At 43.1% G+C, this 71,442-nt stretch overlaps 2 protein-coding genes across 3 annotated transcripts in view; one reads left to right on the top strand and one right to left on the bottom strand.

The window, feature by feature from the left end:
• Window positions 1-11,888: 11,888 nt before the first annotated feature.
• LOC120044653 (myosin-binding protein C, fast-type-like) lies at window positions 11,889-58,845 on the bottom strand. The gene is made up of 30 exons (XM_038989327.1): window positions 58,787-58,845; window positions 42,106-42,141; window positions 41,970-41,975; window positions 32,981-32,995; window positions 32,213-32,287; window positions 31,912-32,060; window positions 31,612-31,729; window positions 30,774-30,822; window positions 28,449-28,505; window positions 28,188-28,360; window positions 27,832-27,964; window positions 27,439-27,563; window positions 25,985-26,090; window positions 25,672-25,832; window positions 25,370-25,535; window positions 24,940-25,046; window positions 24,778-24,807; window positions 24,517-24,656; window positions 24,167-24,326; window positions 23,776-23,880; window positions 23,331-23,519; window positions 22,946-23,080; window positions 22,612-22,779; window positions 22,404-22,492; window positions 21,961-22,156; window positions 19,434-19,573; window positions 19,031-19,190; window positions 16,728-16,864; window positions 13,068-13,254; window positions 11,889-12,292 (listed from the first exon to the last, which is right to left on the bottom strand). Exons 1-30 carry the CDS (start codon window positions 58,806-58,808, stop codon window positions 12,252-12,254), a joined length of 3,375 nt encoding a protein of 1,124 aa, XP_038845255.1. The 5' UTR covers window positions 58,809-58,845; the 3' UTR covers window positions 11,889-12,251.
• Window positions 58,846-63,051: 4,206 nt separating this feature from the next.
• LOC120040316 (ER membrane protein complex subunit 10-like) overlaps window positions 63,052-71,442 on the top strand; it is a 9,334-nt gene continuing 943 nt past the window's right edge. The window contains exons 1-7 of one of the 2 annotated variants that reach the window (XM_038985515.1): window positions 63,052-63,168; window positions 66,330-66,396; window positions 66,520-66,632; window positions 66,721-66,831; window positions 66,935-67,119; window positions 67,273-67,363; window positions 70,850-70,950. In XM_038985515.1, the coding sequence (XP_038841443.1) occupies window positions 63,073-63,168; window positions 66,330-66,396; window positions 66,520-66,632; window positions 66,721-66,831; window positions 66,935-67,119; window positions 67,273-67,363; window positions 70,850-70,939 (753 nt within the window). In that variant the 5' untranslated portion in view covers window positions 63,052-63,072 and the 3' untranslated portion in view covers window positions 70,940-70,950. The remainder of the gene's footprint in view (window positions 63,169-66,329; window positions 66,397-66,519; window positions 66,633-66,720; window positions 66,832-66,934; window positions 67,120-67,272; window positions 67,364-70,849; window positions 70,951-71,442) is intronic. The other variant, XM_038985512.1, reaches the window with a different exon arrangement.

Here is a 71,442-nt window from a genome sequence, read left to right as displayed (position 1 = left end):
CTGGCTGGCTGCCTGTATACCTGCCTGCCTGGCTGCCTGTATACCTGCCTGCCTGGCTGGTTGCCTGTATACCTGACTGCCTGCCTGCCTGTATACCTGCCTGGATGGATGGCTGTATACCTGCCTGCCTGGCTGTCTGCTCCCGCAGGCCCAGGGGCCTCTGCTGCTACTGGTGTGTGATATGCTATGCTTGCCCTGCTAGCATTAGCGCATTAGCATCACTGTTTACACCCCCTGAGGTCACACACACACACACACGCCTGTTTACTCCTGGACTGGTGGGAGTGGTGTAATGAGATGGCGTTATGTACAGTGGGATGGGACAGGAAGAGTTTCACCATTAGACTGATAATGACTCCTAGAGATATTGATGGATTCTGTCTATATTTGTATTAACCAAGGAACCAATGTCACTTCTCCACGTTGCCCTGGATACAGACGTCTGCTAAATGACCCAATAATGATAATGATAACAATGACAGCACTATTTAAAGATTGGCTTTTAAAACCACAGGGAGAGAGACACAGTGAGATGAAGAGAGTAATGAGGATACAAAGAGGTGGAAAGAAGGAAAGAGAGAGCGAGAGAGAAGGGGGGGTACACAATCAATGATCAGTGAAGTAGCATTAGCATTGTTCACACATCCCCAGCCTCGTCTCCACTCCCCCTTCCTCTTGCGGCCTCTCTTTCTTGCTTGCTGCAGCGTTACCATGGCGACCGAGAAATGTGGGAATACCTCTGTCCTTCAGAGAGAAGGAGAGGTAGAGAGACAGTGAGAGAGAGAAAGAAGTGGAAGCAGGGAGAGGTATAGTGAGACAGAGAAAAGAGAGAGTGAGGGAGGAAGATGCAAAGAGCATGGGGAACGAAAGCAGACATGCTGACTGACTGAGTAGACATTAAAGGCCTTGTTCTGTACTTAGAGGAGCCGTTAAAGCATGGGACATCATGATTGTACACCCTCACATCACACACACACACACCCTCACATCTCACACACACCTCTGCTGTGAGGCCACTGTTACTATGACAACCGGTGGCCTAAAATAGTCCGCTCTAACCCCCTTTGCTTCCATAGCGTGCCTTGTTTTTGTTTTTCTCCTCCTCCTTGTTACCTGAAACTCCCACCCCACCTCCGCCCTTGCCCCTACATCCACAACCTCAACCCGGTGAAGTGACTGTTGTATTCATAGGGGCTCAGTCTGTCTGGGGATCTGTAGTACCCCTCTCTCTTTCCCCCTTGTTGCCGTCCTCTCCCCTACCCGTCTCTCACCTTCCTGCCATCTCCCTGCAAAGATTCAGTTCAAATTCATTTTATTGGCAGCTTGTGTTTCCATGGAAACATCTTGAAACCATGGCAACTATTTGAATTGAGCCAAACGTTCTTTCAAAACTGCTGCATCCTCCCCCCTCTCTCTCGCTCCCTCCATATCGGCACTGTGTTGCTATTTCATCCAGTCAACTAGTGTGTGAGTGTGTTTGTGTAAGCGTGTGCAAGAAATCGGCAAGTGACAGTTGTGTGTTGGTGAGCATGTGAAAATGTCTCCAGGAGTGTTAGAGTGAGCATGTAAGCCGGTTTGCATAAGTGTGAGAGTATGCCTTCTGCTGTCTACCTGCCATGTGAGCTAAGCATGATTATGTCTGTGTTCCCAATCCTCCCCTAATTTCTCCCTGCACCTTGACTCTTCTCAAGTGTTACGCAAGAACATACTGACCTGTCTGTCTAACTCCTCCCCCTGGGCTCCTGGCTTATAGCATGCAGTCTCTCTCTCTCTCTCTCTCTCTCTCTCTCTCTCTCTCTCTCTCTCTCTCTCTCTCTCTCTCTCTCTCTCTCTCTCTCTCTCTCTCTCTCTCTCTCTCTCTCTCTCTCTCTCTCTCTCTCTCTCTCTCTCTCTCTCTCTCTCTCTCTCTCTCTCTCTCTCTCTCTCTCTCTCTCTCTCTCTCTCTCTCTCTCTCTCTCTCTCTCTCTCTCTCTCTCTCTCTCATGTGAACCGTGAACAGTGCTGCTGCTGCACTTCCTATGTGAAGCTGAGCAACGTGGATCCATCCAGACCTGCCTGCCTGAGCAGCCCTCTCCTGGATTGCCACAGAGCACACAACGGACCAACATCATGGACCAACGACCAGAGAGAAAGAGCAAGAGGGAGAGAGAAAAAAGCCAAATCGTACCCATAATCCATGGTAAACCGTATGTGTTGGAGACCGGATGGTTTATGTCACAGCCAAGTGATGCTCACTTACTATAGCCAGATAGCACATAAAGTATACAGGCGTTTTAGGCCAAATGGCTCACCACAGGGTTCATCCAGTCAAACATATTTACTACCTGATTTACTGATAGAGGGGAGGTGGGACAGTGTAGCACTGGGAATGGATGGCCAGGGCCAGGATACAGCCAGCACATAATGGTTACATATGGCTAATTGCTTCGAGGAGGCTCTTCAACAGTGATACTTTGGAGTTTCTAAAACCATGCAATCCTGAGTAAGTCTCTGCATAACTTGATCCCATGACTACCGCTGCAGAGTTAGCGTCTAGCAATCATCAAAGAGTTAATTTTTTTCAGTTTGGTTGATGTAAGAGGAGTTTCTTTCATATTAGGGCTTTGATTGTGACGGTGAAACTAGCAATGTAAAAAGATGTCTCCTACAGAAGAAGAACACAGATACAGACAATGCTCTCTGTGACTTGACTTCAAAAGCCCCAAAAAAAGACCAGCTGTCAAAAGTGTGAAATCTAATCTGGCCTACTTCAGATTTGTTGGATATAATGGATATCTTACTGCTGCTAAGACGCTTTAGCAGGCTGTGATTTTATCTCCTGGATCTGATTGTAAGACCCTGATTATACACACATGGGGAACCTAATAACACTACTAATGACATCACTCTCTTTACTCACAGTCTAAAATGTACAGATAAAAAATATGTAATAATTTGAGCGGAAGAGAAGTGGGGGGAAGGGGGGAGAAAGAGAGAAGGGGGAGAGAGAAATAGAGGGGGAATATCCCTGTGCTTCCCCCCCAACCTTTTCATTTTTTATTTTCAAACGTTTGTTCTTTTCTCTCCCGCTCTGTCTTAAAATAAAAGCATTTCCATTCCCCCACAGCCAGTAAAGTGTAATTAGCGTAATTGTTTTAATGAAAAGGCCTCCGGGCGTTTTCCTTCTGCCAGTCTGTGATAGGAGATGAGTTCACTCACCTAAAACGCAAGTGTCCCCAAGAAAAAACGGCAATCAGAAACAGAATAAAAAGCACATCAGTTTTTACTGTTCATCAAATAACATGAATAGAAATGTAGTGAGAATATGAATCATTAGTAAAGTACCCCAGTAATACTACATATATAACATAACACAGTAATAAACATACGGCAGATGAAAGCACTTTATTCACAAGCCAATTCTCCAAAGACCTGCTCAGGATTTATACGGTGAGAGAGAGAAAAAAATAATTACCAAGCCTTGAAATGAATAAAAGGTATATTCAGTTATCTGGGTCTTTGAAGATGGGCAGAGAGTAAGCAAATGGAATTGAGCACACAGGGTTTTCCTAGTGCTGTGGGGCCCATGAGAACAGGCCCTATCTCCCAAAGTGCAGAGATTAGTAGGTGGTTCAACCAGCTCCCTGGACTCTGGGGAGGGGAGTGAGTGGGTTGGGTCGCAGTAATGAGAGAGATGATTGATACAGGCTGAATCACAACCATGAACATGAAGAGACTGAGTTTTACATTCAAGGATCTGGAAGTCAGGCAGGGACTTTATGAGGAGGAGCCGTTTGGGATAGAGAAGAACAGGGGATGATATCATGAGGAAACACGCTCACAGAGACACACACAGATGCACAACAAATACACACAGACAGACGGGGACACACACATGCAGTGGCTTCATGCCCATAGGGGGCACAAAGGCATGTGCCCCCTCAGATTTGTCCTGTTTTAAACATTTTCAGGTTTAAAGGGCTCTATTCAGTCAGATCCGCTTTAGCCGACATCCACAGTGGTTGTTTTGGTGGTGTCAGAGGTGGAACTGCGTTAGAACTGTCAAATCCACAAGCGGCTCCTGGAATTATACCTAAAGCGGACATTGCCATTGGCCGCACAGAGTCGCATTAACAGAAAACCCATGCAGCCCTGTTTACAAGTTTGAACATTGAAATGTGAGATGTAATATATTTTGTATAATGATTTTTCAATTTGAGGGTAACTGTCTATATAGCCTACACTTTCTCATTCAGAACTTCTAATGCCAGTGGGGCGGGTGTGGCTCACTGGCGTAATGCAGTTCCTCTGGACCCCTGCAAGGTCACTGATTTGACGGCTCCAACGTAGTTCCACCTCCGACACCGCCAAAACATCCTCTATGTGGGTGTCTGCTATCACTGGTTAACGCTAAATTAATTACTAAATGTAAGTCCACATTTTATCATAATTTCAAGCATAGGGATGGCTACATCATGTTATAGGTATGCTTGTAATCGTTAAGGACAGGGGAGTTTTCATGATAAAAAAGAAACGGATTGGAGCTAAGCACAGGCAAATCCTAGAAAACCTGGTTCAGTCTGCTTTCCATCAGACACTGGGAGATTCATTCACCTGTCAGCAGGACAATAACCTAAAACACAAGGCCAAATCTACACTGGAGTTGCTTATCAAGAAGACAGGGAATGTTCCTGAGTGGACGAGTTACAGTTTTGACTTAAATCTACTTGAAAATCTATGCCAAGACCTGAAAATGGTTGTCTAGCAATGATAAACAACCAATTTGACAAAGCTTGAAGAATTGTGAAAAGAATAATGGGAAAATGTTACACAATCTAGATGTGGAAAGCATTTCGAGCCTTACCCAGAAAGACGCTGTAATCTCTGCCAAAGGCTCAGGGGTGTGAATACTTATGGAACTGAGATATTTCTGTATTTCATTTTCAATACATTTGCAAACATTTCTAAAAACATGTTTTCACTTTGTCATTATGATGTGTACATTGTGGGAGAAAAAAATATATTTAATCAATTTTGAATTCAGGCTGTAACACAACACAATGTGGAATATGTCAGGGGGTATGGAAGCATTCTGAAGGCACTGTACCAGTGTGGCAACTCCTAAGGCATGAAAGTTCTTAAAGAATCAATGTGCATCATTCATTTAAATGACAATTGAATAGGTAAAGAGGTATGTTAGATAACCCATGCAGAAAAATATACATATTTTTTTTTACATAGAATTAGGCATAATGATTATGGCTCTAGATTGCTGTGTCAGTTGTTTGAAAAATGCTACATTCTCCAACTTCTCCAAGCATAAACACAAAGTTGTCCTTTCCAGTCACACCAGCGTGATGTAGTTATTGTGATCTATCCGTCTCTCTGCTCTCTTTCTCTTTAATCAATGAACACAATGACACAGGAAATAAGTCACACTGATATGGAATAAGTCACACTGATATTCAGTAGAGCATACTGTAACAACAACAAAAAGAAACATGAGACTGTGTTGGTGGATGAGTGTGTTTTAAAATCTATTTCAGCAACGGGGAGGCAGGTAGCCTAGTGGTAAGAACGTTGGCCTAGTAACCGAAAGGTTGCAAGATCGAACCCCTGAGCTGACAAGGTAAAAATCTGTCGTTCTGCCCCTGAACAAGGCAGTTAACCCACTGTTCCTAGGCCGTCATTGAAAATAAGCATTTGTTCTTAACTGACCTGTCTAGTTAAATAAAGGTAAAAAAAGCTCTCATAGTCTCACTGCAGAATTAGATGGTCATCTACATTCTCCAAATTTCAAAGTTGCACCAAACATCACATTTCGAAGTGTTTTTGTTGCTCCTGCTTCTCTGTATGTTCCATTTCCCCAAACATCTAATTTTGAAGTTAAGTTTAGGCACTCATTCAGAATTGTTAAGGTAAGGGTTAAGATTTGGGATAGGTTAAAACGTCAAATAAAAAGCCAGTGTCCACTACTGGGATCGAACACGCAACCTTCTGACCCAAGCCTACTTGATGGTAACAGCGCTCACTGTTACCGCTAGTGGCCGGCTTTGGCGGCATTTCCCGTTTATTTTTCAGTCTTGCATCTTGTTTTGAGCTATTAGTTATGAATGTATACTTGTGTGCTCGTGTGAATGCACATGTACTGTACCAGTCAAAAGTTTGGACACACCTACTCATTCAAGAGTTTTTCTTTATTTGTACTATTTTCTACATTGTAGAATAATAGTGAAGACATCAACACTATGAAATAACACATATGGAATAATGTATTAACCAAAAAAGTGTTAAATAAATCAAAATATATTTTATATTTGAGACTCTTCAAAGTAGCCACCCTTGCCTTGATGACAGCTTTGCACACTCTTGGCATTCTCTCAACCAGCTTCATGAGGTAGTCACCTGGAATGCATTTCAATTAACAGGTGTGCCTTGTTAAAAGTTCATTTGGGGAATTTCTTTCCTTCTTAATGCGTTTGAGCCAATCAGTTATTGTGACAAGGTAGGGGTGGTATACAGAAGATTGCCCTATTTGGTAAAAGACCAAGTCCATATTATGGCAAGAACAGCTTAAATAAGCAAAGAGAAATGACAGTACATCATTACTTTAGGACATGAAGGTCAGTCAATCCGGAAAATTTCAAGATCTTTGAAAGTTTCTTCAAGTGCAGTCGCACCATCAAACGCTGTGATGAAACTGGCTCTCATGAGGACCGCCACAGGAAAGGAAGACCCAGAGTTACCTCTGCTGCAGAGGATAAGTTAATTAGAGTCACCAGCCTCAGAAATTACAGCCCAAATAAATGCTTCACAGAGTTCAAGTAACAGACACATCTCAACGTCAACTGTTCAGAGGAGACTGCGTGAATCAGCCCTTCATGGTCGAATTGCTGCAAAGAAACCACTACTAAAGGACACCAATAAGAAGAGACTTGCTTGGGCCAAGAAACACAAGCAATGGACATTAGACTGGTGGAAATCTGTCCTTCCGTCTGATTAGTCCAAATTTGAGATTTGTGGTTCCAACCGCCGTGTCTGTGAGATGCAGAGTAGGTGAACAGATGATCTCCGCATGTGTGGTTCCCACCATGAAGCATGGAGAAGGAGGTGTGATGGTGTGGGGGTGCTTTGCTGGTGACACTGTCTGTGATTTATTTAGAATTCAAGGCAAACTTAACCAGCATGGCTACCATAGCATTCTGCAGCGATACGCCATCCCATCTGGTTTGGGCTTAGTGGGACTATCATTTGTTTTTCAACAGGACAATGACCCAACACACCTCCAGGCTGTGTAAGGGCTACTTGACCAAGAAGGAGAGTGATGGAGTGCTGCATCAGATGACCTGGCTTCCACAATCACCCGACCTCATCCCAATTGAGATAGTTTGGAATGAGTTGGACTGCAGAGCGAAGAAAACGGAGCCAACAAGTGCTCAAAATATGGGGTAACTCCTTGAAGACTGTTGGAAAAGCATTCCAGGTGAAGCTAGTTGAGAGAATGCCAAGAGTGTGTAAAGCTGTCATCAAGGCAAAGGGTGGCTACCTTGAAGAATCTCAAATATAAAATATATTTTGATTTGTTTAACACTTTTTTGGTTACTACATGATTCCATGTGTGTTATTTCATAGTGTTGATGTCTTCACTGTTATTCTACAATGTAGGAAATAGTACAAATAAAGAAAAACCCTTGAATGAGTAGGTGTGTCCAAACTATAGACTGGTTGTGTGTGTGTGTGTGTGTGTGTGTGTGTGTGTGTGTGTGTGTGTGTGTGTGTGTGTGTGTGTGTGTGTGTGTGTGTGTGTGTGTGTGTGTGTGTGTGTGTGTGTGTGTGTGTGTGTGTGTGTGTGTGTGTGTGTGTGTTTTAGCAACTGAACATGGGTTGTGTTAGAGTCTCTATGCTGTAATGAGACATCTACGCAGTGAGTTGGTAAGAGAGAGTGGACTATGTATAAGTGGATGAGCTGTACTGTATGATGTTCCTGTGTTTCCTCCTCTGTGTCTCATTTGGTTCTTATACTGTAATTACACGGTGGAGACTCGCTCCCTCCCCTGCTTCTTCTCCCCCTCCCTTCTCCCTCTCTCTCTCTCCCTCCAACTCTGTGATTGCATGTATAATTAGTGGCATAATTATAGTTCTCTCCATCTCACTGTTTCAGGAGTTCTGTCTCTGTCTCTCCTGAACACCTCACTATTTCACCCCCCTCCCATCTCGCTCTCTCTCTCACTGGGTTAGTCTGTCTGTCACTCTCTCTGTAGATGTCTCTCTGTCTCTAGCTGTGCTAATATTGGGATGATGATAGAGATTCTGGTCTACTCCTGGGCTGCAGTGGCCCGGTTTCATCATTAATTAATCATTATTAATTCAGGAATCTCAAACTTTAAAAACCTTGAGGTGTGTCACTGTGAGAAGCAAAACAAAATGCATTATTTCTCTTCAAAGCCACTTTTTTCCCCAAACTCCCAAAAAACCACAATGTGTGTGTGTGTGTGTGTGTGTGAGTGAGAGAAAGAGAGAGGGGGGATGGGGGTGTAGGTTCCCCATGTATTACTTTTTTTTTTTTATAATGAAAATATGTGAAAGCTTGCAAATGTTGTCCCAGCAGGTACAATTAGTTTGATTTCTTAGCCACAGAAAGTGACATCAGAGAGTGTGAAATGGTGAGAAAGCTCAGATGGAGCATTGGTTCCATGTTACATCTCCTTTGTTTGTAGTGTTCACAAGGAGTTGTTTCCCTAAACTTTTCAGATCACATTTTCATAGCGGCTCTGTGCTTTAAATCAGGAACACTTAAAACGCTGATTTCATAAATAGAAACATTTAAAACACAAAGGACAGCTATTTAGAATCACACATGCACTTTGACAAAGCATACAGTGGAGCTAGTTTTAAAGTGAAATGTTTTTTGCTCTACTGTAAGCCAAGCTACTACAAAACAACCATGTCCTACTTAACAAATGCCACAGGGTTTCCCTCTGCCTTTACAATTTCAACTAATGACATGTGCAAACTTCATTATTTTCACTTTTGACCAACATGAAACCAATGGCAAAACATTTGAGTTCTTTCACTTTCAATATGGACCCTTATGTAGGCCATACCTAAGTACAGCGGTCTATATAAAGTGTAGGCCGTGAATAATGTACTGTATCTTCTTTAGAAAAAATACATTGCTATAAGGAGTCTATGAAAGCTTGGCCTGATGCTATGGTTGATAAAGTATTTAATGACCTGTCAATCAAAGGATCCTGTATGGGCTGGTCAGTGCTAGGGTCCCTCAGTGGTTGAGCCACTATACTCTCACTCCCTCTAGAGGTAACACGTAGGCCTACAGGCTACAGTCAGTCAGTCAGTCCAATGGCCAACTCAGCCCTGAAGTCGCAGCGAAAGCATATTAAACATAAAGAGGCCCAGAGACATGACTCTGGATAGTCCTAGTCCTCACAACTCAGCCCACTTGCTAAAAATCTCTCAGCGTTCTCTCCACTTTTATCTTTTGTAAATCTTGTGTTGTCAGACCAATGAATAGCGGGCTCCACCAGGGGCCTGGTTGGTTGGGGCTGCAGCGCACCGTACAAGGCTTTAATTTAGTGTGCAAGGCGTGCGGCGGTCTTTCCCAACGGAGACGGTGCTGTGTTTGTTTTGCGGGTGTGTAAATTAGCGGTAATTCGTTTGCTCAGTAATGACGTGGGAGAGCTAATTAGGGCAGTATTGATGGGTGCTTTAATTAGTCTCCAGTGTGTTATGCTAATGAGACCCTAATTCGTGAGTGTGTATATGTGTGAGAGTGAGTTTGGTTGTAAGTAAGTAGTAATTCTTAAGATATATGATGCTGGATACGCATGGCTGAGTAGTGATCTCCTTCACCCAGCCTGTGTATCCAGCTCAGTGCTAAGAGGCTTTGGTCTGAGAGCCTCTTCCCTCCACTCCCCATACCTATTACCTACCCTGCCCTCCCCATACCTATTGCCTACCCTACCCTCCCCATACTTATTACCTACCCCACCCCCCCCACCTATTACCTACCCTCCACTCCCCATACCTATTACCTACCTTCCACTCCCCATACCTATTAGCTACCCTACCCTCCGCTCCCCATTACCTACCCTCCACTCCCCATTACTTACCCTCCACTCCCCATTACTTACCCTCCACTCCCCATTACTTACCCTCCACTCCCCATACCCATTACCTACCATCCACTCACCATACCCACTACCTACCCTCCACTCCCCATACATATTACCTACCCTACCCTGCCCTCCACTCCCCATTACCTACCCTTCACTCCCAATACCTATTATCTACCCTCCACTCCCCATACCCATTACCTACCCTACCCCCCACTCCCCATACCTATTACCTGCCCTACACTCCACTCCCCATACCTATTACCTACCTTACCCCCCACTCCCCATACCATTACCTACCCTACCCTCCACTCACCATACCCACTACCTACCCTCCACTCCCCATACATATTACCTACCCTATCCTACCCTCCACTCCCCATACCCATTATGTACCCTCCACTCCCAATACCTATTCCCCACCCTCCACTCCCCATACCTATTACCTACCCTCCACTCCCCATACCCATTACCTACCCTTCACTCCCAATACCTATTACCTACCCTCCACTCCCCATACCTATTGCCTACCCTCCACTCCCCATACCTATTACCTACCCTCCACTCCCCAACAAAATCACCTACCCTCCACTCCCATACCCATTACCTACCCTCCACTCTCCACACCTATTATCTACCATCCACTCCACTCCCATACCCATTACCTACCCTTCACTCCCAATACCTATTACCTACCCTCCACTCCCCATACCTATTGCCTACCCTCCACTCCCCATACCTATTGCCTACCCTCCACTCCCCATACCCATTACCTACCCTCCACTCCCCATACCCATTACCTACCCTCCACTCCCCATACCTATTGCCTACCCTCCACTCCCCATACCCATTGCCTACCCTACACTCCCCATATCCATTGCCTACCCTCCACTTCCCATACCTATTACCTACCCTACCCCCCACTCCCCATACCTATTACCTACCCTACCCCCACTCCCCATACCTATTACCTACCCCCCACTCCACATACCTATTACCTACCCTCCACTCCCACACCCCATACCTATTACCTACCCTACCCTCACCTACCCTCCACTCCCCATACCTATTACCTACCTTCCACATACCTATTACCTACCCCACCCTCCACTCCCCAACAAAATTACCTACCCTACCCTACCCTCCACTCCCCATACCTATTGCCTACCCTCCACTCCCCATACCTATTACCTACCCTACCCTCCACTCCCCATACCCATTACCTACCCTCCACTCCCCATACCTATTACCTACCCTCCACTCCCCATATCTATTGCCTACCCGCCACTCCCCATACCCATTACCTACCCTCCACTCCCCAAACCCATTACCTACCCTCCACTCCCCATACCCATTACCTACCCTCCACTCCCCATACCCATTACCTACCCTCCACTCCCCATACCCATTACCTACCCTCCACTCCCCATACCCATTACCTACCCTCCACTCCCCAAACCCATTACCTACCCTCCACTCCCCATACCCATTACCTACCCCCACTCCCCATACCCATTACCTACCCTCCACTCTCCATACCTAATGCAACCAATATGATGGTAGGTACACACACACACACACACACACACACACACACACACACACACACACACACACACACACACACACACACACACACACACACACACACACACACACACACACACACACACACACACACACACACACACATGCTTTCACTAGCAGAATTACAATCATAAATCCCACCAGCCGTGATAAACCCACCCGGGACCTTAGACACAACACTGACAATGCTTTGGTAAATGACTGTTTTATGTGTGTTGCACTGACAGGTTCATGTCACAGATAAGAATAATCCATCTCTGAGCTGTAATATTCAGCTATTATTAAGGTACTCTATTGCTTGTCTCAATGTAGAGGTCTGTTATTATCATAATTCATTCAGTTATTACCGATATGGTATTTGACATGCCACTGGTGAGGATGTGAGAAAGAGAGGGATAGAGAGAGGAAGAAAGAGATAGAGAGAGCATATTTAGAAAACATCACCAGTTTTTTATTCTAATCATATATATTCATGTCTATCCTGTTATACATAATCCATTATGATTCCTGCAGAACTGAATCCTCTGGTGTTTCTATCGGTCACTCCGTCGCTCATTTCTTCTCTTCATCTCCTTCTTTCTTCTCCTTTAAGACTGGGGAGGGCAGAGAGAGAAACTCACCATGAAAAATAGGCTAGAGGGGGATCATCCTACTTTAATCTCCCTCCCTCCCTCCCTCCCTCATATATATATATATATATACTGAACAAAAATATAAAAGCAACAAAGTGTTGGTCCCATTTTTTCTGAAATAAAAGATTCCAGAAATGTTCCATACGCACAAAAATGTTATTACTCTTAAATTGTGTGCACAAATTTGTTTACATTCCTGTTAGTGAGCATTTCTGTAACAAGCCCTTTTGTGGGGAAAAACCTGGCTCCCAAGTGGGTGGGCCTATGCCCTTCCAGTCCCACCCATGGCTGCGCCCCTGCCCAATCATGTGAAATCCATAAATTAGGGCCTTGTGAATTTATTTAAAATTGACTGATATCCTTCTATGAAGTGTAACTTCGTAAATTGTTGTGTTTATATTTTTGTTCAGTATAATACGATGATTTGTATTCTGTACAACTGCCTGAATCATACACTCACAATCTCTACATTTAATCTTGTTAGGGAAAATTACATACTATCAGAGTGTTCCCAACAAGCGATAATCATAAGTCATAGATTGTGAATCCATGACCAGCTTTGTAATAATGGGTTTAACGGATGATAACTGATGATTAGTTAGACAACTATCGACTGCCAATAAAAGTCTGTCTCATGCTGAGTATGATAGGAGTTGTAGTGTGTGTGTGTGTGTGTGTGTGTGTGTTTGTACATGTCTATGTGTGAATGCGTGACAGTGTGTGTGTGTGCCAGTACCTCGGACTTCCAGCCTGCACTCCACCTCGTCCTCCCCCAGGTCGTTGATGGCCTTACAGGAGTACTTGCCCCCGTCAAACTGGCCGGGCTTCCTGATGTTCAGGGTCAACACCCCCTGGTTGTTCTGCATCAAGAATTTAGGATCCTCCCCAATGATCATCTTGTTCTTCATCCACACTATCTTAGCCTGAGGTGAAGAGAGGACGGTAGAGGGGGGGGTTAAGAGAGGAGGGAGGGACTTTAATTGGGGAAACATTTGGCCTTGAAATATAAATCACCAACTCACTAGGCAATTTTCCATGGAAATTATGTTTTTCATAATAAATGATGATTGCCTAATCATTTAAGGTACCCGGGTCACGTGATGTCACCGAGTAACTATAAAGCTCCACTCCACATTTAATTCTAATTCTATGCTTACAATATACATTTTTCCAACTACACTGAACAAAAATATAAACGCAACATGTAAAGTGTTGGTCCCATGTTTCATGATCTGAAATAAAAGATCCCAGAAATTCAGATTTTCAGCTCAGATTTTGTGCACAGATTTTTTTACGTAGCATTTCTCCTTTGCCAAGATAATCCATCCACCTGACAGGTGTGGCATATCAAGAAGCTGATTAAACAGCATGATCCTTACACAGGTGCACCTTTTGCTTAGGACAATAAAAGGGCCACAGATGTCTCAAGTTTTGAGGGAGTGTGCAATTGGCATGCTGACTGCAGGAGTGTCCACCAGAGCTGTTGCCGGAGAATTTAATGTTCATTTCTCTACCATAAGCCGCCTCCAAAGTCGTTTTAGACCAGCCCAGGACCTCCATATCCGGCTTCTTCACCTGTGGGTGTCACGCCTGCTCCCGCTCCCCCTCCCTGGCCCTCGAGGGCGCCAGGCTACCCGTCATCATACACACCTGTTACCAACATTACGCGCAGCTGCGCTCATTGGACTCCTTGACTTTGTTGATTACCCTCTGTATATCTGTCTGTTCCTTGGTTGTGTTCCTGTCACACCCTGGCCTTTGTTATATTGATTTTCTTTATTAGTTTAGTTAGGTCAGGGTGTGACATGGGGGATGTTTGTGTGTTTTGTCTAGTTTAGGGTGTGTGTATTGTTTAGGGGGTTTTGTAGAATGTATGGGGTTGTGTTCAGTGTAGGTGTTTAGGAAAGTCTATGGTTGCCTGGTTTGGTTCTCAATCAGAGACAGCTGTTTATTGTTGTCTCTGATTGGGAGCCATATTTAAGGCAGCCATAGGCTTTAGGTTTTTGTTGGTAATTGTCTATGTTGAACGTTAGTAGCTTGTGTGTGCACTTTCGTTTATAGCTTCACGGTCGTTTGTTGTTTTTTTTGTATAGTTTGTAAAAGTGTTTCGTTTCGTGTTATTCTTCGTTATAAAATATAAAAGGGAAGATGTTTTCATATCACTCTGCGTATTGGTCCGATCCATGCACCTCCTCAGACGAGGAGGAGAACGAACGTGACAGTTCCGTGTGTCCGCATTATTCCGTATTGTGTTTGTCATATGTCCTTGTTTACCTGTGTGCTGATGCTGTTCCTGTCGTGTTCTATGTCTGTTCCTGAATAAATGTTTGACTCCCCGTACCTGCTTCTCATCTCTGGGGTCAGGTCCTTGCAGTGGGATTGTCTGAGACCAGCCACCCGGACAGCTGATGAAACTGTGGGTTTGCACAATCAAATAATTTCTCCACAAACTGTCAGAAACCATCTCAGGGAAGCTCATCTGCGTGCTCGTCGTCTTCACCAGGGTTTTGACTTGACTGCAGTTCGGCGTCGTAACCGACTTCAGTAGGCAAATGCTCACCTTCGATGTCCACTGGCACGCTGGAGAAGTGTGCTTTTCACGGATGAATCCCGGTTTCAACTATACCGGGTAGATGGCAGACAGCGTGTATGGTGTCGTGTGGGCGAGCGGTTTGCTGTCAACGTTGTGAACAGAGTGCCCCATGGTGGTGGTGGGGTTATGGTATGGGCAGGCAGGCAGGGGAGCAACTTTGGTTTTTATCCAGTTGGATAAATACTCTAGACAGCCTACGCGACCGCTCGGAGACATCCACAAGGTCCTAAAGCAGTTTCCTCGTTTTGTATCACATTCCAATGATAAAACTGTGGGGGACAAAAATGCAATTTCAGCATGTCCCCCCCGTCCCCAATGAAAGTTGCGCCCCTTTGGGCATGCATAAGCTACGGACAACAAACACAACTGCATTTTATCGATGGCAATTTGAATGCACAGAGATACCGTGACGAGATCCTGAGGCCCATTGCCGTGCCATTCATCCGCCGCCATCACCTCATGTTTCAGCATGATAATGCACGGCCCCATGTCGCAAGGATCTGTACACAATTCCTGGAAGTTATTCCATTGCCTGCCTACTCACCAGACATGTCACACATTGAGCATATTTGGGATGCTCTGGATCGACATGTATGTTCCAGTTCCCGACAATAACCAGCAACTTCACACAGCCATTGAAGAGGAGTGGGACAACATTCCACAGGCCACAATCAACAGCCTGATTAACTTTATGCGAAGGAGATGTGTCGCACTGCATGAGGCAAATGGTGCTTACACCAGATAGTGACTGGTTTTCTGATCCACGCCCCTACCTTTTTTTTTAAGGTATATGTGACCAACAGATGCATATCTGTATTCCTAGTCATGTGAAATCCATAGATTAGGGCCCAATGAATTCATTTCAATTTGACTGATTTCCTTATATGAACTGTAACTCAGTAAAATCTTGAAAATTGTTGCATGTTGAGTTTATTATTTTGTTCAGTGTACAAAAAAAATGTTTCTTTACAGTACATGGATTGTCCTGACTTTCAGGAATGCCTGAATTCGGGCTCCCGAGTGGCACTGCATCTCAGTGCTAGAGGTATCACTACAGACCCTGCTTCAATTCCAGGCTGTATCACAACCGGCTGTGATTGGAAGTCCCAAAGGGCGGCACACAATTGGCACAGCGTCGTCCAGGTTAGGGTTTGGCCGGGTTTGGCCGTCATTGTAAATAAGAATTTGTTCTTAACTGACTTTCCTAGTTAAATAAAATAAAGAAAAAAAGAATTGCTTCGCCTTGCTTTTCTGGTTAGCTGGATGCAAGTTCCTCCATCCAACTATTTCAGATCTACAGGAGTGCAGGTTTCACAGTGGCACGGACCGTGGAGTTATGTTGGTACAGGAGAATTATTCGAATATGGCAAATATTAGTCAATTATTGCATTCTATTCGCGGGCTATTCTATTCGCTTTCGCGGGCTACCTGAAACATGAAACAGATAGGTGGGAGGGGATACAGGTTGTTGCCAATTTATTAGTAAAATTTGCCTAAATGGGTAATGGAACCACTTCAACCACTACATTTGTACTTTAGGTGTAACATCATTACGTCAGGTGTTTTTATCGACACAAGATCGTTAAATGGAAACCCACCCTAGCAGGCAATTGTCGCATCTATTTTCTATGCCAACTTTCTAAATGTTGAAAAATCACCGGACAAGTTAATGGAAACATAGCTTGTGACACACAAACGCACCTTCAAACAGCTTCTTGTTCTCGCTCTCTCAACACACACTCAAACACTTAATTACAGTACTGCCCTCCCTCTCCACACACACACACACACACACACCCTCACCTTAGGGTAGGCCCGGACAGCACAGCTGATGGCAGTACTGTAGCCTGCAACAACAACCCTGTCCACTAGGGGAGCTGTAAACTTGGGGGAGCTGCTCATGTCCTTCTCTTTGAAGGCTGGTTTGTTGTACTCCAGATCTGAGGGAGGATATAGATGGGGACTGTGATAGCTGTGTTTATTAGGCTATATAATAATAATATTAATAAATGCCATTTAGCAGGTGCTTCTATCCAAAGGGACTTACAGTCATGCGTGCATACATTTTACGTATGGCTTGTCCGGGAATCAAACCCACTATCCTGGCATTACAAGCGGCATGCTTTAGCTTTACCAACTGAGCTACAGAGGACCACATAGTATATCATGTTGTCTATTATATCTACATACTACATTTGGTGTAGTGTAGTGTAGTGAAGTGGTTCTCAAACTGGGGCTAGCAAGAAGGTTTAGGGGGGTGGGTCGCAAGTTAGATTTTTTTCACACATATTTTAAATCAACTACATAAAGTTTAGCAATCTGCTATGAACACATCTTTGCCAGAACAATAGGCTACCTTGCAATTTCATTGATTATTTTCACATTTTAGAAGGTTTGGGTGGCTAGTACTGGCTATATTTCTAAAGATAGCTGTAACAGTCTTTTTTTACATATGGGATGAAGATGTAACATATTCTGGTGAATTTATTACGATATTTGTGAGGAAGGAAAGACTACAGACAGACCATGGTTAGGCTGTTACGAAGACCGTATTACGGCAACGCTGGCGGTCACAAGTCATGACCGCAGTCAAATTCCATGTGACCGTTTAGTTACAGGTACTAGGCTTCTCCAAGCTCTGATGCTGCTTATGGTCATTAGCAGCCTACCAAACTTGCTAACTGCCTGGTACTCAGCACTCTATTGTCCCTCTAATCACTCTGACATCAATGCAAATGTAATCGAAAATCAAATCAAAACACTTCATGAGAGCCCGTGAGAAAAGCCCATGCGTGAGAAAACAGAGTTTTCACGGCCTCTGTTAAAAAGAGGAGGATCCCGTCAGCTTTCTATAGGCTAGGACTACTATATTTATTTCTCAACTTTCATAATATTAAGCACATTGCATCTCTTTATAAAGGAAGTATAGCCGACCTGGCTGGCAAGGAAATGAACCGCGTGAAAATCGTCCTCTAATCGCTATTTAAGTGCATAGATGACATGTCTTTTTTTTCCCCTGCCCCTGTTCCGAGACCGGTGCATGATAATGGTACATTCTTAATCAAAACTAATTTCATACATATATTATTTAGTATATGTAAAGACAAGATTAAATCAAGAATAGTCTGATGGGTGACAATATTAGCCTATCACTTGTGAATGATGTGTTATCACTTGTGAATGATGCCCAGCTTGTGTGCAGTAAGGCAAGAAACAGCACATGCCTTTTTCATAGTCACACACCTCATGTAGCCTAGCCCATAGGCCAGAATGTTTTGATAAGGTTTGTATCACACAACTAAAGTGGCCAAATAACTTCTTAAAATTAAGCACATTAATCCGCTTTGCAACCAGTGTAGAGCCTAACTGGCATACATAGACGGCGTGTGAGTTTCAAATTTGGGGAAGATAATTTTCACCATAAAAATGCACCTTTATAATAAAGCATTACATGCATAATCTCATTTGTGGTTACTTTTTAGAATGGTGTTTTCCCACTAATTTATTAAATTTTGGAACATTCGCATTTACTGTCGTGTGCGCATTGCTGCGCTTGTAATGTGAAGAAATAGCCTAATAGTTTATCAACATTTTAAGCTAAACGTTCTGATCTGTTGCATCAGCCTCATTGCCTTTAAAAGTTATTTTGATGCGAGTGGTTGTATTGATTTGGGATCTATCGCATCCTACAACTGTACAAATATTTATTTCTCACACAGAAGGCCAAGTTGACCAACAGAATAGGTCAACCTTTGTACTATGGGGGATAGTAGATTGACATACTGTAGGCTAGCGCTTACCCTAACCATGGTTTACATCCGATCCTGCAACCTCTGATACATACAGGTAGGCCATATGACCCGGCTTGCTCTGGACTCCAGAGAAGTGACATGATATCCCTAGTTGATATTGGCTGCTAATAGCTATGAATGACTTTAATCTCAAAATGCTGGTGTAAAACTCAGTTTATTTCTAGATCTTGCCCTTTGAAAGTGCATCACTGTTTATGGCTGTAATGACAGGCTACATTTGCGCAGCGATGGTGTGTGCGTGTTTGCGTGAGCGTGCAGGGGGGTATAGTATGGTGTAGTATTGTAGTGTGTTACCTGTTTTGCCTATGATGGCAGTGTTCTTGCTGAAGGCCACCTCATCGCTCAAGCCACAGATGTTCTCACTGAACACACGGAAGGAGTACTCGTTCCCCATGACCAGGTCAGACGCTGTGCAGCTGGGCCGGCGGTTGTGCTCATACACTGTGAACCAACCCTGACCAGAGGGAGGGAGGGAGGGAGGGAGGGAGGGAGGGAGGGAGGGAGGGAGGGAGGGAGGGATGGATGTTTACAGAGAAGTAGAGAGGTTGAAAAAAAAGGGGAGGATATGTGGATATATAGAGGCAGATGTTTGAGAACAGAGGACGAGGGTAGAGAAGGAGAGGTGAGGTGGATACACAGTAAAGAAAGAGAGAGCTATAGAGAGAGATGAGGAAAGACAGAGGAGGGAGTTGGAGACCTGGGTCTTCTTGTCAGCCTTCTGGATGGTGTAGCCGGTGATATCAGTGTTGCCTGTGTCTTTGGGGGGCTTCCACTCCAGAGCAGCGTTGAAGCCCCACACATCTGTTACCATCACATTTATAGGAGGACCTGGCTTGTCTGTGGGGGGGAGAGAGAGAGAGAGAGGAAAAAGTAGGAAGGAGGAAAAAGTACATCTGTGTGTCAGTGAGAAAGAGATCTCTTTTAACAGACAAACAGACAGGAAAAATGGAGCATGTGGAGTGTGTCTCATGTACGTCAGTACTCCAGTATGTTTGTCATTAATCCTGGTCTCTGCCGTGCTGCTGCTGCTGTGACTAAACGTGTGTGGGGGCTGATCTGAGGAGGCTGGGCCCTCTCATTAGCTCACCTCCCAGCAGGGGAAAGGAGACAAAGGCCCCTAATCCCACCCTAATCCCAGTCTACACACCAATAAATCCAATGGAACCCCACTGCATAATCCACCCACCCAGCCATACAGCACCCTGACCCTCACACGGGTGCTAAAAGGAGCAGGAAGGAGGGAAAGAGGGGAGGGAGGGAGCAAAGCGACGGTACGGTGGCAGTCAGGGCAGGAGGGAAGGATTAAGAAGACAGGAAGAGAGGAATCAGCCTCTTTGATGATTCCCTCCCTACTTTGGAGTCTTAGACTCCCTCCGAGGATTAAATGAGGAATTATCATCACATTAAACTCTGAGGTGTCATCCTAGATTTAAGTCATTGCATCATGGTGGCTCCATATTTGACTGTAATAAATCGTAAAACACACTAGGTATAGTGACTGAAGGGTGAGCGCGGACATACATTTACAGTGGCAAGAAAAAGTATGTGAACCCTTTGGAATTACCTGGACTTCTGCTTAAATTGGTCATACAATTTGATCTGATCGTCATCTAAGTCACAACATCAGACAAACACAGTCTGCTTAAACTAATAACACACCAACAATTATTCGTTTTCATGTCTTTATTGAACACACCGTGTAAACATTCACAGTGCAGGGTGGGAAAAGTATGTGAACCCTTGGATTTGATAACTGGTTGACCCTCCTTTGGCAGCATTAACCTTAACCAAACGTTTTCTGTAGTTGCGGATCAGACCTGCACAACTGTCAGGAGAAATTTTGGACCATTCCTCTTTACCAAACTGTTTCAGTTCAACAATATTCTTGGGATGTCTGGTGTGAACCGCTCTCTTGAGGTCATGCCACAGCATCTCAATCGAGTTGAGGTCAGGACTCTGACTCCAGAAGGCGTATTTTCTTCTGTTGAAGCCATTCTGTTGTCAATTTACTTCTGTGTTTTGGGTCGTTGTCCTGTGGCATCCCCCAACTTCTGTTGAGCTTCAATTGGCGGATAGATAGCCTTACATTCTCCTGCAAAATGTCTTGATAAACTTGGGAATTCATTTTTCCGTCGATGATTGCAAGCTGTCCAGGCCCTGAGGCAGTAAAGCAGCTCCAAACCATGATGCTCCCTTCACCATAGTTTACAGTTGTGATGAGGTTTTGATGTTGGTGTGCTGTGTCTTTTTTCCTCCACACATAGTGTTGTGTGTTCCATCCAAACAACTCAACTTTAGTTTCATCTGTCCACAGAATATTTTGCCAGTAGCGCTGTGGAACATCCAGATGCTCTTTTGCGAACTTCAGACGTGCAGCAATGTTTTTTTTGGACAGCAGTTGCTTCTTCTGTGGTGTCCTCCCATGAACAGTGTTTTACGTATCGTAGACTCGTCAACAGAGATGTTAGCATGTTCCAGAGATTTCTGCTAGACTTTAGCTGACACTCTAGGATTCTTCTTAACCTTATTGAACATTCTGCGCTGTGCTCTTGCAGTCATCTTTGCAGGACGGCCACTCCTAGGGAGAGTAGCAACAGTGATGAATTTTCTCCATTTATAGACAATTTGTCTTACCATGGACTGATGAACATCAAGTCTTTTAGAGCTACTTTTGTAACCCTTTCCAGCTTTATGCAAGTCAACAATTCTTAATCTTGGGTCTTCTGAGATCTCTTTTGTTCAAGGCATGGTTCACATCAGGCAATGCTTCTTGTGAATAGCAAACTCACATTTTGTGAATGTTTTTTTATAGGGCAGGCCAGTTCTTACCAACATCTCCAATCTCATCTCAATGATTGTATTCCAGGTAAGCTGACTCCTGACACCAATTAGCTTTTGGAGAAGTCATTAGCCTAGGGGTTCACATACCTTTTCCAACCTACACTGCGAATGTTTAAATGATGTACTCAATATAGACAAGAAAAATACAATACTTTGTGTGTTATTAGTTTAAGCACATTGTGTTTGTCTATTGTTGTGACTTAGATGAAGATCAGATCTAATGTTATGACCAACTTATGCAGAAATCCAGATACATCCAAAGGGTTCACATACTTTTTCTTGCCACTGTACATATGGCCTCCATCCCAAATGGAAACCCTATTGTCTATATAGTGCACTACTTTTGACCAGAGCCCCTAATGATGTTGGTGCCAGTGACTGACCTACGATCTGGATGTGTATGTCAGCCTTGTCCTGCATGTTGTCTATCTGGACAGACAGGGTGTACGTCCCAGAGTGGTCCCTTTCTGCCGAGCGGATGAACAGGATGGTGTCAAAGTCACTGGTGCGGATGCCCACCGACTTATTCTCCAGGGGCTCACCGTCTTTCAACCAGTTGACCACGGGGCGAGGCTTCCCCTGGGGAAAGACAGGGGTGATATGGTCAGTGAATGAAAATGACATTTACTGAATTAAAGAGTGAGATGCTGCTACAGGAGAAGTGCAGGAGGAACACCCTAAACACCCATTTTCTGATTGGTTCGTTTTTGCATTACAGGACAATGATTGCTCTTCTTACCACACACTGAGACCCAGCTAACATGAAGTCAGCCCTGTCTCTAGCCTGGGGAAGGTTACTACTGTGTGGTGCTAGGTGTTTTCAGACCTGGAAGGGGATGACTAGGTTGATCTTCTCGCCCACTTTCCTGATGAACTTGGTTCTTAGCTGGCGAGGCAGGCGGATCTTTGGGTACTCTGAGACATGGAGGGAGACAGAGAGGAATGTCAACACAGAAGTAATGTGTATACCGTGTGTGTCAGAGGTCTATGGAGAAGTGTGTGTGTGTGCATCCATGCATGCGTGTGAGTCTGACCCATGATCTCTCTGATGGTGACAGACTGTTTCATGGTGCAGGGGGGGCTGCGTCCAGCGATGTTCATAGCCACCACTCTGAACAAGAGCTTCTCTCCTGTTGGCAGCCCCTTCACACGGTACGTGTTCTTGTCCACTGGCTCCTTATTGGCTGCCACCCAGTTATCCTCTGAGGGATGGACCAATAGCAGAAGAGTATTCATTGTCATCCACTTGGAAATGAGATGGTTCATCTGTAGGGTTTTATAGGAATTCTATAGAGGAATTCTATGGGAGCGATTAGTGAATTAGAAGGAATAATAATGTTATTGAACAATCCCCAAATCCTCCTTCACCTCCTTCTTTGCACCACTCGATTATGTACCCGTCAACGCCCCCTGCTCCAACCCTCTCTGGAGGACGCCACTTCAGGGCACAGGTGCTGTCTGTCACATCCTCCACCGTCAGACGAGTGGGCTCACTGGTAGGGGCTGAGAGAGAGAGAGAGAGAGAGAGCGAGAGAGAGAGAGAGAGAGAGAGCGAGAGAGCGAGAGAGCGAGAGAGCGAGAGAGAGAGAGAGAGAGAGAGAGAGAGAGAGAGAGAGAGAGAGAGAGAGCGAGAGCGAGAGAGAAAGAGAGAGAATAGTTAAGAGGAGAGGAAGATCGAGGTAAGCTGTATAAGTAGAGTATCAGGAGATTGAAAGGCTTCTCTCCACTGCTCTAGTAATAAGTGTCTACCCACCTATGGGCATGAAGGGCTTTGAGTTGCCGCTGGGCTGGGAGATCCCGATCCCGTTGACAGCAAACACTCTCATCTCATAAAAAACACCCTCAATCATCTTCTTAGCCTCGTATGTGGTTGACTCAAACACCTCAAAGTTCAGCTTGGTCCACCTGGAGGAACCCTGCTTCTTCCTCTCCATCAGGTAGCCTGCGAGTGATGTCATCACAGAGCGACATTACATCATTACAGACCGACATTATCACAGTGACATCATCACAGAGCGACATTACATCATCACAAAGCGACGTCATCACAGAGAGACATCTTCACAGAGCGACATCTTCACAGAGAGACATCATTAGATCTTACCAATGTAATGAGAGAGGTTAACAGATGCCTGTTAACCCAGAGGAAAGAGAGTCTGATAGCTCAACAGATAGATGTAAAAATAGGGAAGGTGCACCTTTGATGGGCGCACCCCCGTCAAATTTGGGGGGATCCCATGTAATGGTGGCTGTGTCCTCGCCAACTCCCATACATCTGACGTTCTCTGGTGGGTTAGGCACATCTGGAGTGGACAGGGAGAACAGTCAGGACAGAACATAGAGGTGTTCTCACCAGCTCAGAATGGGTTCTAACTTAATGTCACATCTATTATTGAATCTCTCTTAGTGAATTGTTTTTAAATATCTGTTTACATATATATTGCATAAGAGGGGAGAACAAGACACAGAGAGAGAAAAGGGAGAGAGTAGGGAGATGTGGGGGAAAGAGGAGAGGAGTGTAGAGAGGAGAGTAGAAGACTGGAAAGAGAGAGGAGAGAGAGAGAGAAGGAGAGAGAGAGTACCACTGACCAACAATCTTGACGGTGAGCTCAGCCCTGTCCTCTCCGGCTGGGTTGGTCACTATGATGGAGTACTGGCCTTCGTCTGGCCTCTCCGCCCCCTCAATGACAAAGCTGCTCAGAGTGGTCCTGGTCTCCACCCTCACTCTGCCCTCCGCCTCCGATATCACCTAGAGACAGGAACAGGGAGGGCACTTAGACAACTGGTCTGACACTGTCTGGTGACTCAACTACTGGGTGTAACCTGGATGGCCTAATGGTTGGTTAATGTGAGTGACACCCTGCCTTCCTTAGAGAGGCATGCTGGGGCAGGGGTTTGATGTGTGTGAGGAGGACGTAACAGAAGGACTAGATCCTCACAGTGTCTCCTTTCATCCAGCACACAGTGGGGACAGGCTCTCCTGTGATCTCCACATCAAGGCGGAGCTTGTTGCCAGCCACCACAACAATGGTGTTCTTGCTGCCCGTGCTACTGGTGTCCAGGTGGATTTTGGGAGGGTCTGTGAGGGGCGGAGGAATGTCAGAGAGGGACAGGTGGTCCTGGGTGATGATCACAGTATTAAATACACTGTAATAAATAGGTAATGCCAACGGATGATAGATGACAATAGCCACACCTACCTTGGCGTGGAACATATTCGATCTTGATTTCTGAGATTAACAGGGAAAACACATTAATCAGTATCGTTTAAAATGCAGGCTCTGCTTCATTGTACTCAGTAAAACTTAGAAGTCTCTCTCTCGTTCTTGCTCTCTCTCACTCACTCTCTCTCTCTCACTCACCAATGAAGTTGAGTTTAGCGGAGAGGGAGAGTGCGTATCCTTCAGGGACAAAGGTGTAGTTTCCTTCGTCCTGCGGCTTCACGTCATCAATCGTCAGCTTGTGGATCCTGGAGAACCAACGGCAACCCAACGTTACCAAGGAGACAACAGACACTTGCAGTGACCCACAATTATGCAAAGCACAGTTACCCTGGCAACATGCTTCATTATGCAATATCAAGTAAAAGAACGCATGGGAAAGCTCTCTCTCTGCATGACCAGTGTTGCCATGGTAAAACACCTGCCACAGGTGGGTCTAGCTAGTGAGAATATGTACTGTACTGACAAGGTCCCATGGAGAAGGAGAATTTGAGGATGTTCAGGCCTGTCTGAAATTACTGCAACTCAATGAGGACCCCCCCCCCAAGGCCCCAGCAATGTGATGCCATACCTTCCGATGTGTGACATCTTGATGCGGTTGCCGGGTTTGACCTCCACACCGTCCTTGAACCACTTGCCCACCACCTTCTCATCAGACACCTCACACTTGAACATGGCCTGTTCACACGCCTTCACCGACAGGTCAGCTATACTCTGCAGAACCTCCAGCTCCTTGGCTGAGCACCAGGGGTAGAGATGAAGGGAAGGAGAGAGAAAGAGAAAACAGAAAGGGACAGCATTTCAGACTTCCAAAAATGAAGTTAATTAAACATTTCCTTATTTAGTGTACTGTATGATATCTGGAAGTGGTACCTTCCACTTCCAGTTCTCCTTTGGATTCTCCCCCGTTAGTGTAAACATAGTACATTCCGATGTCCTCTATGGTTGCTTCATTGATGACCAGAGTGTGTTTCTTCCCATCCTTCTTTATCCTGTACTTCCCATCCTTGGTCAGCTCAACTCCATCTTTCATCCTGAGCACGGGTGAGACACACACAGACATAGAAATAGCGTTTAACAGCGGTGAGAGACACATACACACACAAATGCCACAGCTGTAACAGAGATTGATTGATTTAGTTACTTAGACATTTGATTAAAAAGGGTATTAGTATGAGTCTCTCACCATTTGACGTTGGCTCCTTCCTCTGACACCTCACACTCAAACTCCACCTTCTCTCCCACCACTACATGCACATCGTCCAGCAGCTTGGTGATGTTGACCGGGGGCTCTGTGGATAGACACAGAACGTCAACACAACTCATACACCTCATACACACACCATGGGGAAGTTACACACACACACACACACACACACACACACACACACACACACCATGGGGAAGTTACACACACACACACACACACACACACACACACACACACACACACACACACACACACACACACACACACACACACACTTACAGGAAAACTCACCAACAAAGACTTGATCACTCAACACCAAAGTAAGCAGAAGAATAAGGAGGAAGAAGTGGAAGAATGATGAAGCTGAAGATTTCATGGCACAGCACTGTATACTGTGCTAACACAAAGACACGAACACCTAACATGTACCAGTCCGCACCAGGATTCGATACCATGTTTCACAACAACACAATGTCCTCCATAGTCTCCGTTAATACTGCTATAGAAACAGAGAACTGAGCTGTTGTGGTACGGGGGAGACAATACCTCAGGTCTCCGGGAAGGTGACAATCATCATCACTGTGTCAATGCGTGATGCTAAGCTAGCATCCGTTAGCTGCCGTCCTCTACATCCACCTCCCTCTGACCTCCTCCTTTTCCGCAGCAACCTCAGCAGATGATAGACATCAACTCTGGGATCTGAGTCACGGCACCACTGTAACATGAACCCGTCCGCCGCGGGCTCCCATACAGTACCATGCTCACAACAACAACACAACAACGTACTCAGAAGTTTCCGCCAAAAGTGCTATACCGCAAAAGCCCTGGATGTTGTTTTTGGGGGGGAGACAGTACTTCAGGTCTCCAGAAGGTGACTGAACTGTGCGATCGATGCTAAGCTAGCTTCCACTAGCTACCATCCGCTAAACACACGTACACTTTCTCTCACGTTAGATACATCAACACGTACGGAATTGATATAAACACTGACAGAAACAATAGGGACGTCTAAATAGACACAACAACATACAGTACACTGTGGTTGTCGCACTGGAATGGCGTCTGTGTGGTGAAAGCTTACCCGTTGCTGTAGGGTCTGATAAATGCAAAAACAGGATGAAATGAATGGGCACAGAGACAGAGCAAAGCACATGATGATTAAGGAGCAAATGCATCTTTGCCCCTCTACCCAAAATCAGCGAGACACATAGAACACGCATTAGACACGCTACAAACTGGACAACAAATATAGGACGACAACGTTGTGCAAACTTACTGTTCATAGACATTAATACACACATACATATAAATATTGAGACATGTACTGCATACACAGTAAATGTTGACTGACCCTACACACTCAAAGACACTGAACTAAGCAGGGAACAACTCCCTCCCCTCAAACACCCTATGTAAAGATGAGTGTTTACCTTTGACAAAGACTTCAGTGAAGCTCTTCTCCTCTCCCACCACACACTCATAGGCTGCATCGTCAGACAGGTTGCACTTGTTGATGGTGAGTGTCCGTTTGTTGCCCACGCACTCAAACACATACCTGACATGACAGACAGACAGGGGCAAAGAGAGACACTGGCAGAAAACAGAGAGGACAGACAAAGACACTAGTGACCGAGTGTCGCTCACTCAACTCATCGACAAATGAATGACTCACACGCTCATATTGTCAAATATACTGACAATCACGCACACACACACACACACACACACACACACACACACACACACACACACACACACACACACACACACACACACACACACACACACACACACACACACAAACACAAAGCAGCCAGTCTCACTTGGCAGAGGGTTTGATCTCCACTCCGTTCTTCAGCCATTTGACCTGAACATTGGGGTCATGGAGCTCAACATGCATCTGGGTCCTCTTGCCCTTGTCCACAGAGTAACATTGCTCTAGCTTCTTCAGGAAGGCTGAGGGAGGGAAAGAACCACTGTTATGTCTCCAGCCTTTACACACCAGACACAACAACCAGAATAACCCAAGCAACACTACACCAGACTACCTCCCTTTCAGAGCCCCTCAGGCATTCACTATAATAAAGCATTCCCTGTCCCAAACACTCTCAAGTAGAAATGCCCACAGCTTGCTTACTTCCTCCTCCAGTATCCCCCCCCCCCCTTTCTCTCCCCTCACCGTCACTCTTCTTGGGTTCCACCTTCTTCATCTTCTTCAGTCTCTTGAGCAGGCCCCTGAGGTCTGTGATGCCGTAGTCAAAGGCAATCTTCTCATAGTCACATGGCTTAGCATCCTTCAGGATCTCCCACACATCCACATCCTCTTTGGGCTCGTCCCTCGCCTTTTTTTCCCTGAAAGAGAGGGGGAGAGGAGATTGATTGTGTGCGTGAGAGTGTGAGTATGTGTGATTGCTCATAATGGAGTTAACTCCACTCCTACCTTTTTTTGAGGAGGGCACTGAAGTCCAGGTCACCTGCATCCTCTCCTGCATCTCCCCTGGGGACAAGAAAGGGTACGAGTGGGAGAATTAGGTTTCCTACAGTGTTAGGCTAGAGGAGTCGGTCATTTCAAACATAACATACAGTATACTGTACATACAAATATACTTGTTGTATATTAAGGTTTTACATAAGATCAATCAAAAATGAATATCTGTGCTATTTCAATGCTATAGTAGTGAATCATTGTTTGTTTACAAAAAATATGGTAGTGAACGAATGGTACTAGACATACAGTAGATGGTACTACACTGTACTCTGCTAAGACGAACACACACACACAAACATCCACACCCACATTCACTTTCCCTGACGTAAAGACACATCAACGATACAGTATTGATATAAAAGTTATAACAACAGGGACGGAATTCCCATATACACACAAATATACAGACAGTGCACTGTGGTTGCACAGTATCGCACAATGTCTGTAGCCATGTCTTACCCTTTTTTGGCGCCTTTTATGCCTCTGATAACACAAAACAGGATGGTAATGAGTGAGCATATAGAGCATATTGGGAATCAATAAGGCGCATACTGACACTTTGCCCGCCTAAATTCAATGGGACATAAAAAACAGCATACTAGTGTACACACACACAAACATTCAGTATTGACCTCTATTTGTTACTGTATGTACCCCAAACACAGATACACTGTACATGTACAAGGCTGTACATTGACACATATATACAAGGTAAATACTGTGTAAATGTACACACACAGGTACTGCTGATACACACCCACACAGAGCTTTTCTTACACTCTCATAAAGATCCACACATATGACACCTCATGATTGCATCTCTAATGTATGTCATCCATGGGAAATATACACTAGTTCCACTTGAGGCCTTGTCAATGGGTCACACTCAGACAGATGTACAGTACCAGAAATAGCCTCACATGACAAAGAACACATGAGGGGAAGCACAGGCTATTTCAGATCTGAACACACACAGTGGACAGATAAAGAATTCCAAAGGTGGGAATATGGAAGCACACGGAAGGGAATCCCAAATAATATATTCTGAACACACACAATGGATTCAGATTCTGGAAGAAGCTTAGGACAAGGCTGCCTTATAACAGAGAGGCAGCAAGGCCAGACACGGAATCGCTGAGGAGGAAGATGGGGGTACACACGGATGAATCGCAATGACTGGATTCTCCATACTTACTGACAGTGGGAGTTGGAACGCAAAGACCGCCACATACTGTGGCAAGGTCAACACTAACCCATCCAGCTCCCTTTGGGGTGTTGAAGGTTTTTTGGCATCTTGGGTTTTCACACTTTAATTCACGCTTGTAACGCATCTATTTTTTCATATCTTTTCATTCTCTTTTTCTTTTCTTCATACCAAAATTCACAAAATAAACACAAAAACACAATCTGAAATGGTCCTTTGCACATTGTGTTTCCTTTCTTACCCTTGCTTTTTTGTCTTTTTGTTTGATTAGGAGAGGAAATCATATTTGAAACAGTAACTAGAGTGAACTGACTGGCGGCAGCACTAAGCCAACAAACACAGAGGGATTTTCTACAGCTTCACAGTGAGAGACAGAGCTGCTGCACACATATTGAAACAAGTCTTCGGAGACAGGGAAGAGAAGACACACGAATACAGAGATACAGACATACAGGGATTTACATAGTGAACAGACACAGAAATAGAAACACATGGACACAATGTACAACTGAAACATAAAAACACACAAACAAACATACAGGTTAGTCACAGAGACACATTAGTAAGTCATAGAGACACATTAGTAAGTCACAGAGACACACCAGTAAGTCACAGAGACGCACCAGTAAGTCACAGAGACACACCAGTAAGTCACAGAGACACACCAGTAAGTCACAGAGACACACCAGTAAGTCACAGAGACACACCAGTAAGTCAAAGAGACACACCAGTAACTAACAGAGACACACCAGTAAGTCAAAGAGACACACCAGTAAGTCAAAGAGACACAAATAGACATGAATGCACATATAAAGACATAAAGAAAAGGCAGATGTATAGTACAATGACAGACATACAGTGAAGCCAAAATGCACACAGACAACGTGAATGACACAGATATACCAAAGACACCTACAAACACAGATATGGGAGCCAGAAAGACAGTCAGGGGAAGATATACTCACAGAGTGGGACAGATGCCCAGAGGCAAAGATAGAATAACCAACATATGTGAGGTGGGAGAGAAAGACAGATGATATATTGAATGGAACCACCCTGACAGTGACACTCACGATCGCTTGAAGGCATCCAGGATGTTGGCGGGCTGCTCCTCTTGAACGGCTGAAACATGGCAGAGGGAGGGAACGGTGAGAGGAACACTGGACTAACTGACAGACAGTTGAAAAATCAGGATGAATAATGGACTGAGTACTGACACTGAAACACATATACACTACCTGCTTTATCATTATACATTCTGTATCAAATATTGAATGACTTACTGACAAACTGTTAGGAATTTTGTTAATAAATAACAAAACAAATTCTAGCTTTAGATAAAACTATAACTAATTGAACTCTGCATGCCTGGTGAAAAGAGATTTGTGTTGTGGGTCATAAAATAAGCAGAAAGGGTCGTTAAACTATGGTTGAACTGACCCAACTTAGCCCTGAGGTGTTTAGATAACTTTTTAGGTTTTCCATTATCTTGAGTTGTCTGCTAAAGTGGTAATCAATTATAGTGAGCCTTCAGGATAAATGATTATATGGTGTTTCATGTGAGTGCCCTGTGAGGTTAGAATGAACTTTTGAACCTGTTTTCTATTTGTCAGGACAATGAGACTTAATTCTGTAATCTATGACGTCATATCTTGTATATAAACCTGTGTTTATGATCAAATGGCAGCTTGCTCCGAGAATAAACACTACTATTATCTAATTTTGATAAGACGGTATCCTGTCTATTTTATGTTAATAAGTATCTTACAAATTCTTATAAATAGACAGATTGAATTTAATTAATGAGTATATTGTAGGAATTATTTAATTCCACTAACACAAACTCACTGACCACAGGTTAAGTGACAGATACATTACTAAATGGCTGATGATGGCCTGGAATGGACCCACCTTCCACTGTGACTTCAAATGTACAGCTGTCACACTTGTCTTTGGAGGTGACCTCACAGCGGTAGCCACCTGCGTCTCCTTCCACTACTTTGATGATGCTCATCTCATATGTGTAGACCTGGTTGAGATAGTGAGAGAGGAAGACATACACCCTTACAATATATACACACACACACACAGTACACACACACACACACACACGGTACACATACACACACAAAAGTGTAACACAGATGTACAGTAGACTTTCACTTGTGCAGATTTGAGAGAATGTGAAAACAGTGACACACACACACACACCTTGGAGTTCCTGTCATAGGCCTCTTTAAACTGCACGTGCTTGCCAGCCTTGCTGCCCAGGTCCAGCCACTTCCCTTTCAGCCATTTCATGTTGGGCTTCCTCAGCAGGTCAGATGAGTCCACTTTAGCCACAAAGGTGACGTTCTTCCCTGCCACCCACAATTTACATCAGCCATCAGAAATTCTGACCTCTGGATAATCGTGTTTTTAGGGTTCTTATCCATGATCCGTATGTGAGTGTTAATCCAAACTTCAGAGTGCTACAGTGTGTCAGAGAGGGGGAAGAGGGCAGGGGTCTCACCTTTGATTACTGTAGTGCTCTCTGGCCTCTCTACAAATAGTCCGGTCAGCTCGGACTGCCCTCCTGGGACAGTCTCTAAAAGTAGGGAGAGGTCATAGAGGTCAGGGGTTAGAATAAGGTCATTGATGACTGCTCATCAGACATCATAGACACAACAACATCAGTGAACAGACAAGTAGAGACAGAAAACCAAACATTAGACCAAAGCACCTAACCTTTGTTTATAAATACCATTCATTTATTGATATTTTGTCTACTAGGCAGTAAGATCAAAAGGTCAGAGGTAAAGCTCGTCTTTGTTCACCCTGTGACTTATTGAGACTTCTTGTATCCACATTTAGCAACAGCTTTTCTCAAAGACAGAGAAAAGTGCTGCGGCATGTTTTTCCACTCCCTGAAATGTATCCACTATTCTAATGGATGATCATGAGAAATCATGTCACATGACATCAGTCTAGTATTTAACTGAGGGTCAGTATCCAAGCGTCTAGTCAACACCAGAAGAGGGCCTCTAACAGCAGTAAGGTAAGGCCACCTGGGAATGAACAAGGAACTAAAAACACATCTGAAGACGTGTTTATCCATCCCTTTCCACTAGTCTTCTCCTACTTTGACAAAAGTAAATATAGCTCTTTAATGTTGTGATATTATCAAAGCATGACTGCCTGCTCATGTTCCTTTGCGTGCTCCCTCCTTTTCAAAAAAAGGATTGCATTGTTCTGTGTCAGCAGATAGACAAATACAAGCTTAAGTATTTGTTTGTCTTACCATCATCGGGCAATTCTGTATCAGGGAGAAAGAGAGAGAGAGAAACACAGCGGGGGAACACATTAGCTGCAGTATCTTTACTGTAATCTGAAAGATGAGCGTTTACTGAGCAGCTATGAAAACCTGACCTGCAGGTGCTCTCTCACACACACACTTAACGTCTCTCCGTTCCCTCTCTAACTTGGATGAACATTTCCTTTCTTTTCAAAATGGAGGTAAAAACTAGACGGTTAATGAGTTATTTCCTCAGTCGTCAAATTCAAACCAGTTGGTGACACTGTACTCATCATTACTATTATTATTATTGAGAATTTAGGGGAATTATTAGCTGTGCAAACGGAACACAATTTATTTGTTCTCTCACCTTCTGAATCTGACAAGAGCTCTATGGAAAAAGAGAGTTTATAAGCATAGAGAAGCAGGTAAAAAGCCATATCGATTGACCAATCGATTGGGTGAAAAGGTTGTCGAGAGAATGGAACAAGGGTCAGGAATCAAGTGAGGTCATGCACCTCCATAAACTCAGAGTCACACCGCCTATGCCCCTCTCTCTGCTTTTATGGGCTCAGTTAATTTGATTGGAATCAAGTGACCCCTGTGCATAGATCCAGGCTCAGTTCCCTAGTGTGATTTAAATAATTTCAGTAAGAATGTGAATAGGTCAAACTGATCCTGGACCAGCACCCAAGGGACACTTTTCCTTCAGCTCTTTACACCATTTCACTCTCACATTGGAAACTCGCTGCGGTTTGAAACTGTGAGAGGTTGGGAGTGCAGCGATAAACACCTCAAATGGAACAGCAGAACCGGCAACCATCAAAACCATAACAATTCTTCAGTAAGATCATTTTGGGGGATAATGCGTATTATGGGAAATATTACTGTAGGTAAATATCACTTAATTCATTATTACTGTAACACTTGAGGAACAGATAATACCTTGATATTTCATATCAACATCTTTTGCAATACAGTGATTAATGATAAGGGATATGGTATTGTGCAGGAACAGTATTTGAACTAACTCAACAAAACAGCAAAACTTATCATCAACTTATCCTTCTATTAAACCATTACCTTAGTAAGTGCACACATACACACAGGTCACGATATATACCCAGAGTAAATATATACAGTATATATCATTTTGTCATTTGTAATTTAGATTACGTTTTCACTCCGCATCAATTTCAAGTCAAGGTCATTTGATGTTTAATACAATTCCTTCACTTGGATGCTTTGGCGAAACCATGATACTGTATCATGTAATGTCTAATCTCAACAGATCAGAGGTGACTTTCCCAAAAACATGAATATCATATTTATCACTAAAGATCATCTTAAGTCCATTCATAAGAAATAGAAAAATGATGATTTTATGCCATTTTGCCAATATGATCTTTATGTTTTTGGGAAACTCACCGCTGATCTCTAGTAATTAGTATCAGTCGGCGCTGATATCACAACAACTATCTGTCAGACTGATTCTCTGGGTCTAACTCCTCAACAGATGATTCCTAAAGACCTCTACATAAATGATACAGTGTCCATAAACCCATAAAATAGGCCTGCAGGATCTTTTCCATTACTGACTGCCATCTACAATGGTCTGTACTGCTACAGTCAGACTATGAAGGCCTTCGCCAGAGCAATCCCAGGATTCAGTAGTCTCCGTTTGTCAGTCCACCGTGACGGACACTCAGGTCACCACCGACACACCGTGCCGTGACTGAGACTGACAGACATGCACGTTAAACAGGTGATTGACAGGAAGCAGGGAAGCATACGAACACACAAACACAGAGGGGGAGTTGTGTATTGTTTCCTTTCCTTACCATCTCTGCACTCACTTCCCTCTGAATGAAAAGAAACAATTGGTACATAGACATTAGTACTGCGGACAGCGAAGGGTTAAACAACAACCAAATATACTGTCCCTGTGTATGGAGTCTGTGACTGGAGAAAAAAGTTGTGGATATATGAAATACTAGATCATAAAAACAAGACATACAAAAATACATAGGCTTACCCATGATGACACTGGTATACATGCTGGTTCATACAAACACACACACACACACAGACAGAATGCATTGATACATTTGTGCATTCATACAGTCACTGCACTACAATCCTTTTTGTTACAGTACCCTTCCTTGTTTCAGGGTGTTTCACCTCTGATAAAAGAAAGTAAAAGGTTTTATGGTTAAGTATGAGGAGAATGCTAATATATACAGTCCCAGTCAAAAGTTTGGACACACCTACTCATTCAAGGGCTTTTCTTTATTTTTACTATTTTCTAAATTGCGGAATAATAGTGAAGACATCAAAACTATGAAATAGCACATATGGAATCATGTAGTAACCAAAAAAGTGATATATTATATTTCAGATTGTTCAAAGTATCCACCCTTTGCCTTGATGACAGCTTTGCACACTCTTGGCATTCTCTCAACCAGCTTCATGAGATATTCACCTGGAATGCATTTAAATTGTTAAAAGTAAATTTGTGGAATTTTTTTCCTTCCTAATGCGTTTGAGCCAATCAGTTGTGTTGTGACAAGGTAGGGGTGGTATACAGAAGATAATCCTATTTGGTAAAATACCAACTCCATATTATGGCAAGAACAGCGCAAATAAGCAAAGAGAAATGACAGTCCATCATTACTTTAAGACATGAAGGTCAGTCAATGCAGAACATTTCAAGAAGAGTTGCAAAAACCATCAAGCGCTTTGATAAAATTGGCACTCATGAGGACTGCCACAGGAAAGGAAGACTCAGAGTTACCTCTGCTGCAGAGGATAAGTTCATTAGAGTTAAATGCACCTCAGATTACGGCCCAAATAAATGATTCACAGAATTCAAGTAACAGACACATCTCAACATCAACTGTTCAGAGGAGACTGCGTGAATCAGGCCTTCATGGTCGAATTGCTGCAAAGAAACCACTACTAAATGACACCAATAATAAGAAGAGACTTGCTTGGGCCAAGAAACACAAGCAATGGACATTAGACTGGTGGAAATCTATCCTTTGGTCTGATGAGACCAAATTTGAGATTGTTGGCTCCAACCGCCATATCTGAGACGCAGAGTAGGTGAACGGATGATCTCCGCATGTGTGGTTCCCACCGTGAAGCATGGAGGAGGAGGTGTGATGGTGTGGGAGTGCTTTAATGGTGACACTGTCTGTGATTTATTTATCCACTCAAGGACATTCAGAGACTTCTCCCGATGCCACTGCTGCGTTGTCTTGACTGTCTGCTTAGGGTCATTGTCCTGTTGGAAGGTGAACCTTCGCCCCAGTCTGAGGTCCTGAGCAGGTTTTCATCAAGTATCTCTCTGTACTTTGCTCCGTTCATCTTTCCCTCGATCCTGACTAGTCTCCCTGTCCCTGCCGCTGAAAAACATTCCTACATAATGCTGCCACCACCATGCTTCACCGTAGGGATGGTATTGGCCAGGTGATGAGCGCTGCCTGATTTCCTCCAGACATGACGCATGGCATTCAGACCAAAGAGTTCAATCTTGGTTTCATCAGACCAGACAATCTTGTTTCTCATGGTCTGAGAGTCCTTTAGGTGCCTTTTGGCGAACTCCAAGCTGCCTGTCATGTGCCTTTTACTAAGTAGTGGCTTCCGTCTGGCCATTCTACCATAAAGGCCTGATTGGTGAAGTGCTGCAGAGATGGTTGTCCTTCTGGAAGTTTCTCCCATCTCCACAGAGGAACTCTGGAGCACTGTCAGAGTGACCATTGGGTTCTTCTCCCCCGATTGCTCAGTTTGGCTGGGCGGCCAGCTCTCGGAAGAGTCTTGGTAGTTCCAAACTTCTTGCATTTAAGAATGACTGTGTTCTTGTGGAACTTCAATGCTGCAGACATTTTTTGGTACCCTTCCCCAGACCTGTGCCTTGTGACAATTCAGTCTTGCAGCTCTACGGACAATTCCTTTGACCTCTTGGCTTGGTTTTTGCTCTGACATGCACTGCACTGTTGGACCTTATATAGACAAGTGTGTGCCTTTCCAAATCATGTCCAATCAATTGAATTTACCACAGGTGGACTCCAATCAAGCTGTAGAAACATCTCAAGGATGATCAATGGAAACAGAGTGCACCCGAGCTCAATTTCGAGTCTCATACAAATGTTCTTAATACTTATGTAAATAAGGAATTTCAGTTTTTATTTTTAAGAAATTTGCAACTATTTCTAAAAACCTGTTTTTGCTTTGTTATTGTGTGGTATTGTCACGACTTCCACCGAAGGTGGCTCCTCTCCCTGTTCGGGCGGTGCTCGGCAGTCGTCGTCGTCGGCCTACTAGCTTCCACCGATCCATTTTTCCTTTTCGTTTGTGTCTGTCTGTATTGTTTACACCTGTGTCCTATTAGTTGATTCCGGGGGGTTTATTTACCTCCGCTGCCTGCTAGTCTTTGTGCGGGATTGTTTGCTGTGGTATCTTTGTTAGGGGTGCGTGTCTGCACCACGGGGCTTTCTTTTCACGGCGGTTTGTACCGTTTGGTATGTGTTTAGGCGTAGAGGTTTCTCCTCCGTGTGTGACGTTTATTTCCCTGTGGGTGGCGACCTCGTTTGTGCGTATTCTCCCTCATGTTGTTGCTGAGTTGGGACGTCTTAAATAAACGATTGTGCAACTGGGACTTCCTTGTTCTCCAGATTCCTGCACCTCCCTCCTTTAAGGAGGTTAACAGGTTTTGTGTGTAGATTTTTATTTAATCAATTTTAGAACAAGGCTGTAACGTAACAAAATGTTGAAAAAGTCAAGGGGTCGGAATACTTTCCGAATGCAATTAGCTACGTAAAATGGCGATCCTCCTGCGTACTTGCATCAAGTTTCTAATTGCGGGGCTGCACACGTCTGCATATTTTAGCTCCGCAACTATAGAGGGTGGCCATTTTGCCTAGCTTATTGTAGTTGCATACAGCGTAGGGTGTAAATTAAGGCTTAACACATTGACTGAAAAGCTCTTACCCTCTGTTGTGGCTGGGCCTGTGTTAATGTTGCAGGCTGGGCCTCTGATAATACAATATTTTAGCAGATTGAAATAACAGAGTGATTATGCTAGCATGTTGCACCTTGTATGTACACAGACAAACACACACGCACGAACGCACACACTCTCCCACACACATTATGCACAAGTGACATGTTAGACCAGAAAACATCTTAGCCTCAGTAGCAGGCTGGGCCTCTGTTAAGAAAAGATCATGAGGATTTAGGGGATACATTTAACTAACATGAGTTAAGCATGAGGCACGCATTTTAAAAAGACACACACACACACTCTGTACAAGTGACATGTTAGGCCATCTATAACAGAAAATGATAATATATTAGGCAGGGGGTGAAATAACTTAATGCTAGCATGATGCGCCAGACACTCATACATACAATCACACAGGTACACTTGGTAGGCACACACACACACACATTCACTAACATGACTAGTAATGCTAGCATGATGCATATTGCACACCCACTCTGTACAAGTAACACATCCAGACAGAAAAGCTTATCCTTTGGAGCAGGCTGAGCCTCTGTTAATTAAAATTATATGATTTTACTGTTAGCATGATGCAACTTGTACACACAAACAGAGCCGGCTCCAGGCATAAGCGTCAAAAGCGGTCACATACGGCCTCAGGCCGCCCCCCTAAACTCAGTCGGGGTCTCAACCCCCATTGATTTTGTTAGCCAACCAAATCTCGCACAGGGCCCCCAACAGGCTAAAGCCGGTCCTGCACACAAACACACACACACATCACATACACGTTTTTACAAGTGACGCAATAGGCCAGAAAAGCTATTGCCATCTGTAACACCATCTGCTAATGAAAATGATAAGATATTAGGCAGGGCATTAATTGAGCATGAGTAGAATTAGAAAAACTGTTTTATCCATTTGTAAAGCTAGCATGATGCACCTTATCCACACATACAGGTACACTTCCACATAACAGTATGCGCACACATACAAGTAACACATTCAGCTAGAGAAGCACTTACCCTCTGCAGCAGGCTGGTGTTGGGGGATGAACTGAATAAGTAGTATTGCACCTTGTAAGCATTCACACACACACACACGTATACACACACACACACGTACACACACGTACACACATTCCGTACAAGTGACATGTTAGGCCAGAAAAGCTCTTACCCTCTATAGCAGACCGGTCTTCTGCCAAGAAAATGAAGGGATTTTAGAAGAGGAACTTGAGTAATTACTTAGTTAATATGGCATGATTTACACACACACACACACACACACACACACACACACACACACACACACACACACACACACACACACACACACACACACACACCTGTTCATACAGAATGCTATCTTCATACATTGCATACACTCACGTAAGTATCACATTCAACCAGAAAAGCTCTTACCCAATATAAATAAGAGGGTTTAAGTTAAGGAACCGTACTTAAATGTCGAGCAGAGCTGCCTTACATGATGTAATATGAACTCACACATACACATCCACAAACACATAGGGTACACAGACGCAACTAACACATTTAGCCAGAAAAGCTCTTACCCTCCGTAACAGGTTCGACCACTGTCAATACAATGACAGAATTTCAGTGATATGAACTAGACTGTACCAAATGATCTGAGTCTGTACCAAAGCTAGCATCAATGCAGTATGCATACAGATGTAGGTTCTTAATTTGACCACTCTTTTGTTGATCAACATTTTCCTGCAAAGCAGGAAATGCAAACTTGTAGTGTATTCAAGGTTTAAAAAGGCTTCTAAAGTTTGTAATTTCCACTTTAAAACATCAAACGTAAAATGTATCCCTACAAAAAATATCCATGAATTATAATCAACATAATAATTCACATTTCCAGTTACTGCAGGATTATTTTCCTGCTGTAGCAATCTGGCTCAAATTAAGATCCTACATGTACATATACACTCTTACACTGATAAGGGAATTATATGCTTAATGGTAATGACTAAAAATATTCCACCCTGAAACCATATAATTGTATGAAATTTATTAGAATCATAAAACTATAATCTGATGTGTGTAGTTTTAGTCAGAATTAGAACAAGGACTTTTTGTTCCTTTTTAGTATGTAAGCAGGGTGCAAGTGTGAAACAAATGATAAGAGGAGCGATCGACAGACAAGCTGTACTACTGTGTTCCTTACAGGACATTCTGTCCCCACCCAGGGAGGGGAGAAACCTTGGGATTGTAGTAGATTGTATAACAGGTGGCAGGCAATGTAGGAGAAGACTTGTGAACTATATTGTCATTGTCTCTGAGAGGAGGGACATTTATGATGAAATGAGAGGTATATAAACCAATGTACAGGAAATGATAAGCAGAGCTCTCGTAAATAAACATTCTGACTATTGTAGACTGGCCTCTGTCTGTTTCATTTCAACAAGAACCTTACAAATTCTTGGTAACAGACCGAGTAGTTTAATGGAAGTTCAGTTTATGAACATTGAGAACATAATTCTCTTAACACACACAAACTACTCGTATACCCACAAGCAAATGCCTCCACCATCTCTCTGATGAACCGTAGATAACACACTAACTTCAACTTAATGCTGTGTGTGTTGTACTTTGAAGGACCATATTAAGCCAGAACAGCTCTTACCCTCTACAGCAGGTTCGGCGTCTGTCAGTAAAGATAAACAGGGCTATCAGGGAGGACGACTGGACTTCATTGTTGAATAGCGCTGACATGATGCACGGTGTACACATACAGCATACTCACAATATATGCAAACTTACCGTGTACACACACCCAACCTATGTACTCGTGCTGCATACACATATTTAAGTAATACATTCAGCCACAAAAACTTTTCCCCTCTATAGCAGGCTGGGCCTCTGTTAATACACACAAATGGATTTCAGTAGGAGGTACTGGACTTAAGTCCGTATTGGAGCTAGCATTATGTACACACAGTCACACACACACCACACACAGACGTACAAAAACAGTCACAAACACAACACGGACAAAAGCCTATACCTGCACACATCCACATACAATACATACACAAATGACACATCAGACAGAATAGCTCTAGCCCTCTTCAGCAGGCTGGGCCTCAGCCACTAAAACGAGAGGATATCAGTGTGGAGTAAGTGTGTAATAAAGGTGGTATACTGCAGTAGCAGACACTCACAGAAACTCGCACACTAAGTACAAGGAAATACACATCTGAAACGTTTCCTGAACAATCCTCCACATATGCATGTATGTATACACTGTAACAAAAATATGTTGAATCAACATACAAATGTTTTTTGGTTGAGCAAACTCACAATCCAATTGCAGCTGGTTGTTTACAAATGTACGTTGAACCAACATTTTTTTTTTTACAGCGTACACACACACAAAATAAATAATAATAAACACACACACACACAGACCACACCACACACACACCCCATGCACACCCAGATACACACACGCACCAGGAAACACACACTCCAGTGCTTGCCAAAATAACCCACATAACAAACATCACCTCAACATTAACATAGGTAGTTCTTACCAACTGATTGGTGACCTGTTATCTCAGGTAATAAAAACCCCAGTAAGAACCAGAAGAATAATGACTAATATATCATTTAAATGAATATAGTCTGCTTTGTCAGGCATAAACCGGTGGGATATTGTGATAGGCATGAATATAAACGTGTGAAGCCTAAGTTAAGTGTATTGGCGTTCTATCTGATCAACACTGTCATGGTGCGTGGTGAGAATCATGCATGGCCACTCTCAGTCTCATCCCCACAGAAAGCTACTTCTGTGATTGGTCTTAGAGGCCTTACCATGATCCTCCGCTGGCTTCGCTGAGTGAGGGAAAACAGTTAACCGACATTACATTGGAATGATGAGGGGATAGTTATACCCTACTGACTAACACAAACACACACGAAGGGACACAGGTTAACACACACATGCCCTGTTCTCACCCACCCTTATCTGTAAAAAAAAAAAAAGGAGAAAAAAAAGGAGAAATTTAATCAGACATTGATTTTGGTATAGGCCTAACCATTCATTGAAGTATTTCATGTATAAGTATTTGTCATCCATTTGTTATGAGTGAACTCACCAGCAGGTGCTGCTGCAGCCTTATCTGTCTTGGCCGCTACAATTAAAGACAAACATATACAATAATGAATAACTAAGTGACATATGTTTTCATCAGTTGTATGTAGAGGTTCTGTAAAGAGAGCAAAGGTTCAATTCCAACCATACCATCTCGAAAACATCATGGACCATTAAACGTACAATATAGTTAAAATAATATAAAATAATCACCACTGTGAATTATCAATATTTGACTTCACACTGTGCAAACATGCATACATACAAACATTCACAAATTATTTGAATGCACATGTATTATGTAGAAGTCTAGATATGCATAATCCACGCCTGCACACAGCACTGTAGTGTAAATTCAGAATGTTGATACATTAATGCATTCCCATGTACATTCCCATGTACAATACATACAATATTATACCGGTACGTAAACACATAACACATAAGTTCATACGATAATCAAATACATATTTTAATGTAACCACAGAGGAGTAGCACATTCACTCAACCTTGCTTTGTGCAGTTCTTACCAATTTCTTCAGGCTCTGCCTCTGGCAAAGAAAGAGTATTGGAATTGGAGTCAAAGTAAGTACAGTGGGGCAAAAACGTATTTAGTCAGCCACCAATTGTGCAAGTTCTCCCACTTAAAAAGATGAGAGAGGCCTGTAATTTTCATCATAGGTACACTTCAACTATGACAGACAAAATGAGGAAAAAAAATCCAGAAAATCACATTGTAGGATTTTTAATGAATTTATTTGCAAATGTATTTTTAAGTGGGAGAACTTGCACAATTGGTGGCTGACTAAATAATGTTTTGCCCCACTGTACACTGTATATAGAAAAAAAGGTTGGCATTCATTGGGATGACTCATGTACTGGAGGCAGCTCTGCCATGTAGTCACTAGCTGACACAGCCACAAAATCATAAAATAATTAACCCTAACCTTAACCACACTGCTAACCTTACGCCTAACCCTAACCTTAAATTTATTTTTACAATATATAGCTAATTTTGACTTTGCAGCTGGCCCATCTAGTGGAAATCCCTCAATTATGCCTCCAGGACAAGATTCATCCCAATAAACATCAACATGCTATAGAAACAGTGGCTACTGTGTATATATTCTTGATAGAGATGGGAAGTTTTAAAGAGAAGATAATTTTGATTTTTGATAGGTAGGCTAGTTGAGAACAAGTTCTCATTTACAACTGCGACCTGGCCAAGATAAAGCAAAACAGTGCGACACAAACAACAACACAGAGTTACACATGGAATAAACAAACATACAGTCAATAATACAATAGAAAAAGTCTATATACAGTGTGTGCAAATGAGGTAGGATAAGGGAGGCAAGGCAATAAATAGGCCATAGTGGCGAAATAATTACAATATAGCAATTAAACACTGGAGTGATAGATGTGCAGAAGATGAGTGTGCAAGTAGAGACACTGGGGTGCAAAGGAGCAAAATAAATAAAATAAATAACAGTATGGGGATGCGGTAGTTGGATGGGCTATTTACAGATGGGCTATGTACAGGTGCAGTGATCTGTGAGCTGCTCTGACAGCTGGTGCTTAAAGCTGGTGAGGGAGAAATAAGACTCCAGCTTCAGTGATTTTTGCAGTTCGTTCCAGTCATTGGCAGCAGAGAACTGGAAGGAAAGGCGGCCAAAGGAGGAATTGGCTTTGGGGGTGACCAGTAAGATATACCTGCTGGAGCGCGTGCTACCGGTGTGTGCTGCTATGGTGACCAGTGAGCTGAGATAAGGCAGGGCTTTACCTAGCAACAACTTATAGATGACCTGGAGCCAGTGGGTTTGGCGACGAATATGAAGCGAGGGCCAGCCAACAAGAGCATACAGGTCGCAGTGGTGGGTAGTATATGGGGCTTTGGTGACAAAACGGATGGCACTGTGATAGACTGCATCCAATTTGCTGAGTAGAGTGTTGGAGGCTATTTTGTAGATGACATCGCCGAAGTCGAGGATCATGAAGAATAATGTGACTGAAAAATATCAAAGAACACAGCCTCAAGACTAAGATGCTTTTGAGGGTTTAAGACCATCAATGTACTGATGTCTGAGATAAACAATACCTCCACAAGAGTGCCTAATGAATGTAGAGATTAAGACTTAGTTACTGAAAAACAAACTGAACCACACAGTAACGGTAATGATCTCTGGCTCAAACTCTGGCCGGACACATGGATCTGCCATCCAAAGCTATAATTTGTACAGACAGTGTCCTTGTTCAGAGCACCTGTTAAAGTGATAACATAAATAGTCTCAGTGCCTTGGGATTTGTAGTCAGCTAAATCCATTAAACTACCCAACCACAGAATGTAGAACATCAACCAAGTCTCCCGAACCATCTCCATCTGATCAATCACAACTGACTTTTCAGAACTATTGTCCCATGAGTATACCGAACTGCGATTCTGAGATTTCAGCCTTGGCCTTGACACTCTGGTTGTGCTGAACGACCCTGGCTGTGTTCTCAGTGTTGGCATACTGAGCAGCTGACACGTCTATTTTTGAAAAGGTTTGTTTTTCAGGCAGCAATATGTTAACGTTCTCAGCACATCTAGTTTTATCCCTGGCAACACCCACTGTCTTATGTCTCAGGGGGTCTTTGACGCACAGGGCATTAAAAGCCTTCTTTAGCCCAGGTTCTGTGCCTTTTTTAGCAGGCCCAGTCCATAGATGGGTAAGTGGGTCAGTGAAGTTCTGGTGCTCCATTTGCTGCTCAGTCCACTATTGTTGACTGGGATGGGTGTTATCCACCATTGAGCACATGCCATGAGACGGTAAGCCCCGATGACAAGGCCTTGTGTCCTAAGCTGGCACAAAGCATTTGTTTAACCACCCATCATGACATTGTTAAAGGACACAGGATGAGTGGTTGTTGTGAAGCACAGGATAAATATGGAACATGTAGTGACTATCACTGCATGGTCTCCTCTGTGACAACAGTGTAGAAGTCAGCAATCAAAATGACAAATCCTGTCCCTATACTACAGTATGTTCCAGGACGGTGGTTACCAGTCAAATCCCCTGTTCAGATTCCCATGAAAATGTATGATAGCAGAAATTGATAGATGAGACTATCCCTAGATTCCATTGCTAAATAAGATGCCTTAGGATACTATAAAAACAGGCCGGAATTTGACAAGTGATTGTCTTTGGTTAGACCAACACCCAACCCCTTCTCTCCTTCAGGCCTTCAGCCCAGTTTGGCCAAGGTTTCTCTCTGGTTACGACCTGTCAGCACCCTCTCTATCACAGGCCAGCTCAGTGTCTGTCTATCTGCCGTACTCATACCAAAAGTTCTAAGTACAGCGGTAAGTCATAGAGTGCGAGAGAGAGAGAGAGACAGACAGAATAACAGAGACAGAGAGAAAAGAGGAGAGCAAGAGAAAGAGAGAAAAGAAGAGAGCCGAGAAATGAGAGAAAGTGAGAAGGAGCTAGAGGGAGAGGTAAATGAGAAAGGCCATCAGGGGTCAGATATGGTGAGAAGGGTTCAGTTGAGAGCTTGAGGGTCAGCTCCATCAGATTTAGTCATGGGAGAGATGGATACCATGGTGTATATTTAACAAATATCCTGTGAGATAGTTGATGAACCAGTGTTTGATTTCCTCAATTTCTCTAGCCAAGCTGCCCCATCACTGTCAAGCCTTCCTCTAAATATATACTGAACAAAAATATAAATGCAACATGTAAAGTGTTGGTCCCATGTTTCATGAGTTGGAATAAAAGATCCCAGAAATTTTCCATATTCACAAAAAAATTATATATCTCAAATTTTGTGCACGAATCAGTTTACATCCCTGTTAGTGAGCATTTCTCCTTTGCCAAGATAGTCCATCCACCTGACAGGTGTGGCATATCAAGAAGCTGATTAAACGGCATGGTAATTACACAGGTGCACCTTGTGCTGGGGACAATAAAAAGCCCCTCTAAAATGTGCAGTTTTGTCCCACAACACAATGCCACAGATCTCGTTTTGAGGGAGCGTGCAATTGGCATGCTGACTGCAGGAATGTCCACCAGAGCCGTTGCCAGAGAATTGAATGTTAATTTCGCTACCATAAGCCGCATCCAACGTCGTTTTAGAGAATATGGCAGTACGTCCAACCAGCCTCACAACCGCAGACGTGTATGGCGTTGTGTGGGCGAGCAGTTTGCTGATGTCAATGTTGTGAACAGAGTGCCCCATGGTGGTGGTGGGGTTATGGTATGGGCAGGCATAAGCTATGGACAATGAACACAATTGCGTTTTATCGTTGGCAATTTTAATGCACATAGATATCATGACGAGATCCTGAGGCCCATTGTCGTGTCATTCAAGTGGTGGAAAAAGTACCCAATTGTCATACTTGAGTAAAAGTAAAGATACCTTAATAGAAAACATAAAAGTGAAAGTCACCCAGTAAAATACTACTTGAGTAAAAGTCTGAAAGTATTTGGTTTTAAATATACTTAACTGTCAAAAGTAAATGTAAATGCTAAAATATAAGTAAAAGTACAAATCATTTCAAATTCCGTATATTAAGCAAACCAGATGGCACCATTTTCTTGTTTTTTTATTTTATTTACGGATAGCCAGGGGTACACTTCAACACTCAGACATAATTTACAAACGAAGCATGTGTGTTTAGTGAGTCCGCCAGATCAGAGGCAGTAAGGATGACCAGGGATATTCTCTTGATAATTGTGTGAATTGGATCCGTTTCCTGTCCTGCTAAGCATTCAAAATGTAACGAGTACTTTTGGGTGTCAGGGAAAATTTATGGAGTAAAATGTAAAAGTAAAATAGTAAAGTAGGGTACAGATACCCAAAATAACAACTTAAGTAGTACTTTAAAGTATTTTTACACCACTGTGTCATTCATCCGCTGCCATAACCTCATGTTTCAGGATGATAATGCACAGCCCCATGTCGCAAGGATCTGTAGACAATTCCTGAAAGCTGAAAATGTCCCAGTTCTTCCATGGCCTGCATACTCACCAGACATGTCACCCATTGAGCACGTTTGGGATGCTCTGGATCGACGTGTACGACAGTGTGTTCCAGTTCCTGCCAATATCCAGCAACTTTTCACAGCCATTGAAGAGGAGTGGGACAACATTCCACAGGACACAATCAACAGCCTGATCAACTCTATGCGAAGGAGATGTGTTGCGCTGCATGAGGCAAATGGTGCTTACACCAGATACTGACTTGTTTTCTGATCCACGTCCCTGCCTTTTTTTTAAGGTATCTGTGACCAACAGATGCATATCTGTTTTCCCAGTCATGTGAAATCCATAGATTAGGGCCTAATGAATTTATTTCAATTGACTGATTTCCTTATATGAACTTTAACTCAGTAACATCTTTGAAATTGTTGCCTGTTGTGTTAATATTTTTGTTCAGTATATACAGTGGGGAGAACAAGTATTTGATACACTGCCGATTTTGCAGGTTTTCCTACTTACAAAGCATGTAGAGGTCTGTCATTTTTTATCATAGGTACACTTCAACTGTGAGAGACGGAATCTAAAACAAAAATCCAGAAAATCACATTGTATGATTTTTAAGTAATTAATTTGCATTTTATTGCATGACATAAGTATTTGATACATCAGAAAAGCAGAACTTAATACTTGGTACAGAAACCTTTGGTGCGAAAAGCGCAAATCAATCCCAGAACAACAGCAAAGGACCTTGTGAAGATGCTGGAGGAAACAGGTACAAAAGGATCTATATCCACAGTAAAACGAGCCCTATATCGACATAACCAGAAAGGCCGCTCAGCAAGGAAGAAGCCACTGCTCCAAAACCGCCATAAAAAAGCCAGACTATGGTTTGCAACTGCACATGTGGATAAAGATCGTACTTTTTGGAGAAATGTCCTCTGGTCTGATGAAACAAAAATAGAACTGTTTGGACATAATGACCATCGTTATGTTTGGAGGAAGAAGGGTGAGGCTTGCAAGCCGAAGAACACCATCCCAACTGTGAAGCACGGGGGGTGGCAGCATCATGTTGTGGGGGTGCAGGAGGGACTGGTGCACTTCACAAAATAGATGGCATCATGAGGTAGGAAAATTATGTGGATATATTGAAGCAACATCTCAAGACATCAGTCAGGAAGTTAAAGCTTGGTCGCAAATGGGTCTTCCAAATGGACAATGACCCCAAGCATACTTCCAAAGTTGTGGCAAAATGGCTTAAGGACAACAAAGTCAAGGTATTGGAGTGGCCATCACAAAGCCCTGACCTCAATCCCATACATTTGTGGGCAGAACTGAAAAAGCATGTGCGAGCAAGGAGGCCTACCAACCTGACTCAGTTACACCAGCTCTGTCAGGAGAAATGGGCCAAAATTCACCCAAATTATTGTGGGAAGCTTATGGAAGGCTACCCAAAACGTTTGCCCCAAGTTAAACAATTTAAAGGCAATGCTACCAAATATTAATTGAGTGTATGTAAACTTCTGACCCACTGGGAATGTGATGAAAGAAATAAAACCTGAAATAAATAATTCTCTCAACTATTATTCTGATATTTCACATTCTTAAAATAAAGTGGTGATCCTAACTGACCTAAGACAAGGAATTTTTACCAGGATTAAATGTCAGGAATTGTGAAAAACTGGGTTTAAATGTATTTGGCTAAGGTGTATTTAAACTTCCGACTTCAACTGTTCTATATCCTCCGTCACATATATATATATATATGACGGAGGATATAGAACAGTTTCTTCTCTCTGTATTCATGCCTCAGCCTCACTGCTCTGAAAAGTGGTGCTTCATCTTTTTGGGAAAAATCCATCATTTGAGATTTACAGATTAAATTAGGGACAAATCAAAATGGCAAGTTCTTTAACATTCAATAAGAAATGGAAATGCATGGGGGGGGGGGCATTTGAACTATGCTATACAGTAAATGAAAGTGCACGTCTTCACTCACAGGGTTATATGGATTAAGGATATCATATTCTTTCTCAGAATATACAGAATCTTTCAACATTCGTACCAGGTAGCCTGAGTATTTATGTTATATATATATATATATATATATATATATATATATATATATACTCTCTCAGCTCTCTCCCCCTCTACTTCTCCCTCTCTCTCTTTTTGAAGGGTAACCTCCGTGGAATGTTCTTAATCTCTCTTGACATTTCCCCCTCTTCCTTCTCTCTGTGTGCTTCTCCTCCCTCAGATACAGTAGTAGTAAGCCATAGACAGTCTACTGCCACGTGTGGCCTCATTTTATACATCACTTTATCTTTGAAGTGTTTGCTAATTTCATCACTGACCCAGGTCACAATGTATATACATTAGCAAGAGTTGTCTTAAAGAGTTGAATCTGTGATATCTTGAAAAGAACATATGTTTGTTTTATACTACCATTAGAGTTATATATTTTAGCCTTGCGGTAATGCATCTACAGTATGCTTGGTGAGGATTCCTTTCCCTTAAGCCAATGTTAGAGGGCTTCTGAAATACCTGCCTATAAGCTCTTTAATGTAGGGGCCGACGCTGGAGTAGAGAAGCAGGTATGGGGAGTTGAACATTTAATGAGGAACAGACATGGAACAAGACAGGAACAGCGTCAGCACACGGGTAACACAATGACATCCGAACATTAATCCTGAACCAGGGAACAGAGCTTGGGACAGACAGATATAAGGGAGGTAATGACACAGGTGATTGAGTCCAATAATTGCTGATGCGCATGACAGGGGAAGGCAGGTGTGCGTGATGATGGTGGCAGGAGTGCGTAATGCTGGGGAGCCTGTTGCCTTCGAGCGCCAGCGAGGGGGAGAGGGAGCAGGCGTGACACTTTAACACGTCTACAACCTTGAGTTAAAGGCAACATGTTGTGTTAATGGCGCTTGGTGACCCTCACAACACCACAGAGATATCTACAACCTGTAGATTTGTGACATACGTCTGACATACAGTGCATTCAGAAAGCATTCAGGCCCCTTCCCTTTTTCCAAAAATGTTTAGGTTACAGCCTTATTCTAAAACGTTTTCAATTGTTATTTTCTCCAATCAATGTACACACAATACCCCATAATGACAAAGCAAAAACAGGTTTTTAGAAATGTTTGCAAATGTATTAATATATATATATATATATATATATATATATATATTACATTTACATAAGTATTCAGACCCTTTACTCAGTATTTTGTTGAAGCACCTTTGGCAGCGATTACAGCCTCAAGTCTTCTTGGATATGACGCTACAAGCTTGGCACACCTGTATTTGGGGAGTTTCTCCCATTCTTCTTTGCAGATCCTTTCAAGCTCTGTCAGGTTGGATGGGGAGCATCGCTGCACAGCTATTTTCAGGTATCTCCAGAGATATTCGATCAGGTTCAAGCCCGGGCTCTGGCTGGGCCACTCAAGGACATTCAGAGACTTGTCCCGAAGCCACTCCTGCGTTGTCTTGGCTGCTTAGGGTCGTTGTCCTGTTGGAAAGTAAACCTTCGCCCCAGTTTGAGGCCTGGGCGCTCTGGAGCAGGTTTTCATCGAGGATCTCTCTGTACTTTGCTCCGTTCATCTTTCCCTCGATCCGGACTAGTCACCCAGTCCCTGCTGCTGAAAAACATCCCCACAGCATGATGCTGCCACCACCATGCTTCACTGTAGTGAAGGTGCCAGGTTTCCTCCAGACGTGAAGCTTGGCATTCAGGCCAAAGAGTTCAATCTTGGTTTCATCAGACCAGACAATCTTGTTTCTCATGGCTTGACAGTCCTTTAGGTGCCTTTTGGCAAACTCCAAGCAGGCTGTCGTGCCTTTTACTGAGGAGTGGCTTCCGTCTGGCCACTCTACCATAAAGGCCTGATTAGTGGAGTGCTGCAGAGATGGTTGTCCTTCTGGAAGGTTCTCCCATCTCCACAGAGGAACTCTGGAGCTCTGTCAGAGTGACCATCGGGTTCTTGGTCACCTCCCTGACAAAGGTCCTTCTCCCTTGATTGCTCAGTTTGGCCGGGCGGCCAGCTCTAGGAAGAGTCTTGGTGGTTCAAAACTTCTTCCATTTAAGAATGATGGAGGCCACTGTGTTCTTGGGGACCTTCAATGCTGCAGAAATGTTTTGGTACCCTTTCCCAGATCTTTGCTTCGACACAATCTTGTCTCGGAGCTCTACGGACAATTCATTCGACCTCATAGCTTGGTTTTTGCTCTGACATGCACTGTCAACTGTGGGACCTTATATAGACAGGCTTTTCCAAATAATGTCCAATCAATTGAATTGACCACAGGTGGACTCAAATCAAGTTGAAGAAACATCTCAAGGATGATCAATAGAAACAGGATGCACCTGAGCTCAATTCGAGTCTCATAGCAAAGAGTTTTTGCTTTGTCATTATGGGCTATTGTGTGTAGATTGATTAGGAAAACAATTAATTTAATCAATTTTAGAATAAAGCTGTAACGTAACAAAATGTGGAAAAAGTCAAAGGGTCTGAATACTTTCCGAATGCACTGTACATGTCTCATTACCCATAACATTACTCACATGTGATGCTGCACACCCCAAAAATCATGCATATCAGTATGGGAGAGTGGGTTAAGTTGAGCCAAAGGGGTTTCTTCCATCATTTCATGGAAGAAACCACATGGAAAAATAGGTAAGCAAGTTAGGTCCAAACAGGTGATTTTCACCAAATTAATTTATTGTGTTAAGAGGTTTCATGATGCTTCTTTCTAAACCAAAGTAGATCATTTTAAGATTGTTCTATACATCAGTTGTGGTCTCTATAAACTTCAATATGAGGACCTAAACCTAACCTCCTGTGTGGGCTAATAAAGTCCAAATGTTCAGTGTTTGTAGTTGTATCTAGTATTGCAATTCAATGAGTAATTATATTTCCAAGTGCATAACCTACAGTACATACAGTATGTGATACAAATAAACATCTTTATCTAGACATCAGCATGTGCTTGTTTATCTATAAAAGTCACCATGGTATAATACGCAGGTTGGAATTTATTGTCATGAATCTTGCCCTGGAGGCAGCTCTGAAGTGTGGTCACTAGCTGGCACAGCCACAAAGTCATCAAAACCTAACCACACTGCTAACCCTAATGCCTAACCCTAACCTTAAATTAAAACCAAAAAGTTCATTTTTTAAATTTTCATTCATTTTTACGATACAGACGATTTTGACTTTGCAGCTGGCCCATCTAGTGGAAAAAGCTCAGTTCTGCATACGGGGCAAGATTCATGAAAATCAACGTCAACCTGCGTATAATGCAGGCATTTTCACATTTTCATAAATATATTCAACTATAGCACCAAGCGGGCATATTCACATAAGGACTCAAAGGGGAGATTTATATTCAAAGGGTCTATTTATACCGCTGAGCGTGTGGTGGAGTATCAATGGTATTATTGGCATTTGGCGGGCATCTATGCTAGGGGCAGAGTGTGACTGATGGAGTTTCATCGTTTTATGATGAGGATGAAGAGGGTGATGCTTTTGGCAGCATGGGAGTTCACTTAAGCCTCTGCTCTCTATATCGCTCCATCATTTGGCGGTTTTATTTGACAGTTCCGATGATATGAGTTCTAGAGGTATATGTCATACAGTGTTTTTTGGACAAAGGCAGAAGGAGGGGGCATATTCTAAGGAGTAGTAGTAGGGGAGTAGGGAAGGTGGCATGGTGGAGGGAGAGTAATGTAAGTTGAATGAATACCATAACATATACAGTGGGGCAAAAAAGTATTTAGTCAGCCACCAATTGTGCAAGTTCTCCCACTTAAAAAGATGAGGGAGGCCTGTAATTTTCATCATAGGTACACTTCAACTATGACAGACAAAATGAGAAAAAAAATTCCAGAAAATCACATTGTAGGATTTTTAATGAATTTATTTGCAAATTATGGTGGAAAATAAGTATTTGGTCACCTACAAACAAGCAAGATTTCTGGCTCTCACAGACCTGTAACTTCTTCTTTAAGAGGCTCCTCTGTCCTCCACTCGTTACCTGTATTAATGGCACCTGTTTGAACTTGTTATCAGTATAAAAGACACCTGTCCACAACCTCAAACAGTCACACTCCAAACTCCACTATGGCCAAGACCAAAGAGCTGTCAAAGGACACCAGAAACAAAATTGTAGACCTGCACCAGGCTGGGAAGACTGAATCTGCAATAGGTAAGCAGCTTGGTTTGAAGAAATCAACTGTGGGAGCAATTATTATATTTCTGGCATCAGGTCTTGCTATGAATAGCATTAATTCCACTCTAATGTAGTAATTATTTGTGGTTGTAACTTGGCGGAGGTTGTGGTGGGTCCCAGCCAGGTGTATTTGTTTCCACTGTGCAGTAGTTGTGCTGTGTAATCGCTGCAGCTGTCTTTTACCACAGCATGTGTGGGCTATAGATGTCACTGGGCTGGCAACTATAACTTCACCTGTTTAACAAACCACTTTCATGTTTTCCAACATGGCAACAGGAAGAGGTGGGAGGACATTTACTAGGTACTGAGGTAAGCCTGTAAGGGAGCATAGGAAGGGAGGGGAGAGAACCTGGGAGGGTAGTATATCACACTGTATTTTATCAGACAGTAATGATGATAAGAATTATAGCCTGTATGCATTCCTCAAGTGATGTCTCTCTCCGCTACCCCTCCCCCCCATCCGCTGGCACGCGTCTGGGGTGAAGGTCTATAGTGGAACAGTGGAGGATGAGACATGGTAATAGGAGTGGTAGAGAAGTAAACGGAGAGAGAGGACAATACCAAATACTATTTGGTATTGTTGTAAATATGACAGAGTATTTTAGAACATCTTGTAATAGAAAGCTTTCAACAAAAACTACTTTGGCACAGAGGAAAATGACACCTCTTTAGGGAAGTAGAATCTGCAGAATGGAATAAACGAGACCCCATAAATATCATCCCAAACTGTCCTCTATCTTTTCCATTCATCTCCATTCATTACCATTCCCTCCGCATCTCTCTCCGTGCCTTACCAGAGGGCGCTTAAAATAGGTCTGGCTCAAAGCGCAGAAAAAAACTTTTACATTAGAGGACATTACCAAATACTACTGCCAGTGTTCCTATCCGCCACAAAATGCTTACGGAGTATTTATAAAGTCTTAGTTAATGACATATTGGGGCTTAACGGTTCACACTCTGATTGTGAACTCCTCTGGCTCTCTGACTCTGCATCTGTCTGTAATCCATCAAGCCAGAGCTGCATACCTGGGGGGGCATGGTGACGACCCTGGTATGAAGTAATGCTATACTCACTGCCTCGGTTTCATGAGGGCAGGGTGTGGAAGAGGAGGCTCAGGAGACGTCAGTCTTTCCCTGCCACTTTGTCCAGGCAGCAGGGCCCAGTCCAGAAGAAGGGGTGTGGGGAGGGGGTCAGTGGCAGTCGGTGCCATTTAAGATTAGGGAGGACGGTTAATTTTAAGGGCCTTAATTCTATTACAGTATATTGGATGACTGTCATTCATATTCCTTTCACCAAGCTCTGTGTGACAGCGATAGGTTTAGCCTACGGCATGATACTTGAATTTGTCCTATACCCATCATGAGGTTGCTACATCCTAGCCTACAAATTAAAGTTTAACGTAGGGGAACAGGTCAAGAGACAAATTGGTGTACTCAACGTGACAGATAGGGACACATTCAATACCGCATTGCATACTCTTGCCTGCACCTAGCTGATCTAGGGTGTAATCTTTAGTCCAAACAGTTTAAAAACATTATGTTTTGCAACTAAAACAAGTTTTTATTGGACAAATACAGGTAGGTCCATCCCATTTAGTTCCGTTTGCTTCTGTTTAAGAAACATTTTGCAACAGAATTGGTGGAATGAATACACCCCTGATCACACAGTTCACTTTCATAGCAGCCATACAAACAGCATCATCACATCTACGCGCTCTCCTCTCTCATTTTCCCTTCACTTGAGGACTTCAGTGCACAACACAACAGCTGTCTGTGACCAGGTGAAAAAAAACTCTCCTAGCCAAACCTCCATACCATAAGTGCTACATACAGCCTGCATCATTGTCACCATATTAGCTAACGTCAACATACACGACATGACCAAAAGTATGTGTACACCTGCTTGTCGAACATCTCATTCCAAAATCATCGGCATTAATATGGAGTTGGTCACCCCTTTGCTGTTATAACAGCCTCCACTCTTCTGGAAAGGCTTTCCACTAGATGTTGGAACATTGTTGCGGGGACTTGCTTCCATTCAGCCACAAGAGCATTAGTGAGGTCGGACACTGATGTTGGGCGATTAGGTCATGCTGAAACAGGAAAAGGCCCTCCCCAAACTGTTGCCACACAGTTGGAAGCACATAATCATCTAGAATGTCATTGTATGCTGTAGCATTAAGATTTCCCTTCACTGGATCTAAGGTGCCTAGCCCGAACAATGAAAAACAGCCCCAGACCATTATTTCTCCTCCAACAAACTTTATAGTTGGCACTATGCATACGGGCAGGTAGCGTTCTCCTGGCATCCACCAAACCCAGATTCATCCATTCGACTGCCAGATGGTGAAGTGTGATTCATTATTCCAGACAACGTGTTTCCACTGTTCCTTAATTTTTGAAGAAATTAATTTGTTCAAAACTGTTCAACTATTGTCTTTCTCTTTCAGTCAATTACTCACCACATGTTATTCACTGCAGTGCTATAACTAGCTGTAGCTTATACTTTCAGTTCTAGATTAATTCTCTGATCCATTGATTGGATGGACAACATGTCAGTTCATGCTGCAAGAGCTCTGATAGGTGGGAGGACGTCCTCTGGAAGTTGTCATAATTACTGTATAAGTCTATGGGGGTGAGATCCATGAGCCTCCTAAGTTTTGTATTGAAGTCAATGTATCCAGAGGAGGACGGAAAATAGCTGTCCTCTGGCTACACCATGGTGCTACCCTACAGAGTACTGTTAAGGCTACTGTAGACCTTCACAGAGTGATTTAATCAGTTATTTGGTGACGTGAATATATTTAGTACAGTTTTATCTAAAAAAGATCACTTTTAAATGTTTCACTATTTATTTTTAATTCACTGAGTAGGATGGTCCTCCCCTTCCTCCTCTGAAGAGCCTCCACTTGAAGGGGTCATGAAACCCTAAACTTTCACTAATCAAATGGCCCCACCGCAAAACACGTTGGTGGGATATCAACTCTATTAGGGACATTTCCCTGCACCGGTCCACTGCTCCAGACCCCCAGGGAGGGGGGTGTAAAGATGCTGATCTTTCACTGCATTACAGCGAATAATTCATTGTGTTATTTTCGCTCCCCTGATGAAGGGAAGCAGCGTCAACAAACAACTCTTCACCTGTTATCACCCCTCATATTGCTTGAATGTAATTGATATCATGATGTGTCTCACAATCATATACTGTATGTCCAAAACACAAGACATTCATGGCTAATCATTAATATCTCTGATAAAATATTCATATTTTCCACAACACTAGTTTGATCAAGCTTAGGTATTCCCTCTCTGGTATTCTCAATCCCCTTCCTCAGGCTAATGACAGTCATCATGGGGGAGGGAAGGGCTCCGGGGCTGAGTTGAAGTACAAAGGGGGGGGGGCAAGGATTTGGGGTTGGTGGAAAAGTAAGTGAGAGCAGTCTAAAGGATGGAATTAATGTGGTGACAGGAACACGATCTACATGATGTCATGATGCTAGATTGGCAACACATGGCTGAGACATAAAGAAATTGGTGTGGAATTACTCTGAGCCAGCCAGGCAGGCAGTATAAACAGGAATAACAGTGGTGAAACGAAGGTAAGATGACAGAGTACAGTTAAAAAGTAAATACAGTACAAGATACTGTATGCCCTTTGAATACATTTACTGTATATAGTTAATAGTCTATGGTAAGGATCCAAACAGGCCACATTAATCGGTTAGCCCAATGAAAGAGTTTAGTAGAGGTGTAAGTGAAGTAGACAGGCAATCAGGGTCAGATAGATTGAGCCTCTGAGGTGCAGAGAAGTGATATGAAGAGGTCACACCTGACATGGCATAACCCCCTCCGACACATCATCTCGTTCATCTTTCTCCCCTCATCTTATCGGTATGCTTTACTATGCTACTGCTCTACTCTGTTCTTCCACACTACACTCTTAGAAAAAAGAGTTTCAAAAGGGTTTTTCAGTTGTCCCCATAGGAGAACCCTTTTTTGGTTCCAGGTAGAACGCTTTTTGGTTCCAGGTAGAACCCTTTCGGGTTCCATGTAGAACCCTCTGTAGAAAGGGTTATACATGGAACCCAAAAGGGTACTTCAAAGAGTTCTCATTACATTACATTTACATTTTAGTCATTTAGCAGACGCTCTTATCCAGAGCGACTTACAGTAGAGTGCACACATTTTTATTACATTTTTACATTTCATTACATTTTACATACTGAGACAAGGATATCCCTACCGGCCAAACCCTCCCTAACCCGGACGACGCTATGCCAATTGTGCGTCGCCCCACGGACCTCCCGGTTGCGGCCGGCTGCGACAGAGCCTGGGCGCGAACCCAGCCCAGCCTGGGCGCGAACCCAGAGACTCTGGTGGCGCAGCTAGCACTGCGATGCAGTGCCCTAGACCACTGCGCCACCCGGGAGGTGGCAATGGGGAAAGCCGAAGAACCCTTTAAGGTTCTAGATAGCACCTTTCTTTCTAAGAATGATTCTTCTCCCTCCCTCCCTCCCTGTTTGAGTCTCTCAAATGTCATGTTGCCATGTGATTTACAGTGCCTTAAGGTCACTGTTGAAAAGAGACCATGACATATTTTAGATCCCCTCAGATAGACAATCATTACTACATACGGGCAATAAATTTCACTGACACTTATGGCAATGTTTTGTTAACAGATGCCGGAGCTGCCATGTCTAGGTCTTCACAACAACTAATTCCATGCATAAAAGACCTACGTATTGCTGGTGTTAATGCTGTCTGAATATAGGCCAACAATGTATAAGTCTTGAACTTGAACCACTTTTCCCCATATCAACAGTGTGGGTCTATTACAGACATGGGAAGACTTTGTGGTGTAAAAGAGCACAGATCTGGGCAAATAATAACATGAACCTTATCATCTATAACCTCATTTTAACAGTTATGTGCTATTTTCGATAGTGCCAAATAGATGGTTTGTAGATGTTCAGTAGATCTATCCACTCTAACCATAGACCTAACCTTAACCCTTATCATAATGCCTATAATAATAAAAGTTCCAAACTAACTATTGAGACGAGATAGGCCTCTACCTTGCCACTGCCTGGACTCTCCACCATCACAAAAACAGACAGATTCTCACTATCTTTCCTGCCATCCACTTTTCTCTTTACCTCACTCTACCTTCATAATGAATGCAACCTATGTTAATTCAGATGATTTCATCACTTTGTCATGCTTATCGTAACATTTCCCAACAGATATGCCAATAAACTTCATATATTACTACTGTGAACGCTATGGGGGTATAAAGTGCAAAAACAACAACGTATCACATTATCAACAACATACTATCATACGTAGGGAACCAGCCTATGGGAGTAGTAGAGAGTCTGTCTCGGTCGATGACAGGAAGAACACTGACCAATATAGATACACAGAAGTCCAAAGAGGACACTAGCTGTACAACAGTACTGAAGCTTATGATGTGTATGACCTGCTTACCTGGCTTCTTGGCTTCGGGCATAGCTGCGATAGTGTGTCTATCTCTTCCTCTGACTGTGTCTCCCTCCCTCCTTGTCTGTTAGTCTGTCTGCTTTTCCTCCTTCATCCCTTTTTATTCCCTCCTCCCTCTCCACTTCAGTCCCCCTCCCCAGGAAAAGGCTGTCAGATGACACCTAGAGGGGATCCAGGAGCTCTGAGGAAAGAAGGGGTAGAGGGTGAGAAGGAAAGGAAGACAGCATAGAGGTGAATGGGGGTTGGATGCAGTAATGAAGAGGACGACCCGGCTGGAAACTGTTAACTGGTTAACACGGTAGGGCGGGAGCCAGCCCATTAGCGAATTGATTGACACACTGATTAGCATTGATTGACAGGTTGATTGTCTGACTCTTGTCTGACTCTAGGTTGATTGTCTGACTCTATCATGTTTGACTGTCTAACACAAGACACATTAGGCAAGTTTCCATTGACCCAGGTTAATCCAACAAAATCAGTGGAGCCCCACCTGTTTAGTGAAGACATCAAAACTATGAAATAACATGTCGTAACCAATTTTGTTTTCATCAAATCAAAATATATTTTAGATTTTAGATTCTTCAAAGTAGCCACCCTTTGCCTTGATGACAGCTTTGCACACTCTTGGCATTCTCTCAACCAGCTTCAAGAGGGATGCTTTTCCAACAGTCTTGAAGGAGTTCCCACATATGCTGAGCACTTGTTGGCTGCTTTTCCTTCACTCTGCAGTACAACTCATCCCAAACCATCTCAATTGGGTTGAGGTGGGGTGATTGTGGAGGCTAGGTCATCTGATGCAGCACTCCATCACTCTCCTTCTTGGTCAAATAGCCTTTACACAGCCTGGAGGGGTGTTTTGGGTCATTGTCCTGTTGAAAAAGAAATGGTAGGCCCACTAAGCGCAAACCAGATGGGATGGTGTATTGCTGCAGAATGCTGTGGTAGCCATGCTGGTTAAGTGTGCCTTGAATTCTAAATAAATCACTGTCGGTGTCACCAGCAATGCTCCCCCACACCATCACACCTTCTCCTCCATGCTTCACTGTGGGAACCACACGAGGAGATCATTCGTTCACCTACTCTGCGTCTCACAAAGACACGGCGGTTGGACCCAAAAATCTCAAATTTGGACTCATCAGACCAAAGGAAAGATTTCCACCGGTCTAATGTCCTTTGCTCGTGTTTCTTGGTTCGATTCACACAGTCTCCTCTGAACAGTTGATGTTGAGATGTGTCTGTTTCTTGAACTCTGTGAAGCATTTATTTGGGTTGCAATCTGAGATGCAGTTAACTCTAATAAACTTATCCTCTGCAGCAGAGGTAACTCTGGGTCTTCCTTTCCTGTGGCGGTCCTCATGAGAGCCAGTTTCATCATAGCGCTTGATGGTTTTTGCAACTGCACTTGAAGAAACTTTCAAAGTTCTTAATGTTCTGGATTGACTGACCTTCATGTCTTAAAGTAATGATGGTCTGTCGCACACCTGTTAATTGAAATGCATTCTAGGTGACTACCTCATGAAGCTGGTTGAGAGAATGCCAAGAGTGTGCAAAGCTGTCATCAAGGCAAATGAGTGGCTACTTTGAAGAATCTCAAATGTAAAATATATTTTGATTTGTTTAACACTTTTTGGGTTACTACATGATTCCATATGTATTATTTCATAGTTTTGATGTCTTCACTATTATTCTGTAAAATAGTACAAATAAAGAAAACCCTTGGAATTTTTTGTAACTTATTTTGAACATAATGTTTCTGCCACCGTATCTTACGGCAAAGAGCTTCTGGATATCAGGACAGCGATAACTCACCTCGGATTAGACTAATATTTTTTCTTCAACAAGCAGGACACACAGGATGTACTTCAGACACCCGACAAGGCCAAAATCTCTGTCATTGGCAAGAGAAAGAGACGCAGGTACAGAGGACACAGAGCAGGGTGCTTCGTAAGGATCTGTCGACGGCGAGTGGGAAATCTGCCTTTACCGTCAGTATTACTTGCCAACGTAATCATTGGACAATAAATTAGATGAGGTACGATCACGAATATCCTATCAACGGAACATCAAAAACTGTAGCCTCTTATGTATCACCGAATCGTGGGTGAATGACGACATGGATATTCAGCTTGCGGGATATACGCTGCACCAGCTAGATAGAACAGCACACTCCGGTAAGACGAGAGGGTCTGTGCATATTTGTAAACAGCTGGTGCCCAAAATCTAAGGAAGTCTCTAGATTTTGCTCGCCTGAAGTAGAGTATCTCATGATAAGCTGGAGACCACACTATTTGCCAAGAGTTTTCATTTATATTTTTTGTGGCTGTTTATTTACCACCACAGATGGATGCTGGCATTAAGACCGCACTCAGTCAGCTGTATAAGGAAATAAGCAAACAGGAAACCGCTCACCCAGAGGCGGCGCTCCTAGTGGCCGGGGACTTAATGCAGGGAAACTTAAATCAGTTTTACCTCATTTCTATCAGCATGTTAAAATGCGCAACCAGAGGGAAAACAATTCTAGATCACCTGTACCCCACACACAGAGACGCATACAAAGCTCTCCCTCGCCCTCCATTTGGCAAATCTGACCACAATTCTATCCTCCTGAATCCTGCTTATAAGCAAAAATTAAAGCAGGAAGCACCAGTGACTCGGTCAATAAAAAAGCGGTCAGATGAAGCAGATGCTAAACTACAGGTCTGTTTTGCTAGCACAGACAGGAATATGTTCTGGGTTTCTTTTGATGGCATTGAGGAGTACACCACATCAGTCACTGCTTTTATCAATAAGTGGATCGAGGACGTCGTCCCCACAGTGACTGTACGCACATACCCCAACCAGAAGCCATTGATTACAGGCAACATTCGCACTGAGCTAAAGGGTAGAGCCGCCGCTTTCAAGGTGCGGGACTCTAACCAGGAAAGCTTATAAGAAATCCTGCTATGCCCTCCGACAAACCATCAAACAGGCAAAGCGCCAATACAGGACTAAGATCGAATCGTACGACACCGGCTCCGACGCTTGTCTTATGTGGCAGGGCCTGCAAACTATTACAAACTACATAGGGAAGCACAGCCGCGAGCTGCCCAGTGACACGAGCCTACCAGATGAGCTAAATCACTTCTATGCTCGCTTCAAGGCAAGCAACACTGAGGCATGCATGACAGCATCAGCTGTTCCGGACGACTGTGTGATCACACTCTCCGTAGTCGACGTGAGTAAGACCTTTAAACAGGTCAACATTCACAAGGCCGTGGGGCCAGACGGATTACCAGGACGTGTGCTCCGGGCATTTGCTAACCAACTGGCATGTCTCTTCACTGACATTTTCAACATGTCCCTGATTGAGTTTGAGTTTATTTTATTTTTACAGGGACAGTGCACATTAATCAACGTTTCAGTAAAAGTGCCGGTTTTAGCCAGCCGGCTAATTTTCAACCGCAGTCCCTGGGCAGGTTATTAAAAACAATTACAATATAGACAATCATTGAGCAGTGAGCACACGCAGAGCAACATAGGACAAGCAAGACATAGCATACAGACAGAGCAACATAGGACAAGCAAGATGTAGCATACAGACAGAGCAACATAGAACAAAAAGCAGCAAGACAAAATTCATAAAAGCAACAAAGTGTTTCCACACCTCACAAGCTACAGACAACATGGAAAGCGGCAATACACAACTAGGGAATATGTTCACAAATCTGATTGAACTTTAGCCATGTCTTCATGCATTTTGTGAAAGTGTGATATGTGGTGCAGTTATGTGTGTCTGATGGCAGTGTATTCCAGACATGGGAAGCTCTCACAGAGAAAGCGGATTTACTAAAGGTGCTTTTCCTTAAGGGAACTATACAGTCACCTCTCATGGCAGACCTTGTGGATCTGCTGCCATATGTTTGGATTTTCTGTTTAACAAAAATACTGAGTGAAGGGGGAGCCAGGCCATTTAGGATCTTGAATACAAGACATGCGTCTGTGTATTGCACAAGATTTTCCCAAGTCAGGAGCTCATGCTTTCTGAGGATGTAACAATGATGATGGCTATTGGGCTTCCATGTTGGTGTTTCACACCTGAGTCACCAAAGAGTAGGCCTACCTTTCGATTTTCAATCTCCCGTTTTAGACATTTCAACAGTCCTGCATGAAGTTTGCTATCAACGCTACTCTATCGCCACCTGTAGTTTACTATAGGTTGGTGCTCGTTCTCCAGTGTACTACGTCATCGCGTAACATTATAGTTCCATGTTTACTTTGACGCACGGTCCGACAAAATGGCTTCAGTACCACGGTCGTTTTTGTTACTGTCAGTTATTCCCACAATACTTATATTGTGTGTTGATTTTGCGTGTTGCAACACTGGCAGAAAGGTATGTCAAAACCACTTTTTTATTTTCTTTGCCAATATCTAATTCCATTAACTTAGACAACTAGTGTGCTTGCTGTTAGCTCTTGCTAACCGTCCGACCGTAGCTAACTAGCCAAATGAGTTAATGAGGACAACGCACGAATGTGAAACAGCTGTTCAATGTGCATCAAATACAGCGTTACTTACTGTGCAGATAATGTTTTCACCAACGTCTATCAAACACGTAACATTGGCTAAGTAGTCAGCAAAATTAGCGTTATAGTAACGCTAGCTATATTGATATTATGTTGTTTAGCTTGCCGTAGTTAGCTAGCTATCTAGGTGGGTGGCTTTGACAGCCTTGGTGGTGGTGCTCAATTTCTGTCACGCCATGGTAGTCATTTGTAATATTGCACGGATGTGTTCAACGTAAATCAAGCCAATAATAATTCGGATCAATACCACTATGTTTGAATGGCAGGACCAATTTGTGGAAATGTCATCTTACATCTGAACTGCTCATTGTAAAGTGTTCCCAGGGTAGATATCTTTATTACAGCATCCAATGGGGCCCTAGCTAGCTAACTGCACGTTTTGCTCCTTCTTGCTGCAGCATTTCTGCTGAAATATTTTCTACCCCCAACTTTCAAAAGCCAATCAAATTATTTCTGCAGCCCATAGTGCAGATCTGCCCTGGGAACTGCCAATACAGTAAGTTAAATTGCTAGCCAGAAAATATTCCGATCCTACGCTTGTTTACATCTGCGTGGGGGTCGGATAGTTTCGATTCTTGTTTAGGTTAATACACCCGGGGGATGAGAAAATGCGTTACACTTCAAAATGTCCCATTATCCCAACTGTTACACCGAGAAGAATGAAGGACTGCTAGTTTTTTGGGAAAACTGACGTTTTCCGTCCTAATGCTAGCTAGCAGTAGCCACAGCAGCCATTATGGAATGACAGGTCGTGTTGAATATAGGGCTGAGCCCATTTAGTCAATTGGTCGATTGATAGGTTGTTGGTCGACTGAGATTTCTTTAGTAAAAAAAAAAAAAATCATGGTGTACAAGACACCTGTCTGATTCGCACCTGTCAGAGTGAACTGATCCATTGTGGAGGCCGTTTAAATGGCACAGTTCATCAGTCTAAGACATGTGCTACTAAAATTGTATATGGTTAAATTATGTAAGAACAATGGTGCAACACAAATAATGGTTATTTTATAACATGCGCTTTCTCCCACGTTGGATAGTGGTCGCAGTCTGCGGTTCTGAAACACATCAGTGCCTGTTGAATTGGCGCCTTTTCCTAGACCATGTGGCAATGTGCATAATAGCAAAGTAAACCATCATATTGGTGTTGAGAACAATGCGGCTGAGGCAGCAGCGGAGTTAGGAGAGGAGAAAACAGCCCATGCCTTAATTGTCTAAGAAAAATGAGGAGAGAGGAAACGCCAAATTAATTAGGTATATAATCAATAGCCTAACTGTTAAATGTAATACAGATCCTGCTTCTGTTGCCTATTTGAGTGTTTAGTTGATAGCCTACTGATTCTGTGAGCACCAACAATTTCACAAATTCTGCTGTTTTTAATCTTTGCTATGCTGTAATAAAGGCTTTACACTTTTTTAAATTAGACCAGCCTCTCTGGTATTATTTGTAATTTATTTAGTGTTTGCACTGTTCCAGATTGACTGAAAAAATATATTTATGATAATAATAACCCTTTTTCCTTGATCTCCTTCTTATTGTTATTATTATTATGATCATCCTTATAATAATATGTCATTATCATTAGTAGGCATAGTATAGCAACCTTGTATAACCACCATCAAGCTGTAGGCCAAAGAGTGCATACTGTTTAGTCTAAATACCATAACTTACTTAGGCCTATATTTCAATACTTATATAGGCTACTGCATCACTCAATCATTTATCCGTTCATGTCATCACACAGCAATGGAATCAAGCATTTTAGTTTTAAAATACAATAACAAGCAATGATTTAATTAATAATTAGCGTAAACAATAAATAGGCCTAAACCGTTTCATTTCGGAAATTGCATTCATAAATTATTTTAGTCTTTGCTGTAATAAAGGCTTTACAAAAAAACATTACAACAGACTCTAATTTATTTAGTGTTTACATTGTTCGAAATGGTCAGAAAAATTATATTGTAGTCTAATAGCACCTGTTTGGCACACACAGGACTAATATGCACGCAGCGCTTGCTCCATACCATATTTTTCTTGATCTCCAGTATTTTCCACAACTAGACAAATTTATTCCACACATCTGGCTTACCCTTTACCTCCTGCGCAACCAGTAAACGTTCCCCTGCTTCAAGTTTATTTGTCACGTCCTCTGCATTCATTTTGTTGTCACATGTGTTAAGGTGTACAGAGTTTGTTATAACCAATTTATTGATGTGATTATGATATGCTATAGGTCAGGCCCTATTGGTCACGTGCATGCGAAGCATACATGTGTCACATAAAGAGAGCACAGGTTGAGGGAATAGGGATAGTTTTTCCTAAACAAATGAGGAATTTCGGTAACAGAACTTTTCAGTCAGAAATGGCTGTAATTATGTTGCAGCTTCAGCAACACAGACAGTGCTATACACACTGATGTTCTGTGGTGGTCGCTGCAGCAGGGAGGAGAGAGACAACGGGTGCTAGTCAGTCATTCGCTGTCTCTCTTTTTTTCTTTTTTGTAACACAGAGCAGCAAATCTGAGCCAGGCAGCACAATCAAATCAATTGCGGTCGGACTCCCTCTAGTCATTTGTCTTAACTATTTCATCAAACAGTTCGCTTAAAGCATCAGACAGGCTCTGTGCATATAGTTGAAACACAAAGGATGTGTCAATCGATTGGTCGAAACAACAGACAACTCTTGGTCGAACAATATTTATTTTAGTCGGGGACACAACAAAGGAGCCGATTGGCTGACAGACACTGCCATTTAAAAAATTAATTCTCGGTCTAACATTTGGGATAATTGGACAATTCGTAGTACAACACAATTCTGTGGATTGAGGTACGTTTTCCAAGCCATATCTCGCTCCAGCTCCGCGGTGTCGTAATCTAAACAGGAAGCTTGTCCAACCACAGTGTACCTGTAAGCAAGAGTCGGAATCTATTCTTTCTAGTAAAACTGCATCTATTTCCTTCTCCACAGATTGGTGATGGGCTGGACACAGACTTCAGTGGGTTCTCTGTCCCTCTTGAGCATTCCTTTGAAGTTGGTGAGTATGTATTGTCTAACTGTGATACGTTATTCTTCAAGGTTCCATTTACCAAATGAAGGAGATATCGAGGTCACGATTTTGGTGCTCATCATGTGTTGTTATACCATTTATTTATTTCAGATGATGTGTCCCGGTTCCGTATGCGTGGAGCTCTGCAGTTAAGGGGTGGGAGGGAGACCAGTGTGTCCCTCTCCCAGAGCCAGCTATCAGAGGAGGACAGGAACACTCTGAAGGTGGGAGAGGAAGGTAGAGGCAGATGTGGTTTGGCGTTTACTGTCAGCAGTCAGGATTTTGTTCTGAATCTGTGTCCCTCTGACACAGGAAGTGGCTGCTGTGGATGGTCTGTACAAAATCCGAGTGCCCAGAGTGTCTTTGACAGACAGGCAGACAGAGCGCCAGATGGATGGCTACCTGACGGCGTTCGTCAGAGCGGTATGTGTGTCTCACCCTCATAGCAAGCTGAAATTAAAAAGACAACACACCTCATTGGCATTTTCTTTTGTGAACATATCTGTTTCTTCTCTGTCTCCCTCAGTGCTCTTTAGTTGAGTCCCACCTCAGCGATGTCATCACCCTCCACACTGATGTCTCTGGCTACCTCATCGGTGTTTCCATAGTGACCATTCCAGGCGCGTGTCGGGGGACAGAGGTGGAGGACGAAGTTGATCTGGAGGCCTTTAACACTACGCTGACCATCATAGCGCCTACCAATGCACCCCAGTGAGTCATCAGTCCTTATTGATGTTCTGTTCACAGAAATATGGTTCTGGCTCTATCAAATCTTCATTTGATTTAATTTTCTAACTCTTTTGGGTCGACTTCAACCTTTCTCTTTCTCTGTCTAACAATATCCTTCATCATCCTCTCCCCCAGGCCGGAGACTGCTCTGTTTATTGAGCGCATGGACATAGAACATGAAAAGAGAGGCAAGCCACAGGAGCAGAAATCCTTCTTTGCCAAATATGTAAGTGTGCATAGACATCTGTGGTTTGTGTCCTGCACTGTGTCATTATGACCGTCTATTGGGTCTATTCCTGGGATCTTCAAGTCTTTTAAACTCTGCTCTGCTGTTCAGTCTTGAGCTGCTCTGTTCCGTTATATATATACACTAAGTGTACGAAACATTAGGAACACCTGCTCTTTCCATGACAGACTGACCAGGCGAATCCAGGTGAAAGCTTTGATCCCTTATTGATGTCACTTGTTAAATCCACTTCAATCAGTGTAGATGAAGGGGAGGAGACAGGTTAAAGAAGGATTTTTAAGCCTCGAGACAATTGAGACATGGATTGTGTATGTGTGCCGTTCAGAGGGTATATGGGCAAGACAAAATATTTAAGTGCCTTTGAACGGGGTATGTAGGTGCCAGGCGCACCGGTTTGTCAAGAAATGCAACGCTGCTGGATTTGTCCGCTCTCAACACTTTCCCGTGTGTATCAAGAATGGTCCACCACCCAAAGGACATCAACGCTTTCGACACCTTGTAGATAGGGCTGTGGCGGTAATGAAATTTCATTCGCCGGTGATTGTCAAGCAAATAACTGCCGGTCTCACAGTAATTTACCGTTAATTAACATAAACACATTTAGCATATCCTGTCTTCCACGCATAGCCTACAAGCCACTGATGGAGATCTTTGGAACATCTACATTTTAAAAAGTCTATTAAATCCATGTAATATAGCCAACACCATCACAATAAATCCATTATTTATTTTAGACAAGAAAATGTGGTCTATTTCAGAACAGGGTAGCATACTCTGAGTGTTAGGACCTGATCTGGCTATGCCATATGGCTGTGGGCTGCACTAGTTCATTTAGCAGACAAGATTTGCTTAGAATTCCGTGGCATTATTTTATATTATTTTATAATATGAAGAATACAATTGAACATGGTTGAATAAAATAGAATGATATTTTGATTTGAGGGAGTGCGCACATGCGGCTATTCTGTTGAGCAATTAACAAAGAAACAGGTACTCCTATATGCTTAATTTAGAGATATTTATGTAACTTTAGTTGTGATACAAATGTTGGGCTAAATGTTTTGATTTGTAATACATTCTAAGGCTGCATGATGCGACTAATGATGATTTGAAAAAAGTCGCATGAAAGGCATGAGCTCTGCTTTGTTTCTTGCGCAGGTTGTACACATCAGTCTCATTCACAATTTGACAAGCACTTGATAATGCCTTGAATTTCCTGGCGGCATCCCCTTTGTGTGGCCGTATTGCTCCTAAAAAAATCCATGCCATTGCCACCAGTGGCCGTTGTGCCCTTGGGCTGAATATAATAATTATAATTCCCTTCTCCCGGCTGCATGATCCAAAGCACCTCTCACTCAAATGGCTCTCCGTCACGTGATCATGTCTTTCTCACAGGCTACAAGTGAAGACAGACACTTCGGGGACAACCACTGCGCGTGTCCTTATCCAATTCCGAGGCGCATATTGAAGATATTGGAAGAACTGTCCACATTTACTTTTCGTCAGCCAACAAGATGAGAAGGCCTAACGAATAGCAAAAGCACTCGACTATGTCAATCCCCCATAGTACAAAAATTGACCTATTCTGTGCGAGAAATAAATATTCCAAAAATAGTCTGGGACAGTTGTGGGATGGGATAGATCCCAAATGAATACCACCACTAGCATCAAAAAACATTTTTTAAGCAATGAAGCTGACACAACAGATCAGAACGTTTAGTTTAAAATGTTGCTAAACTATTAGGCATTTCTTCACATAAGCGCAGCAATGCGCACATGGCAGTAGGCTAAAAGTGCGGATGTCCATTAGTGGGAAAACATCATTCTCAAAGGTGACCGCAAATGCGATTATGCATGTAATGCTTTATATATATATGGTGAAAATTGTCTTCCCCCAAACTTGACTCACATGCTGCATATGTATGCCAGTTAGGCTCTGAACCCGTTATAAAGCTAATTTAATATGCTTAATTTTAAGAAGTTATTTGGCCACTTTTGATATGGTTTGTATAACAACTAAACATATAGGCCAGGCTACATGACATGTGCGACTATGATTTGAAAAAGTCGCAAAAAAAGGCATGCGCTGTTTCTTTCCTTACTGCACACAAGCTGGGCGTCATTCACAAGTGATAGGCTAATATTGTCACCCATCAGACTATTCTTGATTTATTCTTGTCTTTACATAACTAAATTTCACTCACATTATTTAGTATTTGATTTAGAATGTACCATTATCATTCACCTGTCGGAACGGGCAGGGGGGAAAAATACATGTCATCTATGCACTTAAGTAGCGAATAGAGGACGATTTTCACGTGGTTCATTTCCTTGCCAGCCAGGTTGGCTATACTCCCTTTGTAAAGAGAAGCAATGTGCTTAATATTATGAAAGTTGAGAAATAAATATAGTAGGCCTAGCCTATAGAAAGCTGACGGGATCCTCCTCTTTTTAAGAGGCCATCACACGCATGGGTTCTCATTAAGTGTTCTGATTTTCGATTACATTTGCATTGATGTCAAAGTGATTAGAGGGACAATAGAGAGCTGAGGACCAGGCAGTTAGCAAGTTTTGTAGGCTACTAATGATCAGCAGCAGCATCAGAGCTTGGAGAAGCGTAATTACCGTGACTAAACGGTCACGTGGAATTTGACTGTAATCATGACTCGTGATCGCCGGTGTGGCAGTAATACGGTCACCGTAACAGCCCTACTTGTAGAGTCCATGTCCCAATGAATTGAGGCTGTTCTGAGGGCAAAGAGGGGGGTGCAACTGAATATTAGGAAGGTGTTCCTAAGTTTGTTATACTCAGTGTATATCTGCATGTTGTTAGGTGTCTTTGTTTTGTCTAACCCTAGCCAATCCGGATATGTCCTGTCCTGAGAGGTATGCTAAGATTTGAACCTACTCTGGGTTTTCTAAAGCTAGCCAGCTTCAGTTAGCTTCACATGACAGCTCAGGCTTTATCCGTACTACGACGGTTGATATTGGTTGTCCGCCTGCCGCTAACTCTACGTATTTTAAGTCGTCTTCCTCAAATGAAGGGGATGGTGACGCAATCTTTGCGAGAGGGGGGGAATCTGATTGCGTTGGTCCTCGACTCGCAGCTCAAACACTTCATTCAGGATAAATGGAGTTAGCCCTGAGTTAACCTGAATGGGAGCAGGGTAGTTCTGAAGGATTTGTTGCCATAGAAATGTACCTGGCTAAAAGGTGAGCCACTTCCGTGGTACCAGTAATCCCGAGTTTAACTCAGTTGACCAACGTTACCTCACTAACTGCTCAAACCGCGTTCATAGTATAGGGCTCTGTGCTGTGTTTTATGTGCTGTGCTCCCATTGCTGTGTTTGATTTAATCAGTGCTGTTGTCTGAGTCTGTGTTGCTGATTGTGACTGTGTCATTTGTTGACTCAGTGCTGTGCTGTGCCGTTTGTTGACTTAGTGCTATGCTGTGCTGTGTTCCAGTGGTATTTGATTCTGGGAGGTGCAATCTTCCTCATGGCCAGCAGTTCGGCACAACCCTCAGCAGGGGGAGCCGAAGAGCAGCAGAGCTGATTCCCACTCAAGTACTGTTCTCACTTTGGCTCATTCAGCAACTCACTCTGGGCTGTCAGCCTATGTCTGTGCCGCGCTTCGTGTCTCTTCTGCTTCTTGCAAGCTTATGTATATATGTGTTATACTGTTCACTGATTTGATTAACGCTAACATTTTTCACTAATCATTTTTCCTGTTTGTCCCTCCCCTCCTGTCCTTGTCATTCAAGGTCAATGCTAATGATCCAGAGCTAATGATCAGTTTTTTTTTTGTCACTGCAGACCTTTAATTAATCCAGGTGTGTCCCATTGATTAGTAATAAGCTGAAGCACTCTAGTAAAATAGGATTTGACAACATACACACCTTCATTGCTAAAGTGGATTAGATTATCACAGTCATTTTGTGCCTCCTTCTTTTACACACTTGTCATTGGCATTGACCCTGAGATGTTTCACTTCACTGTTCACCTCACTCTCTCAGCCACTCTTTGTCCTTCTCTCGTTTGCTGAGTGAGGTGGACATT

The sequence above is a fragment of the Salvelinus namaycush genome, chromosome 3, assembly GCF_016432855.1.
Source record: "Salvelinus namaycush isolate Seneca chromosome 3, SaNama_1.0, whole genome shotgun sequence".
NCBI lineage: Eukaryota > Metazoa > Chordata > Actinopteri > Salmoniformes > Salmonidae > Salvelinus > Salvelinus namaycush.
Note: the sequence above shows the minus strand (reverse complement) of the source record. Positions and strands in the feature narration are given on the sequence as shown.

Bases quoted from the DNA above. Each gene is read 5' to 3' on its own strand.
- LOC120044653 (XM_038989327.1), bottom strand. From the start codon at position 58,808: ATGCCCGAAGCCAAGAAGCCAG. The intron at 26,091-27,438 runs GTAAACACTCAT...GTCTATCCACAG, and splicing joins CACTGAAGTCTTTGTCAAAG to AGCCCCCGGTCAACATCACC. The intron at 19,574-21,960 runs GTCAGTCACTGG...TCCCCCCCACAG, and splicing joins CATACACATCCAGATCGTAG to ACAAGCCAGGTCCTCCTATA.